Genomic DNA, 72,089 nt, shown 5'->3' on the forward strand with positions numbered 1-72,089 from the left:
TAGAACCTTTCATAAATGCACCGGATCATTTTTAAACTTATAAAATGACTTCCTATATATGAATCTTATTCTCCGGACCATTCCGGAACTCCTCGTGATGTCCTGGATCCCATCCGAGACTCCGAACAAAACTTCGAACTCCATTCCATATTCAATATCTACTAATACGACATCAAACCTTAAGTGTATCACCCTACGGTTCGCGAACTATGTAGACATGGTTGAGACCTCTCTCTGACCAATAACCAATAGCGGGATCTGGAGATCCATAATGGCTCCCAAATATTCAACGATGACTTAGTGATCGAATGAACCATTCACATACGATACCGATTCCCTTTGCCACGCGATATTTTACTTGTCCGAGGTTTGATCATCGGTATCTCTATACCTTGTTCAACCTCGTCTCCTCACAAGTACTCTTTACTCGTACCGTGGTAAGTGGTCTCTTATGAACCATTCATATGCTTGCAAGCTATTAGACGACATTCCACCGAGAGGGCCCAGAGTATATCTATCCGTCATCGGGATGGACAAATCCCACTATTGATCCATATGCCTCAACTCATACTTTCCGGATACTTAATCCCACCTTTATAACCACCCATTTACGCAGTGGCGTTTGATGTAATCAAAGTTCCTTTCCGGTATAAGTGATTTACATGATCTCATGGTCGAAAGGACTAGGTAACTATGTATCGAAAGCTTATAGCAAATAACTTAATGACGTGATCTTATGCTACGCTTAATTGGGTGTGTCCATTACATCATTCATATAATGACATAACCTTGTTATTAATAACATCCAATGTTCATGATCATGAAACTATGATCATCTATTAATCAACAAGCTAGTTATACAAGAGGCTTACTAGGGACTCATTATTGTTTACATAACACACATGTACCAATGTTCCGGTTAATACAATTATAGCATGGTATATAAACATTTATCATAAACACAAAGATATATAATAACCACTTTTATTATTGCCTCTTGGGCATATCTCCAACAACAATATCCCTTACCTTTTCTTTAGTTGAATTATTGCAAAAGATACACCCACGTGATCATGCTCCGTGCAAGCTTGACGTCCACGATAAAAAACTCATAGATGTGACCGAGGGCTATTTTGGTTTCTTTCGTTCCATCTAATCTCGTTTCTTTTCTCTTCTAGATTATTTTGCTTAAACCTAACCCTCCATATACCGTATGAGTTTTTATTTGATATATGCATGTTTTAAGTAAATCGTGAAGTCGACAATGTTTGAACAGAACGCGACCCCAGAACTCATCTAGCACTGCGTGTGTCACAGAGACCAAGTGACCGTCGCGAACTTATCATCCGACAGAAGGACCATCAGGTGCTATATTTCCAATTAATTACTACTTGGAAAATTTATTTTGGCCAAATATTTTTTCGGCTTGTTGCTATTTTTTGCGCGCAGATTTCCGCGCTCCAATACAACGTTAGATCAGAACAAACTTCGATTACTTCATCGCGTGCAGTCGCATGCTCGGGGCTCGCCCGCCGCGAACTCGACAAAGCGCATTAGCTTCGCTCGGGGGCTCGCCCGCCGTAAACCCAATAACACGCACCCGCCACGTTTGGGGGCTCGCCCACTGTGAACTCGACGATTCTCTCCTCCATGCCGACTACTTCCACCGTGTCGAATATGTTCGGCTAAACGCAGCACGACTAAGCTGCATCGGCTGCATCTACTTCATCGACTGCGTTCCGCCGGGTCAGCAACTTTCGGCTAAAACACGGCATGTCTCTGTTTTATCTGTTGCGTCCTCTTCTTCGACTATGTCGGCCACATCTACTACTTCCGGCTAGACGCCGCGTAACTACAGACTGCGTCCGAGGCACGACTTGCGTCCACATCGGCTTCACCGCACCCGATAAAAGGCTAAGTTTTCCTCTTCCTCCAAGATTCAATTATCTATTTATTTTCGTCATACCCGAATATTCCGGGGTTGTGTCATTGAAATATTACAGGAAATACACCCGACACTAGGGGTTGCGCCATTACATCGTTACCGCAAATACACCAATGGATTTATTTTCTTCAGCTCTGGATATATCTGCTTCGGCTCAGTGGATTTATTTTGTTCGACTTAGTGAAATTATCTTCTTCGGCTCAGTGGATTCATCTTCTTCGGCTTACTGGATTTTGTATTCGTCGGATTCATCGTATAAGGTTATCATTGGTTTTCTCTAATGTAATACTACCCAACGCATTCCCGGGTCACAAGCCAGTGGATTTATCATCTATGATTATTACTAGATTTATTTTCTTCGGGTCAGTGAATTTATTTTATTCGGATTTATCTATATGGATATTACTGCTTTACTCTTATAAAATTACTACCCGACGCGTTTCCGGGTCAATGGATTCGTCTTGGATTTATTTTCTTCGGGTCGATGGATTCATCCTCTACTCTTCAATGGTTTAATCTTCAAACGATTTCATCTCCAATGGCGTAAATTTTCAGTGGATTCATATTATATTATTGTCAACGGCTTCATCCTAAATGGCTTCACCTTATATGACATCGGGCGACTACGTCAACTTCTTCTGACATCACGACTAACACTCGGGGGCTCGACAACGACTTCGTCGCGCACAACTGCGACACGGCGCCTAAGAAACAATCATGACGTCACTCTAGCAGTGCTCGGGGGCTCGCTATTTTTTCATCAACAATTTAGCGGCATCCACTTTCGCTATTTCGTAGTTTATACTTCGGCTCGATTTCTTCGCTGTACTCGAAGATTTCATCGACTTAGTTGCACGACATACCTCCACGTCGACTCCGTCGTAACCAATAAGCTAAGTGTTCCCTTAATTTACACAAAGTTGGTTATCATTTACTTTCACCGCACCCGACACTCGGGGGTTGCGCTGTACAAATTCACTCTACATCTCAGGTTAACAAAAGAAAAACTGCACCAAGGAAAAACTACATCAACGAAGAATTCGATAAAAAATTCTGCAAGGAACCCGATGAAATCTTCTTTAGGGATGAACCCGACGAAATCTTCTTCAAGGAGGAACCTAACGAAATTGTCTTTAAGGATGATCCCGACGAAATCTTCTTCAAGGAGGAACCCGACGAAATCTTCTTCAGGGAGGAACCCGATGAAATTGTCTTCGAGGATGAACCCGACGTAATGTTCTTTAGGGAGGAACCCGGCGAAATCTTCTTCAGGGAGGAACCTGATGTCTACGGGAGCTTCTATTCTTGTAGACAGTGTTGGGCCTCCAAGAGCAGAGGTTTGTAGAACAGCAGCAAGTTTCCCTTAAGTGGATCACCCAAGGTTTATCGAACTCAGGGAGGAAGAGGTCAAAGATATCCCTCTCATGCAACCCTGCAACCACAAAGCAAGAAGTCTCTTGTGTCCCCAACACACCTAATAGGTGCACTAGTTCGGCGAAGAGATAGTGAAAAACAGGTGGTATGAATAAGTATGAGCAGTAGTAACGCAACAGTAGTAACGCAGTAAAACAGTAAACAAGCAGCGATAGCAGTATTTAGGAACAAGGCCTAGGGATTAGACTTTCACTAGTGGACACTCTCAACTTTGATCACATAACAAAATAGATAAATGCATACTCTACACTCTCTTGTTGGATGATGAACACATTGCGTAGGATTACACGAACCCTCAATGCCGGAGTTAACAAGCTCCACAATTCAATGTTCATATTTAAATAACCTTAGAGTGCATGAAAGATCAACACGACTAAACCAAGTACTAACATAGCATGCACACTGTCACCTTCACACCATGTAGGAGGAATAGATCACATCAATACCATCATAGCAATAGTTAACTTCATAATCTACAAGAGATCATAATCATAGCCTACGCCAAGTACTAACACGGATGCACACACTCGTCACCATTACACCGTGCAGGAGGAATAAAACTACTTTAATAACATCACTAGAGTAGCACATAGATAAATTGTGATACAAAACACATTGCAATCATAAAGAGATATAAATAAGCACTTCACTACGCCAATCATAACGGTGAATAAGTATTCGTGAAATATAGCCTAAGAGACCCACACGGTGCACACACTCGTCACCTTTACACACGTGGGACAAGGAGTCTCCGGAGATCACATAAGTAAAACCCACTTGACTAGCATAATGACATCTAGATTACAAGCATCATCATATGAATCTCAATCATGTAAGGCAGCTCATGAGATTATTGTATTGAAGTACATAGGAGAGAGATGAACCACATAGCTACCGGTACAGCCCCGAGCCTCGATGGAGAACTACTCCCTCCTCATGGGAGACAGCAGCGTTGATGAAGATGGCGGTGGTGTCGATGGAGGAGCCTTCCGGGGCACTTCCCCGTCCCGGCGGCGTGCCGGAACGAGACTCCTGTCCCCCGGATCTTGGCTTCGCGATGGCGGCGGCTCCGGAAGGTTTCTCGTACCGTGGCTTTTTCGTCTCGAGGTTTTAGGTCTGGGACCTTTATATAGGCGAAGAGGCGGCGTCAGAAGGTCGAAGGGGCGACGACACCATAGGGCCGCGCGACCAGGGGGTGGGCCGCGCCACCCTATCATCTGGGGGCCCTGTGGCCCCCCTCTGGCGGCTCTCGGGTGTTCTGGATGCTTCCGGGAATTCTAAGATCTTTGGCGTTGATTTCGTCCGATTCCGAGAATATTTCCTTACTAGGATTTCTGAAACCAAAAACAGCGAAAACAGCAACTGGCACTTCGGCATCTTGTTAATAGGTTAGTTCCAGAAAATGCACGAATATGACATAAAGTGTGCATATAACATGTAGAAATCATCAATAATGTGGCATGGAACACAAGAAATTATCGATACGTCGGAGACGTATCAGAACCCGACGAAATTTTCTTCAAGGAGGAACCCAACGAAATTGTCTTCAAGAGAGAACCTGACGAAATTGTCTTCAAGAGAGAACCCGACAAAATTTCTTCAAGAGAGGGAACCCGACGAAATTTTCTTCAAGAGAGAACCCGAAGAAATTTTCTTCAAGGAGGAACTCGACGAAATTTTTCAACGAGGAACCCCCCCCAAAAAAAAAGGAGGGTGGAAAAATCTTCGGGTTCATTGACTCATCATTTATTCCGATCAAAAGCATCTGCGAGGTACTTGATGACAATATAGAAGAACCCAATATATTCGACTATCCCATCACGCCACGAAAAATATAGAAGAGCCCGAAAAATGGGCCATTACATCAGCCGAACAAGCGCGCTAGACAACATATTCTTGGAGCGCGTCCGCAGCGGTAAAAACTCCGAATGCTGTGACTCGTAAAAAGGTCACGAAGGTAAGACCCCAGGATCCATCCTGTGTGGCGTGGCATCGCACCTGAATGCGCTCTGCCACTTTATCCACATCAACAGATGTGAAGAAAAATATCGGCGGACGCGCTGTGGACCCGATAATTTTGCTGGAATTCAGTTTCGGTAAGTCCTAAAGCGGCACGTTCTGAATTACGCCAGTATCCCAAATTCGTGTCCGGGGACGCGAGTTTGAAGTAGGTTTATTTGGATTTGCCACTAGAGCAATTAACTGGTACCTGATCCGTCAGATGAACCAACCGCATTTACCAATATCCATGTACAATATATTTGACGAATAAAATATATTGTCTCTTTGGTATCGAATAATTTGAAAAGAGAAAAAGCATGGAAATTTCATTCGATTCTGTAAATATATAAAGGTTTGTAGACTCAACTCAACTCTTGACTCGAGTGGAGCCTACTCCCATCGGGAGCATGTGGATTTCATTAAGTCCCCCAACATGAGTCGATAAAAAGAGGGGTTGCGCCCAGAAATATAGTCAAGTTCTTCATCGAGTAGTACAACTTGAGTCTATGCCCAAGTGCAAGCACTTTCCCATAGACTCGGGGGCTACTCCCATCGGGAGCGCTGGCCGCGCACCCGATAGAAAAATAACTTCGAGAATCGTCGACATCATCTACGCTACACATGATCTACGACTTGACCTGATTTATTTCCGGATTAATGGCCTCGCGTTGTATTTCTTTGACTTCGAAGATGATTATGATTGGAGTCTCTACGCCAGTTTTCGACTTCCCTAGACACACGGGGGCTACTGTCATTGGCATACCCTTCGGGTACCCATTATTACCATACCCGGCTCGGCCCAATATGGAGAAGGCCCAAGAAGGCAACCCGAAGAAGTAGTCGACTAGGACTCTTGTAAAATCCTAGGCTGGTTGCATATATAAAGGTAGCCAGGGCACCCATTGACGGGGGAGGACAGATAGACAATATAGCTCCGCTACGGCGGCACCATGTAAACATACTTATGATCATATACTAGATTGCTAGCATCACGTAGGGACCCTCCACCGAGGGGACCCGAAGCTGAGTATATCGTGTACCCAATCTCTCTCCCGGAATCTCCATCGTCGCTCTCTCCCGAAACCCAAGTCTACAATACGTAGGCATTGGCGAGGTGATCCCTCGTCAGTGAGAGGTCGGAGTGGCTTGCTTATGATCACTGCAATGGTTATTCAGGATCAAATATCAGATGGCTTGTCTGTGATCATCTTGTTATGGAGCTCTTCACACACATGCACATGAAGGACGATATAGATTTATCTTAGATCATAAAGAGTACCAATGCGAGTGGTGGATCTTACAGTCCCCGAGAATGCTTTAGCCTTCTTACAGTTTCATTATATTTTACATAGCGATTGTCTCTTTGTTTGCATTATTTACTTTTAACTATTACTCTTTCGCACCTTAATATAGTTCTCTCAAAACACTCTTGCTTGGAATCAAAGGAAACTTTCACGTATCACATGGTAAAGGCACAAGCAGATATATACAAATTGTGCACTTGCAGTCATCAGATATCCATTGTCTTTGCTTCGAAAGGAAGGCCTCGAGTGTAGTCCTGCCTTGAAGTGTTGGCCTCATGGGGATTTATCTGTCGTGTTTCCATTGGTGTTAGGCTTAGCTGGGGCTTCTCCGCCTAGTTGGACACCTGGCTTTGAGAAGAATAGTGTTGTTGATACCCAGTTTTCGCCCAGTTTTATTTTAAAAACACTAACACTCTCTTCTTAATTAATGAATGAGGCAAAACTTTTACCTCCATTTTATAAATATAAATAAATAATGATCCAATACGATAGATAAGGTGTGCGACTCTGCAGCCTCAAATAAGTGGAGATTTGGGCTTTGGTGGGGATTATTCCAGTAATCTCCATAAAAAAGCTAGTACCATACAAGATTGGAAATTCGTCATCACGCTGATAACCTTAAGATATAAGAGGAAAGAAACGCGAAGGTCTTGAACACTAAATCTTCAATGCCTAGTCCTTGTTGAAAACATAATGGATGCGGGCAAGAACTTAATCCTATTAGGTGCTAAACATTTAGCTGAAATTGTCAACTAACCTACTACTTTATGATCTAGGCTATAGGCTATATATTTGCTCCTTGTACATATCAATAAATATAAAGAGACATACCAAACTTTCAACTACTCGTAAGCGGGCGTTTCATATTTTAGTTTGGCAAATTCTCCTTAATCTAAACAAACACTTCACATTTAACCAAAATGTGACGAGGGTCAAGTATCCGTTCTTTGCGAGAGGAGGTAGAGCTTGTTTAATTCAAAGAATTTTGAAAAAGTAGAAATAGGAAAAACGAAGGAATAGTATGCCATAGCATATTAAATTATACATGAATGAAGAACGTATTAATTAGTGTCGGACGTCGTTTGGTTGTACCATAGAAAAACGCAGGAAATTTCTATGGAGATTGAGTGCATGTTATAGTTTTCACAGACACATTGAAATTTTGCCAAGAGGTCTAACCTCTTGTTAGAATTCCTATAAAATTATAGTATAGGAAAACAATCCAAAACAAATTAGAGGGTTCATTCATTTGAATCAAATGACCATTATAGAAAAAAAAAACTATAGATACGAATCCTACACGTTCGTTTGGAATATGTATGAATCAAAACAGACCCATAATTTACATTCGAGATGCAACCCCTTTAAAATATCCTGAGAAAACATAGTTCCGCACCACCTAAATAAATTGCTGGAATTTCGTGAAAGTTTTGATCCCTGGCTTTAAGTCGTGAGCGTTACTCGAAAGTTGAGCAGCACCGACAGGCTAGTATAATAGGCAGCGGCTAGACGCATCGAATGGGTACGTGTGTGCTCGCCAGCGAGCCGCCGCGTGCCAGATACGCTTCACACGACGTACGCTGACGCGGCCAGGTGACGTACGTACGACCACTAGTAGCTGTGCGCCATCGCGAGTCGAGACGCTGCACACGACGCCGCGGTGAGTCATAGCCGCAGGATACACACCCAAAATGCAGAGCTAGCACCGGCGGCGAAGGCACAGCTGGAGCGAAGTAGCGGCCGGGGGAGCCGGCCAAATGGCGACGCGCGCCTCCACTCATTTTGCCCGGGGCTGGTGCATGCGGTTGCCTGGCGTCGCCGGCGGAGCGGTAAGACTGTGTGTCGATTAGCTACTAGCTTGGGCTGAGTTCTACTGCTGCTGCTTGCTTTATGTCACATTGTATTGCCTCTGCCCTGATCGATGATGCATCCATGTCCTTGCCTGATATAAATCGTTTTGGAGAGGACTAGAGGAGTCGTGTTCTTGCGTGAAGTTGCCGGTTTGTGGGCCGGATCCGGCTGGCTTTACCTCTAGTTTTCTGTCGAAAGGCTCTGCATTATGATTATTTTCCTCGGGAGCACGCGTTTAACTAATGCAGATCTCATAATATAGAGCATGCGTGCGCTGGTGGAGGACGACGACCTCGGTCGTGGTGCGAGCAATGGTGCCCGACGGCGGGAGGTACATGTTCGAGCGCGCGGCGGCCCTAGGTTCGCTCGTTGTTCGTCGCGTCCGTGGCTTGGATCGATGGGACGCCGCCGGGAGGAGGAGATACAGACTCGATCGAGAGGGACTGAGGGACACGGTATGCGGGGTGGCCGTCATCGTCGGTTGGTGACGCTGAAGCAAACGCGGGCGCCGGCAAGATTCCGGCGGCCTCCTTTTCATCTCGCAGCTCTGCTAGCTTGTCGCCCATGAAAGGCCAAAGGCCCAAGGGTCGCCCGCCCGCCGCAATCGCCCAGCCGCACAGGCCAAGGGGCGCCCGCCGCCCTGCAACTGCAACTGCAAGCAATTGAACAGGGTTTCCGTCGCGTCAGTCCCACATGGGCGTATACTTTTCTCCTACACCTTTTTGGCGTTCAACAGTGACCCGACTGCCGACAGCACGCACCTGGTAGAGAGAGAGAAGAGAGAGGACCTCTCTGGTCGAAACGTACGTAGTATGCTCGATCGCAGCAGCGCCCTGACGTTTCGACAGGCGAGACACGACGGCACGCGCCCAGGCGCGCATGGGCAGCTGAAGGCGCGGCCTCCCGCGCACAAGAGCCAACCGCAGGTGGACACCGTAGCTTTTGTCCTAGACCCGTTCCACGTGTCTGGTGCCGAGGAGGTCCGATGTAGTCGGACGGCGCCCAATTGGAGGGTGAAATACATTGGCGTGGGGCGGCCCTGCCGTGCCGTCGTCTTCTTCGTCGGCCCGCGGCCATGCAGTGCAGGTTCATTTGTAAAAAAAACAAATTTTGATGTAGAAAAAGGTTGTGTACGAGACGTTTTGTTTCTCTTTTTCATACAAGTCACAAAAAATGTCGGTTTTTCGTAAAACTTGATGTGCGCACGTAAAATGTCGATACGTAAGCGAGAAATTTTTTGTACGAATTTTTTCGACATTTCAAAATTGTTTTTCGGGTGGCAGAAGCATATGCTCCCATGTGCCGAATTGAATTTCTGGGAAACTTTCACGTATCACATGGTAAAGGCACAAGCAGATATATACAAATTGTGCACTTGCAGTCATCAGATATCCATTGTCTTTGCTTCGAAAGGAAGGCCTCGAGTGTAGTCCCGCCTTGAAGTGTTGGCCTCATGGGGATTTATCTGTCGTGTTTCCATTGGTGTTAGGCTTAGCTGGGGCTTCTCCGCCTAGTTGGACACCTGGCTTTGAGAAGAATAGTGTTGTTGATACCCAGCTTCGCCCGCTTTATTTTAAAAACACTAACACTCTCTTCTTAATTAATGAATGAGGCAAAACTTTTACCTCCATTTTATAAATATTAATAAATAATGATCCAATACGATAGATAAGGTGTGCGACTCGCAGCCTCAAATAAGTGGAGATTTGGGCTTTGGTGGGGATTATTCCAAGTAATCTCCATAAAAAAGCTAGTACCATACAAGATTGGAAATTCGTCATCACGCTGATAACCTTAAGATATAAGAGGAAAGAAACGCGAAGGTCTTGAACACTAAATCTTCAATGCCTAGTCCTTGTTGAAAACATAATGGATGCGGGCAAGAACTTAATCCTATTGGGTGCTAAACATTTAGCTGAAATTGTCAACTAACCTACTACTTTATGATCTAGGCTATAGGCTATATATTTGCTCCTTGTACATATCAATAAATATAAAGAGACATACCAAACTTTCAACTACTCGTAAGCGGGCGTTTCATATTTTAGTTTGGCAAATTCTCCTTAACCTAAACAAACACTTCACATTTAAACAAAATGTGATGAGGGTCAAGTATCAGTTCTTTGCGAGAAGAGGTAGAGCTTGTTTAATTCAAAGGATTTCGAAAACGTAGAAATAGGAAAAACGAAGGAATAGTATGTCATAGCATATTAAATTCTACATGAATGAAGAACATATTAGTTAGTGCTGGACGTCGTTTGGTTGTACCATAGAAAAACGCAGAAAATTTCTATGGAGATTGAGTGCATGTTATAGTTTTCATAGACACATTAATTTTTTTCAAGAGGTCTATGAATCAAAACAGACCCTTAATTTACATTCGAGATGCAACCCCTTTAAAATATCCAGAGAAAACATAGTTCCGCACCACCTAAATAAATTGCTGGAATTTCGTGAAAGTTTTGATCCCTGGCTTTAATCCGTGAGCGTTACTCGAAAGTTGAGCAGCACCGACAGGCTAGTAATAATAGGCCGCGGCTAGACGCATCGATGGGTACGTGTGCTCGCCAGCGTGCCAGATACGCTTCACAGGCGACGAACGCTGACGCGGCCAGGTGACGTACTAGTAGCTGTGCACCATCGCGAGTCGAGACGCTGCACACGACGCCCCGGTGAGTCATCTCTCTCCAGCAGAATATTGACTCACCGGAATGGGGAGCCAATGGCACGCTGACACGCGCTCACACGCACGGGACGGGGCGTTGCCTTGGCGCGGACGGGTATAGCCGCAGGATACACACCCACAATGCAGAGCTAGCACCGGCGGCGAAGGCACAGCTGGAGCGAAGTAGCGGCCGGGAATCGGGCCAAATGGCGACGAGCGCCTCCACTCATTTTGTCCGGGGCTGGTGCATGCGGTTGCCTGGCGTCGCCGGCGGAGCGGTAAGACTGTGTGTCGATTAGCTACTAGCTTGGGCTGAGTTCTACTGCTGCTGCTTGCTTTATGTCACATTGTATTGCCTCTGCACTGATCGATGATGCATCTATGTCCTTGCCTGATAAAAATCCTTTTGGAGAGGAGTCGTGTTCTTGCGTGAAGTTGCCGGTTTGTGGGCCGGATCCGGCTGGCTTTACCTCTAGTTTTCTGTCGAAAGGCTCTGCATTATGATTATTTTCCTCGGGAGCACGCGTTTAACTAATGCAGATCTCATAATATAGAGCATGCGTGCGCTGGTGGAGGACGACGAGCTCGGTCGTGGTGCGAGCAATGGTGCCCGACGGCGGGAGGTACATGCTCAAGCGCGCGGCGGCCCTTGGTTCGCTCGTTGTTCGTCGCGTCCGTGTCTTGGATCGATGGGACGCCGCCGGGACGAGGAGGTAGAGACTCGATCGAGAGGGACTGAGGGACATGGTGTGCGGGGTGGCCGTCATCGTCGGTTGGTGTGACGCTGAAGCACACGCGGGCGCCGGAAAGATTCCGGCAGCCTCCTTTTCATCTCGCAGCTCTGCTAGCTTGTCGCCCATGAAAGGCCAAAGGCCCAAGGGTCGCCCGCCCGCCGCAATCGCCCAGCCGCACAGGCCAAGGGGCGCCCGCCGCCCTGCAACTGCAACTGCGCAAGCAATTGAACAGGGTTTCCGTCGCGTCAGTCCCATATGGGCATATACTTTTCTCCTACACCTTTTAGGCGTTCAACAGTGACCCGACTCCCGACATGACGCACCTGGCAGAGAGAGAAGAGAGAGGACCTCTCTGGTCGAAACGTACGTAGTATGCTCGCAGCAGCCCTGACGTTTCGACAGGCGAGACACGGCACGCGCCCAGGGGCGCATGGGCAGCTGAAGGCGCGGCCTTCCGCGCACAAGAGCCAACGGCAGGTGGACACCGTACCGTAGCTTTTGTCCTAGACCCGTTCCACGTGTCTGGTGCCGAGGAGGTCCGATGTAGTCGGACGGCGCCCAATTGGAGGGCCAAATACATTGGCGTGGGGCGGCCCTGCCGTGCCGTCGTCTTCTTCGTCCGCCCGCGGCCATGCAGTGCAGGTTCGTGCCATCGGCTCTCTGCCTCTTTTGGAGTTTCTTTCCCCCTCCCGCCCCCTTGTCTGCACATTGCCCAAGAATCAATGTTTTCGTGTTTCTTGCTCTTGTTCATCGTTGCTACCTGTTGCTGCTGGCTCACCTTCTTGTCTTTCTGCTTCTTGTTTGGGGAGGCTCACCTTCTTCCTGATTCCACGGTTGAGAATGTAAGAGCATTACATACACGGCGACCAGAGCGCGACGATCATGGCAGGGCGCGGCGGCCGGAGACCACGCGGCGCGAGCATCCCCATGCCGTCGTCGAGCAAGCAGATATGGGGCCATTGCAGCGCCACGGTCACTAGCTGGCCGGAGGTGGAATCGCGTCGGCAACCTTCATCTGCAGCTCCATCAGGTGTGTTGCTCGATCCATGCTTCCGTTCATCTGCAACTATCCATCTAATTTCTCGGAGGATTTTTCTTCCACGGTTTCTATCTCGAGGACAACCCGCACCGACACTCGCTACATCTCTGCATTCCTTTCACAGGCTGCTGGCTGCTAATTGGTCCTGTCCACTACCCAGCTCTGCCTCGGTTCAGATCTTGTTTTTTTCTTTAAGAACAACCTGGGTTCAGATCTTGCTGTTTCCTGTCTTATTCATACCTTTTTTTTAGAATTTCCTCTCCTTTTCTTGCTTCCAGTGATTCGGCCTACCATATAACAACTTCTAGCGGCCCAGCCCATAGACCACATCTGGTACAGCAAATGGGCTTCTGGATTCGCTGCCAAATTTTACTATGAGCAAACGAGAGATATAATTCCATGGCTTCAGAACAATTAGGCCCACGTATTCATTCACAAAATTAGGCCCACGACCCACCATCCAGCAAAGCTACTGCATACAGACCTCACCAGAATCAAGGGCCTAACCTTTTTTTTCACTTAATGCATATATGGATGTCATCCTCCTCACCAGCTTAGCAGGTAGTACCTGTATTTTTTTTGAACAAAGAAAGGCCTAGAAGGCCCAGGAGCTTTCATTCCGTCACACGTGGTGGGTACAAATTTACAGGAAAGTCCTCAGACATCTCTGAAAAACCTAAATTTGAAGAAAGGCCCTCCCAAATTACATAAAACACCCCGAGACAAAAATTGAAAAAGCAATCGGGTCCCTGGGCGCCACCACCACCATTCGCCGGCGACCTCGAGACGCTGCCGTCGAGATACGATGCCGATATGCTCAATAGCATACTTCCGGCGATGCTGCTGATCCACCGGCCGCTTCTCCTCCTCCGGGGACGAACCACTTGGCGGTGGAGAGGCGACGAGCTCCGGCGAACAGAGCGAAGAGGGGCCCCCATCTTGGAGGTTGCAGATGGGCCGCCATACCGGCCAAAGATCGTGCCGTCGACGAGGAACGGCGCGTGTTCCGCACAGAAGAGCTTCGCCAAAGAAGCTCCACAGCACCCTGTAGGCAAGCGCTGATGAGCAGAGGTCCAGCTCGTCCAACCGCCACCTCTCTTCTCACCACCACGGCGAGGCAGAGAGGATGAACATAGAGACACGCTGGAGGAGCAGCTCCACCAGCAGAGAGGGCAGGATCCCTCCCCAAGAGACAAAAGCAGCCAATCTTTCTCCAGCTCCTCCTCGCCACCATGGCCGGCCAGGAGCAGAGAAAAGCAGTGCCTAACGAATCAGGTTGCCTCTCCTCCTCGCCACCATGGCCGGTCGGGAAGGCATCGCCCGAGCCGAGATCCAGTGGGAGAAGAAGGTCCCTCGGCCACCGCTTATTGAAGAAGACGCTGCTGCTCTCAACCTCTCCTCCCTCCGGCCATCGGAGTAAAGGAAGAAGAAGAAGCAGCCCTAGGAAGGCCCAGATCTGGCGACGTAGATCTCGGTCGGCGTCCTCTCTACGGGGAGAACCCCCAAACGGCGGCATCAAGCCGCAAAACAAGCAGACAACAACCTAAACTACCCCTAATCTACTCCGGCGCCACACCACTACCAACTCCGGCCAGCTAGCCTGGCGGAGCGGCCGGCGGCAGCCCAGTTAGAGAGAAGAGACTCTCAACTTTACTGTAGACGCATGAGAGCGGTGGTGGAGGGGGGAACTGCTTAGATTCGTAGTACCTGCATTTGGTTATATGTAGTGCATCCACATAAACTGATTTCCATTCAGTCGCATACGACAGGAGTGAACACTGGCTCTAGATTTGGTAGGTTCACATGAACGTTACACACAGCCCCTTAGGAAGGCACAAGGTAAAACAACATGTCATGCAACCAGATCTCTCTCTCACGCACGCGCACGCACACGCTGTTTAGTAGTATTAACCAACCACTCTTTTATTGAATTTTCCACTCCTGCTTTACGCCTTACTCCTTACAAGCAGCAGCTTTGACAACCCTGTCACACCCAATAATTTGGGGGATTGGAGTGTGTCATCAGCAACAGAGATCTTGCCTTGTACCAAATGCATGCACAGCACATGACTGTTCAAGCCCTCCCCTCCTCCTGTCCCCCAGTCTCAGTCGAGTTCTCTCCGCTCCCACTTGTGCTTGCGCCCCCACTTTGTTGCGCTAACATCTGCAATCCAGCAACAACAAATCAAAGCTGAAAATATGGTGTCTGGGGTTCTTGAAACTTAATTTGGTATTTCTGCAGGTGGATTCAGAGGATGCAGTAATAACCACTCTCTTTTTTTTTACAAGATGCAGAAATATCCTGGTTCCATTACATACTAGCCGCGCGACTAGTCTTTTTTTGTTTGTTTGAACTCACGTTTTAGTGAAGACTGGCAGCTCTCCTGCCAGGTTTCGTTTGAAACCTTGAATTGCTGTTTTCAGGTAACTGACAGGAGCTGTTTTGATGTCTCTCTTTTGTCTGTCATTTCAGGAGGCTTACTGATCCTATGGGATAGGCTACACAATTCTCAGACAATTGTCAACAGAACCCACCTGTCACTGTCTTACGATAAACAACTTTTATCAACGGTAGCCTGACTTTGGTATAGCCAGAAGATCCATTGACATCTGCTATCTTGACCTCACAGGGCACTTCATATATTATTCGTGCCTACCGAACAAAGCATCCTCATAAGTCATAACAGTTGCATCATTTTCGGCACTGAGGTCAGATTTCTCTATGCATATGCGTGCCCATTACTTGGATCATACCCACAAGTACAGTTCTGTACACTTAGCACATCTACCTTTATGCTGAATTTAGAAGATAGTCACGGTTAACTCCGTCTGAGCTATGCTGCAACTATCAAAGACAGACACATGCATAGTAAAGTGGCCAATGAGCTTTTTTCGGTCTATATTACCTATCATTTACCAAGACATAGGAACTAATATTGCACACATTCAGGGCCGTTTTCTGAAGATGCAAGAATAGATAATCAAAATGAAAAATACATACCCTAATAATAAATATATAATCAGCAGGAGGGAATTACTTCTGTCAAGAAACCAACATGTATTGGTTAAAACTCCAGAGCTAGACGGGAGACTAAAATATAGTGGAAATAGCTGAACACAGAGCCCTTTTTCTGATGCCTCAAGGGGGCAACAGGAACCAGAAACCTAGTTATACGAAAGTTGATTCAAAATGTCAAAAGAGCCATTTAAGTGTACCTTCTTGGATTTTGTGTTCCTCAATGCTTGTGTCAGGAGTTTCTCCAGTTCCTCTAGCTTACTTGCATCCGACTCATCAGCATTATTTTGAAGAGACCTGCAGGACTGAAAATAGTAAGATATAAGGTGTAAACACAGTAAATAACACACTACGAGATTTTGTGAAAGGCCTCGAGGGCTACCAGGAAGCAATATCTCTAAGCCTTGACTGTATATCTGAAGGATCTCCATCCTGGTTCAGGACCAAAATACCATGTCAGAGATATGTGAGTACAGTATTATGGTATCTGTTCAAGCTAGTCTTTGTTTATAGAACCATATAGATAGCTCATTTTGATACAATAATAGTTAATTAAAATAAATGCATAAATGCATTCATTTTGCTGGCCTTGTGCGCAGGCGACATAATCCTTGATTACAAACACTTCATGCACAGTGCATTACGATGGAAACTTCAGAAATATAGATTTATGAATCCACACGATGATTCTTGGCAGCTAAATGTTCCACACCTAAACAAGCTCAGGTAAGCAATAAGAAAAGCTATATTCTTTTACATTGTTGCCACTTGCATTGCCTTCATTCAGGTTCGTCCGGGCTCCCTCAAAACTCTGATACCGGTCATATGTGCCTTCTATGCTGAAAACAAATGTATCACATTAGTATTCCAAAACTCAGTGTAATATTAAATCTTTAAGGCTCAGACTGGAAATTTTAAACTACTTTTTGAGCACCATATTAAATCAGCAAAATGGATTATAAATCATGTCTTCCTCTTGTTTCCTCTTATAAAATCAGCTGCTTTTCGACACTTGATTGTTTGAGGAATCACGAGCATTACTAGCCTTACGATATACTTAAGCCTTTTTATTAGTCTTCATATTTCCCCTTTCCCCAGCTTCACATATACTACTGTACTTGAAACTGGTGCAACATTTTTCAAGTCCTATGTCGTCAGAATAAGAATAATCCACCCCAGACTGTTGCCTTAGGATATGGAGAATTCATTTCTGAAAAATAAATTACTTTAATCTGCTTCTCATGGCCAAATAATAATCCCACTGTATTGTACAATAATTCATCTCCTATAAATACAGAGATAAAATATTTGGAGTGTGATAAAACATCTTAGCTAAGTACCAGGAGAAATACAATATTGGATTAAGCCTGTGATTATGTATAGATGGAAAAAATGTGACAGGTATTAATACATGGCAAAAAGTGGAACCAACTATGGATACAAAAGACAGATACCCTTGTTGTGCTTGCAGTAGGGAGGTTAAAGAAAACAAGAACTTCCAATGACAGTAATTTTAGAGAGCATATGCAAATAGAAATTTTTATCAAGATAGGAATTTTGTGAGCTTGGAACAGCAAACATGGTATAAATTTGGCAAGCATATAGAACCTACAAAATTTAAGGGTTATTGATTTAAATGTATACTCCTCGGTCCTCACTATATATACCTTGTGCATGCCTATTTTAAATATGAAATGTGCTGCGATAGATATTGTATCCTATAAACTTGTATTTGGTTGCTGATAAGGAAAATTCTCATATCACAAGCTATGAAAACAGGGCGACCTTGCAAATGTGCAACTTCGTAAGTCGACATAGAAAGTGGACATTAAAGGTATTTAGAGGATTTGTCATAAAAATATTCATATACAAACATTAATTACACTTATAAGTTTATATGACCATCTTTCCTTGAATTTTGGTTTGGTTCCCTCGCACACCTTGTGAGATAATACTTACCAAATAAAAATAAGATATTATGCATTTTGTACATATTCTATGTACCTCTTAATAAGACTATAATGTCGGCTATTTTCTTTCAACTTGGTCTATAAGCTCTTACTACTAGCTTAATCTATCTTCTAATCATATAGAACATATTCCATAAGGAGGTAGCTATAAAATATAAGATAATCTCATCTCATCCATCTATATCTCTAGTTCAGGGTTTTGAAATACAAAAATGACTTTGTTTAAGATCAAAACTTGTTATCGCTTGGTATGCTAAATAGATATGACATAACGGACTAAACATGTACGATGAGACGAGTTCAGGGATTTAGGCATGTTAAATTCATTGAATATACATAGTAGAAAGGATCTAATGCCCATAGGTCTACGTCCACATTGCTGAAGAATAATTGAATGTCACTAGTTTTTTAGATGACTCTATACAAGATTCAACTTGCCGACAAGCACTCAGTTTAGCGCAATTTTCGAGATTAGGAAAACAATATTAGTAGTTGTACTTTTTGAGTCATGTGAAAAACACATGCTATTTTATCAGTTGTTTCTTGTTTTCTAAGAGAAACAAATTAATCATATAACTAAGAAGCCAACAACTTTGTGCAATGATCTCTATATGGTTAACATATTTTAGTAAGAAATAAGCACTTTAATTATAGAGTTCCTTAAGGGAAGCAACATAGTAGCATGTGAACATGATTACATTCTTTAATTAGCTTTGATTTTAGCTTTAATTGTCTTAATTCTTCGGCATGACAATTCTCTAAGGGGCTCATAGTGACATGGGTTGTTGTAGTAGTAGTGTTAGGTGCCACAAAACGATAGAGGTGGAGACTTTATTGCTCTAAATATCCCCCTCATTTGGCCCGGGGTCCTTTACCTCCCTCGAGGCGGTGCCCCGACAAAGGAGATCAATAATTCCGCACATACAATCATCTTGGGCAACACCACATTGCCAACACAAGCATAATCCATAAAATAGGGCTTCTAGCATCCCCTGCTCCAACTATCGAAGCTTCAACTATAGGATTATCATGGGAAGGAGAAATGTAGCTCATTAATCTATCAACTCCATTTTTCATGGGTGATGATGTTCTCCATACCCCAAGGCGACTCGAGGCACGAACTAAACTTCTTCAGGAAAGCCCTGACATAGCTCAAGGATAAGCCTACCAGTGACCATGGTCTCCTAATAGGTGGTACTACTTCAACACACATTACATCAAACACACGTTGTTTCCTCACTCAGTTTCCTCCTTCATTATGCCTCACGACAATTAAGCTACCAAACACAAAAGCATCTACACCACCAAGATATCTCCATTGACTCTAGACTTATTGGGCAGTTTTGCCGCATGGTAAGCTCATGGAGACCAACAAACCTGCGGAGGCCACATGCACCAACGCTACGCGGTGCACTGCTTGAGTAGGCCCCATCTTTGCAACCTTGAAACAAAAGTAATGTATGTGATATGGTAGAAGATCCTAACCACAAGAGATTAGGATTCAAAACATACCTTTTCGCGGAAACGGCCATCCCAAAAGATCTAGAGATGAAATTATTCATAAGTCATTAACTTATGTCTTAGAAAGTCTAGATAAGAAGGTTCTTGGCCAGTGTCAAGCAGAATGGAAAATCCTCTAGTAAAGTTTCTTACGGGGTGAAGGACCACATTAACATGCATTACATATGAGCCTAAGAGAATTGCATTATCGTAGGCCTATAATAGAAGATCTTGTTAAGGGTTTGTGGCATATTTACTCCTTTTGAGCTAGCAATGGGGGCAACAACATCCTAGAAGAATAATAAAAAAGGATCTTGGCCATAATAAAGGGTATGGGTCAAACATAACAACTAGTAGTATTGTCCATGCATACTTTGGTAACATAGACAACGATATTCCCTTTCAATCAAGCTCTTATTTGAAATTGATGAAATGAAGCCGACACACTATTTAGGCATGTTCTATGGTCTTTTTGCTTTGGAAAGCACATCAATGTCATTTGCCCATTTTCATTTGCCAAAGGTTCTCTATATAGGATGACCATGCTAGCATAATATGAATCAGGGCAACGTCGCATTCCATTGCAAAGCCTAAAGCATGTCCTCATTCCAAGAGTGAAAATCTCGAGTCAAAAAGAGGAGCATTCTCTACTACCAAACGGATGAAGGCGTACAACATAACTCATGTATATAGGTGCCCCTGCCACACAAAGGAAAGATTGAAGAACCACATGTGAGCATGAAACAGAGCATGATGGGCTATACCTCTTGGACCACACAACCTAGTAGGATCATTAATGAGTCATGTGTTATGCCCTTTCCAACCAAGCCCAATGCCTTGTTGTGCTTTCAATTTTTTTGTGATGCCTATAGTCACATGTTGTATCGACCATGAACGAGGAAGCATCCATAGTTTTTGAGCCTCGATTTAAGGGACAAATCAATTTGTACTTCCTATGCTAAGTCAGGCAACTTCAAAGGTGCAACGACTCCAAAGGAAGGTTGATGAGGGACCTTTACCATATCCATGGATGTGTACACTGCACCACACAAGAACTATGATTGTTGGATAGCATACAATACCCTTATATGTGAGTACTTGTGGAAATTCTTGATGAATGTGAGCCACATGTGTTGCAAAGCTGTGTGAATACACACAATGGGAAGAAGGAACTCGTGTTGTGATTCCTTGTGAGGAAAGCAAGACCACCCTCATGGTCCGTAAAGCATCCCATCGAGGTAGGGTCTTTGATACAACATAAAGTAATTGTAAAGGGAAAATCTATGTGAGTGATGATTCTATAATTGACACGTCGCCAGTGACACCTACATGAGTGTTGAAGCGACCTTGGGAGCGGTATACGTGTTTCATATACATGGAAGGCTAGTTTTCTCATCTTGAATGAGGGTAGACAAACTTGTGGGAAAAATTGTTGAAGAGTAAGTATTAAACAAACAAGTTGATAAGAGCATACATTTCATCTCTGGTAAGTTGGCATGGATACTATTTCACCACACCATTTTAAAAACGAAGATCCTCCATTGCAATAGCCCACATCGGAGCGATGCAATTCATGTTAAGATAACGATGTTCATATAGAACAAAAGGTAATCTCAACTCTTCATTTCATGTCCGTCACTCATGTGTTGGCAAGCTCTTGAGATGAGTTTAAATGATATTTCTTTTCCAAGCATTGACATTTCTCTCTAGCATAAACCTTCATCCTCAGATTATCATCATTTACACACAAAATAATCATGGTATCGACCTTGTTAAAATAGGTGTTGAAGTATATGTTGATTACCCAACCTTCTCCATCAGTTCAGACTTTTGGTTCTATTATTTAGTACATGAAACTTATTACGGTATCGGAGTAGAGATCTTGGATTCAAGTCTCATGTTTTGCAATTTCTAAAAATTGCTTACCCTCTTTATGTCAACATTTAGGCCTTACCAAGCCGCATGTGAGAGCGGGTGTTGAAGTGTAGGTGGAATTCCCAATCTTCTCCATCAGCTGGGATATTTGGTTCTAGTAGTTGGTCCATGAAACGTTAATAGGATAGGTCTACCGCTCCTCCTTTGGAACACATACAACGATCTACTCGCTCTTCTACCTAGGTGAGCACAATATCTTATAAGATTTGATGATTCCAAAGCTTAAGGTCTTGTATGACCATACAATGACTAAAAGCACCAGATTGTCTAGGACTCCCTTGAAGGCCTTTGACAAATATGAAGAACCTTTGACTGCTTCCTCGATGGCACCAGGATGCTTCTCCTATTTTGAGGCATGATTTTGGGGAGCGCTTGCATGAAGGGGGCACCAAGAATGTCCTTTTATGGTGCCTCATTTAGCGAGGATCATGTTAATTCAATGATTTTTGAAGTGGCCACGTCCCCACGAGTTATGCCTCATAACATTGAGGAGTGCCTATGCGAACCTCTTGAACGGAGTGGTGCAGTTCTCATGGTCACCCATTCACAAGAGGTGAGCAACAATGCGTATGTGCCTTTCAGCCTCTTGATACAAACTTTTGATCCAGTTGACTCAGGGACTCCTCACAAACACATGTTAAAACCTCTTTCGGTGACGCCTATAAAGGAGCATAATGTGGGTGCCCTTCAGCAGTCACAACCAATCATTGAGAAGGGGATGTACTTGATGTTTCTTTAATTGAAGCTTTCGTATGTGTTTTTAGGCATGCCATGGTTGGGTTACCACCTTATGTCGTTTAGGCTGACGAACAAACCAATTTTCTTGGTGTGTCGTACTTATTTGGCTAACACCTCGAGTCATATAGGTAGACGACGAGCCCTCCATGATACTTCTTCACATCCCTTTGGAGGTAAATAAGATGCCCATGCAAGCAAGGGTGTGTGGCTTGATATGTAGTATTATGGTGTCATATAACCTTAGGACTTTACCCAAGAGGCCAACCACATAAGTGTTCCAATAGCTAGCATGAGATGGAGAATCATGTAATCTCCATATATTTATGTATAATGGGAATATTTGTGGGAGACCAGCCCTTGCGGCTCTTCACTCATGGTTTCGTATGATTTGACATATATGTGAGAGAAAAAAGGGCATGAAGAAACTTCCTCCTCTGAGAAAAGTGCTAGTAAATGAGGTAATCCACCCCAAATGTTACTGCATATCCTACACGAGCGGGGTTAGAACTAGGTTCATATTCAAATTGCCATCCACTATGTGTTTAAGTATGTCTACGGGAACAAAGAGTTGGCTCACCTAAAGCAACCTCCAATGTGCATGGCGGTTGATACACACAAAGAATAGCAAGTCACAACACCATCTAAGATGGCCTTGAACGCCAATGTGGGAACAAGGTAGTAATGTCCAGATGCAGGAACTGAAAAAGTTAAAGACATACTTCCAACCATCTCGTTTGCTTGTAGGCCAAAATATCTAGGACAATGATAGGTAAACTTTGCTTTGGAAGGGCCATTGTGCCAATTCATACTCATCATAATTTCACAGTCTAGTTTGGCAATTCTACCCTTTTCGCAAGGGGATACCACTGTAGGGTAAACCAAAGTTCCCCAAGCAAGATATGACAAGAGTAGTAATTACAACCAAAATATTAAAACTCTCTAAGGGCTTCATAATATTTGGACTCAGGGTACCCCTTGTCCCCTCAAATCGTCACGTGGGGTTGTGGGTAAATTTGGCCAGTTCTCCTGCCTCCATATTTGTTTGCGAGAGTAGCACATTTTTAGGGTTGGGGTTAGAAATAGGGTTTTAAGAGAAACATCACTACTAGTCTACCACTATACAATCTAGTACCAATAAATTACTAATCCTCTTCATGTCTAGTTTAAGGTGCACAACAGATGACATTTTCCATCCAGTCTCTTATTCTAGCTATTATCCCCCTCCTCAACTCTATCCTTCGATGTAGTTTACAATCTTGAGTACGATGCAATTTAGTTTTCACCGGAGTCATGTTTTGCTTCTCAACTCTTGCCCCATATTATCTATTCAAACCCCAACTCCAATATTATCCTTAAGTTGCATCCTTTAATAATTAAACCGGCCACTTGCCTTTTTCTTAATACCTTTGGTCCTGGCCTATATGGTACCGTAGGCTAGAGAACACTACATCCATCACTTGAGCATTATTCCTATATGTTAGTGGCATCATCCTTCTACATGCTTCTTGTTCTTCCATCTCCATATACTTCTTGTCTCTCTCCCTATCTCAAGTGAAACTCTATCCATGTCTCCATCATCACACATGCTCTATGGTGTCATTCCTCACAAGGGACATGATAAGGAGATGGAACATGCAAATAGTGGAAAAACTAGAAATTCGAGAAAGAGAGGGGAAATAGTCCCAAAATGTTAAGGCTAGCCCCATGTAATACTAACTAATGTTCTTTGGAATATAGAAGATTATCAAGCATTTATGTATACAACTGAGAGTATGGGGGAAGCCCCGACCCTTGAGAGTTCCCCCATTAGATGTCAAGGCATCACACCACAAGATATTAACTATTAAGTAAGTACCAAATGTAGCATTATTAGAAATGAAATATCTAAATACCTTATTTTACCCAAGTGTGATTATGGCTCCCGTGAACATTGAAGGAGATCTAACACATACAAACAAGTACAAGCAACAAGCATAATGGTTCTGCTCGATGAGCAGAGAAAAGGTGGGACACAAACATGATATGTGGATGCAACTAATAAACCTCAACACATTGTGCCAAGCTTGATTATGACACCCTATAGCACTATAGGACACATAACAACAAGGACAATGGCCAAGCTAGGGACTAAAGAAGAGGTGTACGGCATGACGGGACGATTATCTCCAACTTAGGGACCACTAATAGAGATTCAGCATGGATATTTTGGATGTCACAAGCATCAAAACAAAAGGAGGTTGTAGTCTTAGACAATATATCAATCAAGGGGAAATAGGAAAGAAAATATAAGATGTCTCAACGGATTATACTTCTAGAAAAATCATTTGTTGTATGACTAAGTTACACTAGAAGATAAGGGAAAAAATATTCCAAGTCAAGAACCAGTTAAAATGACATTATGGGATTTTGGTCAAATTAAATAACATAAATGGGAAACATTTTCAAAATTAAATGACATGAGTTATATAACCGTAAGCATAATGTCTTATCGACTTGTAAAATCACAAGCATTACCGTGGTAAACCATTGCATGCCATAACAAGAACACACCCTAAAAGTGAAAATTCTACATATATATTAAATTTAGTTTTCAATTATTGAACTAATGAAAAACCTAGTAAATAAGCTTTCTGTTTGCTAATCTATAGATTCTACAACTTCAATCAATGCATAAATGCATGGCATATTTATGGATCTAGATTGGATTTTCTTAACTCAATGACATGGTTGGTAAAACACATTGCACACTGTTAAAAGGAAAATATATCTGATGAACCTAGTGGACTTAATAACAAGCAAGAGAATCACACATGCTGTTGCAATGCATAAACAGATAATGCAACACCATATGTTCAGTTTTAGGGAATTTCTTGACAAAACAATAAAATTTTCTTTGTGGCCAACATTGGAAAAAGGCACGCTTTGATGATTCCTTATAAAAGGAAAACTATAAGATTTATTAGTATTTTGTTGCTAAAGGTACCTTCAACACTTCAAAAGCGAACTAAATCTCATGAACTAAGTACTTCAAATATAAAAGGAGTTCCATAGTGTAGTGCCAAATAGAGAAATGTTCAAGTGCGATACGAGTTTACAAAAATAGCACGATGTTAAATAAAATCCAAGTATCTACATATTTGACAACCACATTGACAAATAATATTGGTGAAACATAGTATTTTTTATATCACTAATAGGCACCATCACCACCATATGAAGCAAAAATCTTGTAAATCTTGTTTGTTGTAGCAATTCCAGAGAGAATTTTATCGAAGTAGAATTTCCTATGCACATTCTTTTAAAAACCATGTTAGAACAAGAAATGCACATGAACCATAAAAGTATAGAAATCACAGGTACCATAGAAATACCAGAAATGTCAATCCAAAAAGGACCATGGTCGAGCATAACATGTTGTATAAACCATTCATAAGTGACATCTATACATAGAATATGATGTCATGTATTTGTTGAGTCTTGTAGATGATTCAGAAAATGGTCCTCAACTTAGCTACACTAAAGAGGTATAAAACCTCTTCACTTCTGCCTCTTCTAGAGTGGTTGGCGGCCTTTGCCACCTAAACCGTGTCTAAAATTTTATGGTCTCTCTTTCAGTTTTATCCTCCTTGATGTAACTTGTCCCTCTTTGTAACGCTTGGTTGTGAATATATAAAATGAAATAATATACCATAGGGGTTTTCCCCTAAGGATCCACGTTCAAAAAAACAAATAAGAGGTATAACTCTGAAAGCTCATGCATCAACCAAAAAGGACAATCTATACGGTAAAACTGTTGAGATGTGCGATCCCATTTGGAAATACCTTATTGATTCAATCATTTTAGATATATTAAATCTTATCATTGTTAAATTAAACAATAAAGTAAACTATTTTTGTATACGTTTCCTATTCAAAGTTCATGATCCAATATTTGTTTGGTACTAATTATGTATTAAATCTACAATCCTTATCTTCAAGTAATTTACAAAACTATTCTAAATTTCATATGCATTTGCATGCCATTGTTCCAAAATACTATTCCAAAGTTATCCAATATATGGATAGAATTCATTCTAAGTTTTTGATATTTCAAATATAATTTTATATGTTTTAAATTTAGCTTTCCTCATTGCATATAGTACTTAATAACAAAGCATAATTTGCGTATAATCATGGATGTATGATTGTTCAAATTTTGTGTTTCAATAATTAAATACCATGATTTTTTTGGTTTGAATTGAGAGCAAAAATATCTATGAGAAGATAATGACCTCTTAACACGCATTTGCAAATTGGAATTGATATTTAGAGTCCATATTATATGGGGAGTTATATATTTTAGAAAAAAATAACCCTTAGTAAAGAATATCTTGAATACTTATATGAGAGACAAGGTTGAAAATTTAATCACACATATATTAATTTGACATCATAATTAGATCATATGATTTGCATAGATTTTTTACTTCTATTCAAAGTATCTTTTGATATAAGTTGTATAAGCATTCAATTAGCTATTTCTCTACCACAAGTGTTTCCAATTACTCATGTAGTTACGATTCTCTAAAAATCTTATTCAGTTGATACCTGCTATTTCTTCCCATAAGAGATATGTTAGTACATATTATTTTGATGCACTTGTATTGTTTTAATTTACTTTACCTCGCATGTTTCTATTATGTTTGCTAATTGTTGGGAGGGCTACGGTTTGGGCCCCAATCACATATGCTTGTGGGTGCAAATTTGTTTGTCGGCATATTTCGAATTGGTAGAATTTATAAAAATATATTATGTTTAGCATTAGAAATGGATCTTTTTGGTTCATTTGATTCATTATCTTAGCTGCTTTGATTGCATCAATAAAATTTATAGTTAACAATGAGGAAGGTGGAAATTTTGTTGCCAAAGAATCTAAGTCTCAACAAGAGTTTTCCAAAGTTTTTGATAAATTATTGGGTGTGAGCATCGCGTGCATAAATTTTTAGTTTTCCCCTATGATCCTTCACACGATAAATAGTTATTTGACGCATGCCCACTGCTACATGTATCTGTTAGAGTCGTGGAAATTGTACAAATCGGTGAAACCTACATTTCATGAAGTGTTTATTTACACTATATCGAATATCCCATGGAAATAGTTTTCTTTCCAACCAAATTGTTCATAACAAGAGCGATGTAATAGTGGAGTCCGGTGGGTCAAGAAAATTGATTATCACGACCCACATTGTTCTTTGATTATCATGATCCAAGAAAATTGTAGGTATTGGTTAAATGGAGCATTGTAATGTCATGTTCATTTGACTCTATGAGATATTTTGTTTGTTTGAGTGCATTGTATTAGAAGGATTGGACACTTTTCTAGAGGTTGGAGTGGATGAAAAAGTTCCTATGAAATCCAGTGCAAATGTAGTACAAAAAAAATGTATGGTTTGCAATCCTACGAATCAAAAAAGTTTGCAAGAGTTGGAATCCTCAAAAATCCTTAGCAAATCCTTAGGATCAAAGAAACCATTGCAACCTCTTTGATTTCACAATATGTAGAAATAGAATGCATGTGCAAAACTTAGTGTAAGAAAATAGGAGTGTTGTTGACTTGCGTATGCAGTTTTGCATGAATAAGAAAAACACCAACAATCCTAAGAAACACCCACCTAAGTAAAGGATTAAAAGCATAACACTCGAACACAAAAATTAAGAATGGCATAGTCAATTTATGCTAAATCTCATGAATGTTGTACAATCTATTTATTTGTAGTTTCTTTCTAGTGGATCCGGTAGATGAATTTGTTGTTCTATGGCATTGGATTTGATATGAGAAACTCTAGTAGTATCCCTAAATCAGAGTCCAAAAAAAACGAATGGTTATTGGTCATTAATTTCGAGGCCTAATAATGCCACCTATAGAATTGATGCACCAACCAAATATCCTAAAAGTCCGAACTAATGTAAAGAGGCTAGTTAATATATTTATATTCAACACTCCCTACACTCAAAAAAAGATGAGATTTACAACTATCTACACCCATCGCTTCGGAATGCTATCGAGTGTTTTTGGTATCTTGAAAAGCAGCTGGCACATATTCAAGTATACTACTTCTTATAGTTTGGTTACATAGAAATAAATTACTCTTTCTTGCATACCACATACGTGAAAAATAGTTTGATCGATATGATTCATAAGTGAATTACGTTCTTAAGGTCCAAAGGCAGTCAATAACATTAGTTGATGATACTGCTTCGAGTGGACTACACACGGTTAACATGCACCGCACACGTGAACGCATTGCTACTATATTGTTCAATGCTAGAAGAAGATGATTGATTCATGCTCCATAAGTTATTGAAGAGTGTACCGACATTGATATGTATTTTGGATAAATCTATATTCTGTATGGATGATATCTTATTTGTGTAATGGTACATATATGTATTTCCGACAAAGCTATATTTGATCAATTATTCGGTATGTATGTTGTTGTATATTAATTAATGTTATTTTAGAGTGATAGATACCCTAATACAACTTTAATTGGCAAGTATACATGTTCTTGAAATTTTGGGGGTATTTCAGATAATTCCTTAGCATACACCTAAATAGTTAGTCAAGTCGTCAAACACTGAGACTCAGAACAACGGGTTTATGTGTATAACAGCACAACCAGCCTAAACAAACAAGCCCTTATGGTTATTGGGCCTCAGCCCATGGGTAGTGAAAATTGGGAGACATGTGAGGTAGGACAGAGTAGCGTCATGAGCTTCTCCACTTACCAATTAAAGGTGTATATCTCTTTGCTCCTAATTTTTCTTCTCTACTTTTATGTGGTAGAAACCAAATGGAACATTTTCTCCACCGCCAGTTATCTCTCTTCCTACTTCCGCTTGCACTAGGGTTTCATGGGTGTGATGTTGTGACCTTTCATTGTCGTAGCCTTCCGCTGCCACCCTACGCCACTAGTCAACGTTGCTAGACTCACTCATTTATTTCCCGAGGATGACCGTGGGCCTCTCCCCAACATCTTCTCCCCTCCTTGCAGGGAGCTAGGGACCCAGCTAACCGACATTGCTCCCCAGCAGCCTCTAGTGCCGCCACTCCAACCCGCGTATATCTCTCCTCCCTTCTTATTGTGCATCTTGTGAGATCACGGGTTCCCCGGACCCCATCAACCTCGTTGTCCAATGCATGAGCTTCCTCAACCTTCCCATTTGTCGCCTCCCCCGACAACCACAACTTGGTTCACTGCCTAGGCCCTCGTCATGCTACACATCCATATGCGGCTCCGACCAAGACCTTCCCCGGACCTCAATCGTTGTACCATATTCTCTTACATCCTGGTTTAGTTATGTTATTCCATTAGCATGAACGTTTAACCAATCATTTTGCTGTATGTTGTGAACTAATGCATGGTTTCCCTAGGTGCTAGATGCTCTATTTGAGTGTTTACGCCACAATTTACATGGAATGGAATAAACTGTTGGTTTGTTATTTAAAAAATGTACAAAGAAATCACTAAGGTCTTGATATATATACATATGAAAAATGCGGAAATGAGGTTTCTTAGGAATAATATTATCAATTAAACATGCCACAATTGAAATCAAGTGGCATTATGGACTTTTCATAAATCAACACAGGAAATAAGCCCGAGTTCCATAAGTCGAATAGAATAGCAAAACTAGTTCATCCGAGTTTCTTCCTACCAGCGCTTATTTCCACTAGAATCCATATGCTATTTTTCTAGAGAAGTTGAAGCTAAAGAAAAGTGGCCCTAAGTCTTAACCACTATTGTTTAGCAGTCACAAAATGAGCTCTGAGTGGGTGTCATATGTCCATTTCTTTAGTAAAAAAGTGTTTTAAATTATGTGTCTCGCTACGAGGTGTATTTTTTTGAGGGAGCTAAGAGTTGAGGGAGCATTCTTTTGATCGGACACAATGTTTTCCTCAGTGAGTCAGTTGTGGTGACATCATAAAACGATGAAATTATGCAACTCTATTCTTTAATACGCATGTCGGCGAACTTTGGGGTGTCGTCATCTTGGTCTTCCCCTTCGACGGTCCACTAAGGGCATCTCCAACAGACTGATCCATTTAGGACTTGAAATATGTTGTTTGGGTCAACCCATGGATAGGCAGAGGCCACTGTCCTCCGTGCTCCGGTTGTAACGGGGAGGGGCGAGGGGGGGGGGGGGGGGTAGCGGGGAACCCATTGGGTCCGCGTAGAATTTTTTTTTGTCATTTTTCCCATTTCATCCAATTGGCATATATGAATAGAAAATAATATAGTGTACAACCAAATAAATTTAAATATTTATAACAAAATAAACAACATAATTCTCAATCAAATATAGTTCACAAGCAAATAAAAACTAATAAAATGAGAGGAGATGACTACTGTTTTCTATGTGAGCCCACATATGATCAATCAAATATGCTTGAAGTTGATTGTGAGTGTTACGATCACGGATCTCATGATGCATATGGAGGAACTCTTCAAACTATGTTGCCCCATGTTCCAGCTCAACCAATTCACCCTAGAATTTCCACCCTTGGTCAAAGAGGCTATCATCACGCGGATCCTTAACGTATTATGTTGTGCATGATCATACAAGCAGTCATCACCTCCCACAACGTCTCAACCCTCCATGTTTTTCAGGGTGCTGAACAATAACCCGCCGGGATTGGAGCACACCAAATGCCCGCTTTCGTACAAACCTCTTGTTCTGTCGCAAACGTTTGACATTTTGTTCTTCAAGGTTGCGGATTGTATTCACAAATCTAGCCCGGTTAGGATAGATTCCATCAGCTAGATAATACCCCTTAAGGTATGCATGACCGTTGATCACATAGTAAGACTCTAGAGAATTTCATTCCTGGATCCTAGAGAATATCGGAGAGCGCTAAAGCAAGTTCATGTCATTGTGTGAATCTGTCATGCAAAACAAAAAGTGCCAAATCCAAAGGTCATGCAACAACCTCAAGTATGATTGTGCACCCATCCACACGTCCGAAAGTTCTTCCACCCACAACATGCAATCTATGCTTTCAAGAATCCCAAAAAGTCCCTTTGACTTGATGATCGACAATAGCCGAGTAGTGTCAGCATCATTTGGCTCTCTCATGTAAACTTTACGGCTCACTACAATCGCTCATGTGCAAAACTTATACATCGATTTAGGCTTGTGGTATCGATCATGTGTATGTACTCATGAACAAGATCACTGGCATCTCCATATGCAAGTATTTGAATAGCCATGACACATTTTTGGTAAGAAGTAAAGCCAATCTTACTCGTGGCATCTTTCTTGCATTCGAAGTACGCTGACATGGGTATATGCCTAATTGGGCATGCACCTTGTGTAACCCTGGTGTGTATTCGGGAGAAGCCCACGACGTCAAAAGTCGAAGCCCAAAGAGTAAAGCTTGTTGAATATGGAAAGGCCCATGAAATAAGTCAACATACTTCTAGTTAGGCAGGAAACCGATGTAAAATCGACCTAGACTTGACTCTGATACCTAGCCTCCTATATAAAGGCTAGGAGGCGCCATTGGATAGAGATCGAATCATTGCTGTAACCCTAGCTTGTTCTAGTTTACAGCGATCTAGCTTCGTAATCAATAGTGTCGAATAGCCTTGTTTACCTTACCAATCGACAGAATCACTAGCGCACCACTTTTCCTGTAAACCCTAAGTCCATTGTCCATGGACATTGCTGAGGTTACTGATACATCTCAAAAGTATCTATCATTTTTGATGATGCATGCTTGTTTTACACCAATTCATATATGATTTGCTTACACTTCGTTGCACTTTTACATGATTTCCGGCATTAACATATTAACAAGATGTCACAGTGCCAGTTCCCTTTTTTGCTGTTTTTGTATTTCAGAAAAGTTATACAGGAAATATTCTCGGAATTAGACGAAACAAAAGCCGAAGTCAATATTTTACCGAAACGAAGAAGTGCCAGAGGGCGGCTAGACCACACCTTGGTGCGGCCTAGCCTAGGCCCGCGCCAAGGGGTGGTGTGGCCCCCCAGGCACCCCACCGACCTAAATCCTCCACCTATTTATACATCTTCTCGGGAAAACCCTGGATACCCGAGCCTCCATCCACGAAAAGTTCCGTCACGACCGCCATCGAAGCTCTTCCCGGCACCCTGCCGGAGGGGGGAAATCATCGCCAGAGGCATCTACATCGCCATGCCCGCCTCCAAAGTGATGCGTGAGTAGTTCATACCTGGACTATGGGTCCATAACAGTAGCTAGATAGTTGTCTGATACGTCCCAAACGTATCTATAATTTCTTATGTTCCATGCTACTTTTATGATGATACTCACATGTTTTATACACATTATATGTCATATTTATGCATTTTCCGGCACTAACCTATTGACGAGATGCCGAAGAGCCGCTTGTTGTTTTCTCGCTGTTTTTGGTTTCGAAATCCTAGTAAGGAAATATTCTCGGAATTGGACGAAATCAACGCCCGGGGGCCTATTTTTCCACGAAGCTTCCGGAAGACCGGAGGGAGACGAAGTGGGGCCACGGGGCGCCGCCACACTAGGGCGGCGCGGCCTAAGGGGGGCCCGCGCGGCCCTAGCGTGTGGGGTCCCCGTGACTCTCCCGACTCCACCCTTCCGCCTACTTAAAGCCTCCGTCGCGAAACCCCAGTACCGAGAGCCACGATACGGAAAACCTTCCAGAGACGCCGCCGCCAATCCCATCTCGGGGGATTCAGAAGATCGCCTCCGGCACCCTCACGGAGAGGGAATCATCTCCCGGAGGTCTCTTCATCGCCATGATCGCCTCCGGATCGATGTGTGAGTAGTTCACCCCTGGACTATGGGTCCATAGCGAGTAGCTAGATGGTCGTCTTCTCCTCATTGTGCTATCATGTTAGATCTTGTGAGCTGCCTATCATGATCAAGATCATCTATTTGTAATCCTACATGTTGTGTTTGTTGGGATCCGATGAATATTGAATACTATGTCAAGTTGATTATCAATCTATCATATATGTTATTTATGTTCTTACATGCTCTCCGTTGCTAGTAGAGGCTCGGCCAAGTTGATACTTGTGACTCCAAGAGGGGGTATTTATGCTCGATAGTGGGTTCATGCCTCCATTAAATGCGGGACGATGTGAGTAAAGTTCTAAGGTTGTGGATATGCTCTGTTGCCACTAGGGATAAAACATCGATGCTTTGTCTAAGGATATTTGTGTTGATTACATTACGCACCATACTTAATGCAATTGTCCGTTGTTTGCAACTTAATATCGGAGGGGTTCGGATGATAACTCGAAGGTGGACTTTTTAGGCATAGATGCATGTCGAATAGCGGTCTATGTACTTTGTCGTAATGCCCTATTTAAATCTCATAGTACTCATCATGATATATGTATGTGCATTGTTATGCCTTCTTTATTTGTCAATTGCCCAATCGTAATTTGTTCACCCAACATCCGCTATCTTATGGGAGAGACACCACTAGTGAACTGTGGACCCCGGTCCTATTCTTTACATCCGAAATACAATCTATCGCAATTGTTCTTTACTTGTTCTTCGCAAACAAACATCATCATCCACACTATACATCTAATCCTTTGTTTACAGACAAGTCGGTGAGATTGACAACCTCGCCGTTACGTTGGGGCAAAGTTCCGTGATTGTGTTGTGCAGGTTCCACGTTGGCGCCGGAATCCCTGGTGTTGCCCCGCACTACACTCCTCCGCCATCAACCTTCAATGTGCTTCTTGACTCCTACTGGTTCGATTAAACCTTGGTTTCTTACTGAGGGAAACTTGCTACTGTGCGCATCACACCTTCCTCTTGGGGTTCCCAACGGACGTGTCAACTACACGCATCATTGTCTTCTCCAATTTGTGCTTCATGTATAGATCTTGTGAGCTGCCCTACATGATGAAGATCATCCTTATGAATCCTACATGTTGTGTTTGATGGGATCCGATGAATATTGTATACTATGTTGAGATCGATTATATATTCATGTCATATGTTATTTGTGATCTTGTATGCTCTCCGTTGCTAGTGGGTACTTTGGCCAAGTAGATGTTTGCGACTCCAAGAGGGGGTATTTATGCTCGATAGTAGGTTCATGCCTCTAGTTTTCTGGGAGAGTGACAATAACTTCTAAGATTATAGATATGCTGTTGCTAATAGGGAGAAAACAACAATATTTTATCCAAGGATAATTCTATTTGTTTACTTTACACACATTGCTTAATGCGATAATCTGTTGCTTGCAACTTAATACTGAAAGGGATTCGGACGATAACCGAAAGGTGGATTATTAGTCATAGACGCAGTTGAATTACGGTCTATGTATTATGTTGTAATGCCCAATCAAATCTCATAGTAATCATCTTGTCATGTATGATCGATATTATGTCAACTGACCAACTGTATTTTGTCCACCCATGCTATTTATCTTTATGGAGAGACACCTCTAGTGAACTGTGGACCCCGGTCATGTTTTCTTTACACTAATAAATCATCTACTGCAATCATGTTCTGATTACTTACTGCAAACATCTCTTTCCACTCGATACGTCTAATCCTTTGCGTTCAGCAAACCAGTGAGATTGACAACCTCACTGCAAGTTGGGGCAAAGTACTTTGGTTGTGTTGTGTGCAGGTTCCACGTTGTTGCTGACGCCGGTAGTGCACCCTACCACTAGTTAGCTAGCAACACCTTCAGAAGTCACGCATTTCTCCTACTGGTCGATTAAACCTTGGTTTCGTACTGAGGGAAAACTTGCTGTCGTGCTCATCACACCTTCCTCTTGCGTTTCCCAACCGCCAAGATTGTCTGGCGCCATCACCGGAGCACCATCAGTTACCCCTCGTCACTCGCGCCATCGAGAATATGCAACAACAACTTATTGGCATCCGAAAGTGGCGCCTCAATATATATGTGCTACTAGCATGGTGGACTGATTAGATGGAAGTAGTCCTTGAAGAGTCAATTGTGGCCAACTTTTCTATCACACTTGATATTTCACCCGCGTGGCCTCGTCGAGCGTCTGAACTGTGGTAGCTGCCTCTTGTTGTGCTCGTGGATGAGTGTTGTCACGGCCATCAAAATGTTGGTATCACCATCGAAGTCATGATTGTTGGAAAACATGATACAAATGTTGTCGATCTACCTACAACATGTGACAATGGTTATACAATGTATATGCCGACACATGTTGCCTAGTACAAAAAGAGGGCCGAGTTTGTACCTGAACACTACTAGGAAAAAGGCCGGGGCACCTATTTTTCTTATCGCCGGCGGGAACAGGCCGGCGACGGTAATGTTTTTCGAAATTAAAAAAGGGTGCGCCGATGGTAACACGATTTATTGCCGGCGCACCATCCTGGTGCGCCGGTTTCGAAATTAAAAAAGGCCGATCTAGATGTAGATCGGGCTCATCCTCAAAAACCATGGCTGCATGCCATCGTGTTGTCATCGCCGCATCGGTGTAGGAGGTGTAGGAGGAGGAGGCCGGAGGTGCGGTTTAGGTGGAGGAGGAGGAGGCCGCCGGAGGAGGAGGCCGGAGGTGGAGGAGGAGGCCACCGGAGGAGGAGGGAGGAAGAGGACATCGGTGGAGGAGTAGGAGGCCACCGGAGGAGGAGGATGAGGCCCAATGGTAGTTAGTGAGGAGAAAAGGAGGAAGAGTAAGAGGAGGAGGAGGAGGGAAAGCGGAGAAGTGACGAGGTATTGACTCGTCAATGCCTACGAATTGTAGACTTAGGGTTTTGTGGAAAATAGAGGGCAAGTAGAACTCGAAGGTTGTCAGACGAACAATTGTGTCCAACTAAACAAAACACAGTGGCTAGGGTTTGCAATGATTCGATCCTTATATCAACCTCAGTGAAGTCGAGGCTTTTCCGTGCCGTACAAGCACAGGATTATCGGGCCGTACTAGGCCTTTCTTTATATTGTTACAAGTTTCCTATACTAACTCTACTTTCTTAATCCGAACATCTTCATCTTCCTGGGCCTCCAAAGCTTCGAGTCCATGGGTCTTCGACTTCAATCATGGACCAAGGGTATATATGCGACATGCCCCTTAGGCATACCTATGTCAAGAAGTGAGAAGGGAAAGATGTCGTTTCCCATATATACTATAAGCTACTGCCAGGGCACCACCATGCCTGTGCGCCGGCGATATCTTTTCCTTTTTCTTGAGATTTTGTCACCAAAATCTTAAACCTCGGAAAACTTTGTTTTTCTTTTTGAATTTTGGGAATCTAAAAAAATCACTAAACTCCCGGAGGGCGTTGATACTTTTTGATATTAAAACATTTTTCATCGGAGGTCGTATGCAACCAGAAAAATCATTTTACTCAAGCATGACCAAATTTTGCATAATATATGAAAATTCAAATTTGTAAATTTCCTAGCAACTAGAACACATAACTTGTGCTCATCTCGAAGGATTTTATTTTTTGAATTTTTTTACATTTTACACCAAAAATAGGACTATCCTCCGGCAAGTAGCTAAAATGTGTGGGTTATAGGTTTAAATTACTTATAAGGGTTAGAGCTCTTTCCATTATTTGGTCGCTATGACTATGTAGAAATGACATGGTTTTTAATGATAAAAATACTTCTCTTATGCAGGTTATCGACCGGTGCATGGCTTTACTCTGTTTATGGTAGTCTCTACAGTATGTGGAAGATCCGACTTGTTTATGAAGGTGTCTATACGATTGGAGAACACGAGAAATGATATTTTTATCCAACATGCATAACAGTGTAATCTTCAGATTGGAGCACCATCAACATAAGCACCTTCATTATCTTTTGGGGATCTTTTGCGGTGTGCTATTTCGCTTTTGTTTCTTTGGATTCGAGCGGCTATGTGCATTCTATGCAGGCAGCATGCGCTAATTCATGTTAGTCTGAGGGCATCTCGAACAGCCCCGACGTAAACAGGCGCCTGGATCCAGGTACAGTAACCCGATGCATAATAACTAGGTTGTTCGCGAAAACGTACACAACTTAAATATGCGTCTCGCATGCGTTGAAGTAGACGTTGTACGGTTACACCGTGTGACCGCTCGCTTCTCCCACAAGACCTCCTAGCAAAACGACCAAGGTCGATGCGTTTTTTCAAGCGCGCCAGAAGATGAGGCATCGTTTCGGTAGTCTGCGCCATGTTAATGATGATGTCTCGCGTAACGAGCAGCTGCCGCCCACATCTACCAAGGAAATGAATGCCGTTGTGAAGCGTGTCGAGTCCCTCGGCTTCCTCCGGCGTATATAAAGAGGGGTGCGCGCTCGTCGCCTCATCCCCACATCAACCCTAGCCGCCGCACAACCTCCACCGTAGTGTTGCCTCATACCTCTCCTCTGCCACCATGTTTGCCATGATGAGCAGCGCCGGCGGCGGTCAGGCTACTCCGCCCCCACCTCTGTCTCCACCTCTGTCTCCACCTCCCCCGACCGACAACTCCGACACCGACGAGTTCGACGACGAGAATGAAGATAGCGCGAACGTCGTTATCGACATGAACACGAAGTTCGTGGCTGACTCGGAGCAGGAGGCAGAGGAGGAGCGGACGACCCACGTGGTGTTCGACGCGGTGCAGCATCACCGCCGGGAGGCGGCAGCCGCAGAGGAGTCGTCGAACGACGACGACTGGAGCCTGACCCGAAGGTGAAGGCGGCGAAGCAGGGGGCCTTAGTTGCGCCCTTCGAGACGTTGAAGAAGGCCAAGGATGACGCCAACGAGGCGCTGCGGCATCGGCTACTAGAGGAAACGGCAGCCCACCGAGCCCTGGCGACTGCGCATCGGATGGACCTGTGGGCGGGGGCGGAGAAGCGGAGGAGAGAGGGAGGCAACGATGGTGTCGGGTCGTCAACCGCCCCAAGGGGCGATAAGTAGGCTAGGGGCCTAGCTGTTTTCATTTTAGTATTTGTTTCTTTTTTTTGTTTATTTCATATATAAATTATGTTTTTTAATTGAATAAAAAAATGTTGGAAAAATAATATGCGTCGGACGACTAGAGGCACCTCCAAACGTAAACAGACGCGCAACCAAACATGACCATTTTCGTATCCACAGGGCCGACTCAAACACAGGCACCCAGTTACTTTTGGCATCCGATTTGCTCGGCCAGGTGGAAGGCTGGCTTCTCACTGGAGCGGAGCAAGGACCTATTGCTGGCCTATGCGGAAGGCAACGGGCGCGGGGAATACTGCAACAGAAAGAGGCTGTTCACGGGCTATTAGAGAAGCTTCCCCGGAGCACCACCCTTTCTTCTCGAAGCAAAACGCCAATCTAAAAATTAGAAAACAGAGCTCATGCTCCTGTATTGGCGCTATACAGAGTTACAGTAGAATTCAAGATGGCAAGATCCTGTACTGCTACTTGCTTCACCATTACGGGAAGAGAGCAGGGTGGTAAGCCTGTGGGAGATTGTCTCGAGCACATGGGGTGCGCGCACAGAGAGGAGAGCAGCCGCCGTTCACCATTACGAGAAGAGAAGCTAGGCTAAGGGGGTATCGGAGCAAATCGAGCGATCCTATTCCTAGCTAACTATTGGGTGAATTCTAGTGCTGGGCAGAGGAGTAAGTAATTGGAGCGGACAAACAAAAGCGAGTGGGGGAGCATGCACCTGGTGGAGGCGTACTCGTAGAGCTTGCCGGCGGGGGAGAAGACGAGCAGCGCGACCTCGGCGTCGCAGAGAAGGGAGAGCTCGAAGGCCTTCTTGAAGAGCCCCGAGCGGCGCTTGGAGAAGCGCACCTGGCGGCTCGTCCGGTCCTCGATCCGCCGCAGCTCCACCCGCCCCCGCCGCGTCATGTCCACTAGCTAGCTAGCCTGCTCCGGCCGCCGCTCGTCTATGTCTGCTGGGTGGTTGGAAGGGATCAGGGGGTGTGTGCCGGCCGGTGAGGAGGGGAGTGGGGGAAGGAGAGGGACGGGTCGTGTTTGGGACGACGCGGGCCCATCCGCTCCGGTTGACGACTCGCTGTACGCTCGTGGCTTATCTTGGGCAGCTGCATGTCCCCATTGTGTTGTGTAGGTCGGTATCCACTGGGTCCTATATCAGCAAGTGCTGTATTTTATTCCTCACTTTCTTGATGTCACTGATAAAATACGGATAATGAAATGACTGACGAATAAACTTTATGTACTGATAAAATATAGCAACAGGATATATATAACACTAGCGAAAACTTTGAAAGGTCGACGCAGAACCCACTACACGGGCTTCGTTTTGTAAAGATCAATCAAGAACACTTAGTAAATTCCAGATTAGGAATACGGGGGCTGAACCAAATCCCTGTGGCCTGGGGCCAGGTAAACTTAGTAAATTCCAGATTAGGAATACGGGGCCTGAACCTGCTCACCAGTCACCAACTTTTTCAAACGGGACCGGGACAGGTGCCACTCGTCGGCCGCGTAGGACCGTTCTGCAGTAATGCGGCTGATGACTCAGCCCATCCTTATCCACCAACCTACACAGTACACGCTGTAAAAAGAAGAAGAGAACTCGCCGCTGGGACAGAAATCCAGGTGAAGCCCGATGAGCCGAAAGTAGTAAAATGCTGTGAGGATAAGAATACCATGAAAGGCAAGTTTTACTTGGATTGTATGGTCCAGAGATATACTATTTGTGCAACTACAATGGCGACGCGCGAAAGCAGGAGAAATTTGTTTGTAGCGTTTAACTTTATCACGTTACTCCATTTTTAATTTGCTCTTTTTTTCTCCACGTTAACCTCGCGTGTGAATGAACTATAATTTGTAAGGCCCATCTCAAGTGGAGGCCCGCATTTTGGACATAAAAAATGGTCAGTTTGGTCCGTTTGAGGTTATCGCGTGGACAGAAATATACTTTTGTACGTTTGAGGTGCTTTGAGTCTCTAACAATGATCTTCATTTAATAAAATTGAAATTTAAATAAAATATTCGCACGCAACCAACGATGTACACCACTACCGTGCAAATTTACAATACGAAATTATTTATATTTTAAGCATAACAAAAATGAAAATTTGCATAAGTCTAGCCCATAGGCACGAACTAATCAGTCGAAAGGGTCACACTCTCTCCTCATTATTGACACACATGCATTTGTGCGGCATTTAAGCCATCTCCAACGCGGCAACACATTCCGCGCCCGCGCTTTTGGATGGGTGGAAATAGACAAAATCGTGGCCCAGCACGCGGATCCATCCAAAACCGGATGGGTCGAAACAGACAAAATCTGGGCCGTGTTTGCGTGGCCGCGGACGCCAGGAGCTGGTCGGTCGCGTCCTCTCCTTGTCCTTCCCTGGTCCGCGTGTCATTGGGACTTAATTTCGTTTTACATTAAAATGAAATATATTACATTTTCTTAATAGTAGGTACTACTATCCTAGCTGTCTCGCCGCCGACTCGCCGTCGTGGCCATGGATTTCACTCGACGCGGGCGTCCTGTACGTGTGAGGATTCCACTCCAGCTTACCAGCTGGGTGGTCCGGCGGCGGCCTTCTTGCGGCGTTTCTCCGCAGCCACCCTCCTTCTTGCCGTCCTCGCAGCTTGGGTGAGCTCGCGTTCCGCCTCTTGCGGCGTTAGGATCCGCTTCCCGCACAACGAGAGCTCGCACGCGGCGGCTCGTTCCACAGCGTCCCGTGCCTCCAGGCGGACGCGGCCGGCGTCCCGGACCTCGTGGTTCTCCTACCGACGATGCAGGCGTTCTTGGCGGCCGAGCTCCGCCTCCGCAGCATCCTACTGGGCGCGCCGGTCGGGCCAGGGCAGCTGGAGGAGGCGGCAGGCTACTTGCCGAGAGAGGAGCTCGTTCTTCCGGCCGATGAGGTCGCCTAAACGGCGGCGACTGGCCCGGACGGAGGCCTCGTGCTCCCTCGTCACGCACGTGAGCTCAACGAGACGCTCCTCGATGGCGACGTTGAGCTTCGCCATCTCGAGGTCGTGGGAGAAATCCTCCGCGTCGACGGTCGTGACGGCATCCACCTCCTTCTCCGCGGCGGGGGGCGATCCCTCTACCGCGGCCTCGTACTAGCCATCGTAGGCCTCGTGCCAGCCGTCTGCGGCCGCCTCCACCAGCTCCGCGTCCTCTGCCTTCTTCGCCGCCCCCTCGAACGCGACGCGGATCACCTCATCGTCGGCTACCCACCGCGCGTCCTGCCGCTCCTCCTCCTCCGTCCGCGGGAACCGGGCGTGGGCGGCGAGGGAGAGCTTGGCCCACGTGGTCTGCAGGGTGTGCGGCATGGCGATGGAGGGGGAGAGGGCGCTGATACGTCTCCAACGTATCTATAATTTCTTATGTTCCATGCTAGTTTTATGACAATACCTACATGTTTTATTCATACTTTATACCGTTTTGATGCATTTTCCGGCACTAACCTATTAACAAGATGCCGAAGCGCCAGTTCCTATTTTCTGCTGTTTTTGGTTTCAGAAATCTTACACAGGAAATATTCTCGGAATTGGACGAAATTAATGCCCACGATCTTATATTTCACGGAAGCTTCCGGAGAGCCGAGAGAGGGACCGAGAGGGGAGCCACGGGGGCCCCACCCCACATGGCGGCGCGGCCAAGGGGGGGGGGCGCCAGCCTATGGGGGGCCACCCCCTGGCTCCACCGAGGCTGCCCTTCCGCCTATATATTCTCTCCGCCTCGAAAACCCTAAAGAGATAAGCCACGGTACGAGAAAAGTTACGCAGCCGTCGCCATCAAGAAGCCAAGATTCGGGGGACAGAAGTGTCTGTTCCGGCACGCCGCCGGGACGGGGAATTGCCCCCGGAAGGCATCTCCATCGACACCACCGCCATCTTCATCGCCGCTGCTGTCTCCTATGATGAGGAGGGAGTAGTTCTCCCTCGAGGCTAAGGGCTGTACCGGTAGCTATGTGGTTCATCTATCTCTCTCTCATGTGATCTTTATGTGATCATGAGCTTTGTATCACTATTAATCTATGTGCTACTCTAGTGATGTTATTAAAGTAGTCTATTCCTCCTTCATGATGTAATGTGGACAGTGTGTGCATCATGTAGTACTTGGCGTAGGTTATGATCGTGATCTCTTGTAGATTGTGAAGTTAACTATTACTATGCACTCTAGAGTTACTTTATATGAACTCCGGAATTACTCTCTATGGTGTGACAGTGACAGTGTTTGCATCTTGTGTGATTCCTTTATGACGTTGTGGAGCTTGTTTACTCCGGCTTGAGGGTGCTCTCGTAGCCCTACACAATGAATGGTGTTTGTTATGCAACAATAGAGTCTTTGAAAGTAGCATAAGAGAAAAGAACTTATTTATTTATGTGATCATTGTTGAGAGTGTCCACTAGTGAAAGTATGATCCCTAGGCCTTGTTTCGAAGCATCGAATCATCGTTTATTTACTGTTCTACTGCATGTTTATTCGCTGCCATATTTATTTCAGATTGCTATTACCGCTCATATTCATCCATATCACTTGCATCTTACTATCTCTTCGCCGAACTAGTGCATCTATACATCTGACGAGTGTATTAGGTGTGTTGGGGACACAAGAGACTTCTTGTATCGTAATTGCAGGGTTGCTTGAGAGGGATATCTTTGTCCTCTACCTTCCTGAGTTCGATAAACCTTGGGTGATTCACTTAAGGGAAACTTGCTGCTGTTCTACAAACCTCTGCTCTTGGAGGCCCAACACTGTCTACAGGAATAGAAGCGTGCGTAGACATCAGGCGCCGGAGAAGGTAGAGGGGGAGAGGACGGTGGAGCGGGTGAGGTGTGCGAGCCCGCGCCCGCTGTCTTTTATAGCTGCCAACCATGGCGGGAAACTTGGGCGCGAGCGCGCACCCTTGCCCTGTTCGCGCGCGCGGGAACCCTAGTGTGCGCGTGAACTTTCCCGCGCGTTCTCCAACCCGCCATTGTTGTCTCGTCGAGGCCTGCCATGGCGCAGCGCCGCCCAGGGAAGACGGACCACGTGGCGGGTTTTTGGGTCGCCGCATTGGGTGCAGCGTGCGACCCAAACGGACACGCGGACGCGGGCCGCTGTCCGCGTGTCCGCGCGCCCACCCAAATGGCCTAAAACGGACGGCCCAATGTATCCTCAAAGAGTATTTAATATTATATCTCAATAATTCATAATAAGTTTTATGCCATGTTATAATTGTATTAATAGGAAGCACTAATGTAAACATACCAGGATCCCTATTGAGCCTTTATGCGAGCCCATTAGCCATTCGATGATCAAGGTTTACCGATCATGGACATTCATGACAATTGACAATGGGATCATATCATTAGCTTTGCACGTGTAGTCGGATTGTCAAGCACGAACTCCACCAACAAATCAAATTATCACCATCTCATCGAAAGATCAGACACCTTTGCCACATCAGTCCTCCCCCTATATATAGTGGGGGCACGTGGGAGGAGGAGAGCACATAATTTGAGGATAATTCTCCCCTCACCATGTCTTTCTCTCTAGTTTTCTCTCCCGCGTGCCGATCCTCAAAGATCTATGCACATGGGCGTTGAATCCATCCCATTACGTCGTCCTACTGCTGGTGTTTCAATCTAGAAGGTCTACTTCCGCATTCTTGGCTGAATTGGTGAACCCGGAGTCATAGTAGAGCACCGTACGTGTGCGAAAACATAGAGGTGCTGCCATTTGTGGCGCCTGTCGTTGTATGAGGGTTATCATGACCCTGAGGTCGGAGATGAAGCAAGACTACATTATCCACGTTCTAGCGGCACATTAACCGCTTTTGGTCTACGAGGGTACGTCACCGAAATCTTCCTGCTACTACTCCTAGATATATCTGGGCAATCGTAATATGCTAGTTTGAAATATTATCGTTTGCCGCCATGAATCCCAACATCAATATCAGAGCCTATCTATGTGTAGTTATTCTTGTACGGTCAGAACACATGTTGAATGTGGGCATTTATTCTATAACTAGTACCCTCTCACATGTGCTTGTTCATATCACGACATGGTTTGCTAAAGTAGCCCCAGCCGACCTTACGCTACGCGTGTCTATCTCTCTTACTTTAATTGATATTGCATTCGCGAAAGCTCATACGGGTAATTTGATTATAACTTGTACTCATATATATTATAAACTTAGTCTTAATGTTTTGCAAATATCCTTGTAGATCATGTCATACGGTCATACCCTAATGTGTTTGTCGACCTTTGCTTTTTGTGCGTAATTAAGGAACTTAAAATGATGGCTCTAACTTCATAGAATGGTACCAACGTTTAATAACTTACTCTACGTGATACAAGAACCGCTAGGAGATCAACCCTAGAACTTCGCGAGTGAGCATAATAATGATGATTATCGTATTCATTGTGACTTGTCCATAGAAATCAAATGCGCCATTGCTTTATTCCATGGATTCTGAGTTGCGGGTACACTTCTGGAACACTAGCGCATTTGATGTGGTTGATGAACTTAAGCTGTTGTTATATCGCAAGTCAGAAGGATAAAACATGAGTGTTTGGAGTTGGGGAACATGCATAAAATTCATAGGTGCCTAGCGCATGATTTGGACTATTGGATGACATACGATAAATGGGGTGTAGCATTCGCCCCCAAGCTACAAAGATAGTGTCTTGGGCTATGTCATGAGAGAAAAGTCGTTCACCTTTCATCCATTCTTGGCCAAGTTGAGAACTCTGAAAGTAGAAAAAATTACAGGTGAAGTCATCGATGGAGAAGGTATATAGGATATACGAGTTATACATTTTTTTCATTACAAACACTTATTATGGTTTACTAACTATTTTGATACTTGTTCTGTTTTATTGAAAACCAGAACCTACTGCCTGGGAGATTGTTTGGAAAAGATGAGGAGACGCGTGTGTTGATGGCAAGCAAGATGGTTGATGACCGATAACATTCTAACTCTACATCTAGCATTTTTATTAGTTATATGGATTTGAATAAATTTGGTAATTGTTATGATTGTTAACCTTGCAAGTATGCCTTATATTTCGCAAGACAATTATTCATATAAGTCAGAGACAAGTCAGTTGTTCTATTTCTATTTCTATGAATAAAATATTTTATGGTCACATTTCGGTTTTGAATGAGTTATTCTCATTTAATCTCGATTATAGTAGCTTGACCATTTACAAAATATTAAAAAATGTTGAAAGATATCCAAAATTGATAATGACATCATTTTTCAATTAACACTACGTTTTAAATCATGTTGGTATTATATGCCTCATTCTAATTAATCACAATGTCTTTAGATACTTGATCTTTTGACGCATGAAAATTATGCCTCATGATTAAAACTCCGCATTCTGGTAAAAGGGAATATGCGTTAAAATTATTGAATATCATACAAACGATGTATTGGATTTCAGCAAGTAGTGGATATCATGTAAACTTCATTATTTTTTAAAGTGAATATGTATATTTACTAAATGAAACACGAGTCTGAATCCACTTGCCAGGTTCAAAGAATTTCAGAATGGAGACATATATTATATTTACAAGAAGACCGAGTCTTTCTAATTTGATCAAAGTGACAAAGTTTTGAGTTCTGTTTTCTGCATATGGACTTGTGAAAGTTGTTCCGCCAATTGCAACGCTTGAAATATATCATTGTGTTGTATATCTGAAGTATTGTAATCATACTCTGTTGAATAAAGTATGGTCTAAACTATCTCTTATTGTGTTACCAATATTATTTAGGGTTAGAGAAGAGCAAACACTCATGTTAAATAAGAAAACCATCTAAAATTCATGAAAATTTTGAGTTACGGGACAATTCGAAATTAAGATGAGTAAGTACTTTTAATGTATTCTTAGTAGCTATGAATACATCTTCCTCAAAACTAAAAGAGGCAAAAGTTCATGTCTCAGCCACAACAACCACGCCTGGGGTGCGGGACAAAACACACTGACCGTTAGTCGGTCGTCCATCTAATTTCCAGGAAAGCCTTGCTCCTAAGTGGAAGATCGATCTAGGGCGCTCCAATTTGGTGATGAGGACCCGAAGCTAAACCTTAGCTCCTCCGAGGGACAAACACTTTCTATGGCGGCAAGGCAAGGACAACGATGGGTTCTATATTTGGAGAGAGAGAGAGAGAGAGAGAGAGAGGGGAGAGAGAGAGGGAGGGAGAGAGAGACGAGGAGTGAGAGCTGAGATAAAAAAAAATTGGGAAAGGAGATAACAGACGAGAACATGGGTAAGGTCGACAACGACGAAATGTAATTTAATGGTGGAATGAACAACGGAAATACCTAACAAGGTTGACCCAATAAAAGATAACGGGAGAGGATATGCGAGTTCAGATGTTTTCCTCCGAATTCAAACACTTTTAACTCATGCTGAAACAAATTTAATCAAAAAGGACACTCTAGACTATTGCACATGTGACAATAAATGTTGTGAGCAATTACAAGCAACAACGTGGCGTCATGCTGCCATACCGGACGGTGCCCTCCTCGAAATCGAAAAGATAATAAAAAGGGAAAAGATGGAGGGAGGGCCAGATCTCGTAACTTCCGCGACGCCGCAGTACGTCAGTTCAGTTTTCAGGTTCCGTTCTGCATCATTTTCCGTTTCTCGGGACTCGAAGCCACGACGTGAAAAGTCCCGGAGAATTCGGCGGCCACCCACACCGGCCGGTGACGCCGCCGCCGTGTTGTTGGGCCGACCTGTCAGGCAATGGATAACACCGGTGGCCGATGCAGCCATGACTCGGCGGGCGGAGGACGCGTGCAGCTTTTCTTTTCTTAACCAGCCTTGCCCTATCCGGAATGCCCATCCCGACGCCCACCATTCCGTAGAGCCATTTGTGCCCGTCCTTCTCGCTTACTGTGGCTCCCGCACTGCTTGGTCCCGCTCGTCTGTGTCGTAACAGGATGAAGCTTCGGTGTCTTCAAGTTCGTTAGGCGCCGTGCGTAGACTGTTACGCTGACCAGGCCCCAAACTGATGCGTGATCCACGACCAGCGCGTGGGGCCTATAAAGCTCTTTTTCCGCCAGCGCTTCCCCTTCCTTCTCCACTCGTCTTCCGCTGCCTCCATTCCCAGCTCTCTCGCGCGCTCTCCTTCGCTCATCGTCGCTAACACAAGATCATGCAGACGCCCACCACACGCAAGCTCGCCATGGAGGAGACCACCGGCCACGGCGGCCACGGCGACCACGACGCGCGGCTGATCCGCGACCTCTGCACGCTGCTCGTCACCATCATCGCCCCCGTCGCGGCGGCGTCGGCTCCGCCGGACACGCGCAGGCCCGTTGCCCCCGGGCGCCCGCTGGGCGGCATGTCGCCGGCGGCCGCGGCCTCGATGCTCCTCGGCGCGTCCATGGCGCTCATGCTCTGCGGCTCGGTCACCTTCGCCATCGGCTTCCTCCTCATGCCCTGGGTCGCCGGCGTCGCCCTGCTCTTCGGCTTCGCGGGCGTCGTCTCCACCCTCTCCTCCGGCCTCCTCCCCTCCCCCTCCACTAAGCTGCAACCGCTGTCTGCGCCCCCGCCGCCGACGCAAGGCCGGATCCGCCCGTCTCCGGTCAGCCCTCGCCCTGCTACGGATAAGCTCGTGGCGTGGCGCTGATCTGGTCACTGAATCCACTACGGAGCTAGTACTTAATTAGTTTTTATTACTTGCTCTTTCTTTAGGCCGGGTTATCCATCCCCGTGTGAAAAATTGCTCCGCCTTTTTGTTGTTGTAATGTTTCATTCGCTCAAAAAAGTCGCAACAGATACTGATTAGGAGATCGAGTACTACCGACGGAAGCAAACGATTGCGATTTGTTTCGATTGTTTCCGTCATACGAGTGTTATGTGCAGCAACATAACTGAGGGTAACGTACTCGGCCTGCTTCCTTCGATAACCCGAAATAAACTGCGACATCTGTCTCGCTCGGAATTTTTGCACTGTATAGTGTACAACTTTGCCACGGCAGCTTAACTTGTGTACGAGTACGTACAAGCGTGGCTTGGTCTGGATTGGTCGCCATGAGCCCATCACCCATGTGTGTATATCGGAGACTGAAGATGATGGCAAGTGTTGATTGAGTGTGCGCTTTACCTGCCCGGTTGAGGCTGGGCGAGCGATTGCGTGTAAAAGTGCTTCGTGTTAAGATACGGGCAGTTCAATCAACTCGTGTCTCGTTTTCACATGATTAGGGGAGCTTTCGCTTTCTCGCGTCATTGCGACCTCGCTAACTGTAGCACCAATCAGTGATCCGGAATGCGACGTTGGGCACCTGTTTCACTTGTCAGCCTGTCACCCCGTGCTCTTCAAAGATTCACTGTCAGGAATAATGGGCACCAACTGTTTAAGACGGGTTTGCTAGGTCGCATCATAGTTTTCAGCTTGAGCCATTACCCGTTCATGAACTTCCCTCGGAAGGGGAAAGTGATAAGCATCCATTTCGGGGAAGAGGTGCTTGATGATTTGGCCAATGTTCACGCAGTAGGATCAAGGATACAAAGGAGATAACTAGTTGTAAGCAGCCAAAAACGAAAATAAGAGATTATGACCGCACGGAGAGGATGCCAACCGTAGCCTGAAATCCGAACAACCGCCTATCCACAATCCGCGAACTAGCCCACACAGTCACGCTCAAGTCGTGGAGCATGAACTAGGTGCAATCCGCAAAGAAGTCATGAACTCTAATCCACACAACCACGCTCAAGTCGTGGAGCACAAATTAGGTGCAAATCCGCGAGGAATCACGAGAATAAGGGTTGCAAGGTCTCTCCAACTAAGGATGAGCTTTGTCTTTGTTCTGAATATGAAGTGGCTCCAAAAAGTCCCCAACAAGAGGAAGCACTAGGTTATTTATACTAAGGGACAACCCCCTGGTTAGGTCTGGAAAGAGATGAGGTAAATAACCAGCTTGAGGGTAAAAAACGTTATGGGAAGATAGTAAACTTGAGGGGTTATTGAGAGGCTTCTCGGAAATCGCGAAAATTTAACAGACTAGACACTTTCCACCAAAACAGCCATAACTTTGGCTCCAGAACTCGAAATGATGTGAGACTTATTTTTGTTGGAATGATAATTTAATGGAGCTTATTTTGGTATAGCCCACTGGCCCCATCTCTCCAGTATATGGCATTGCCATGATGAAAGTTTAGAGGCAAAACTGGTGACTGCAGATTTCTTCGAGACTTGTGTTGATGTCTTGAAACTTATTGTTGGTGACTTTGCTCTTCATTATTGTGGGCACCCTTCAACCTTGTTCCTGAATAAAAACAATGACAAAGTGGATGAAAGCATATCCGTAAGATAGGTATTACAAGATAAACTTAGGTTAGCGTTCAGCTGATCGCTTATTTATTTTGCGCGACTTCTTGTGATAGGTCCATTGATGTTTTGTGCGTTGTTGATGGCTGGGATGTCCTCATCATCCTTCCCCTCTTGAAAAGGTCCAAAGTAAGGCCGGGGAGAGGTCGGAGACATTAAAGGTTGTACTAACACCATACTCTGTTGGAAGGTCAATCTTGTAGGCGTTGTTATTTATCTTCTCAAGAACTTTGAATGGATCATCTCCACGTGGATTTAACTTGCACTTGCGCTGGGCAGGAAAATGGTCCTTCCGCAAATTTATCCACACCAAATATCCTTCCTCAAAGAAGATTTTCTTCCTTCCTTTATTTTCACGAGTGGCATATTGTTCAGCCATCTTCTCAATGTTCTCGTTTACCTTCTCATGGAGCTTTTTGACAAATTCAGCACGCTTACTTGCATCAAGGTTGGTTCGTTCCTGTAATGGCAAAGGCAAGAGGTCTATGGGAGCAATAGGTTTGAAACCATAAACAAGGTCAAAAGGGCAAAATTTTGTGGTCGAATGTACCGCCCTATTGTATGCGAACTCCACATGAGGTAGACATTCTTCCCACATCTTCAAAATTCTTCTTTAGGACTGCTCGCAACATCATGGACAATGTGCGGTTAACAACTTCAGTTTGTCCATCAGTTTTGGGTGACAAGTAGTTGAGAATAAGAGCTTTGTTCCAAGTTTTCCCCACAAGGTCTTCCAAAAATAACTCAAGAATTTGGTGTCTCAGTCTGAAACAATGGTGCGTGGGACTCCATGTAGACGAACAACTTCCCTGAAAAATAAATCAGCAATGTATTGTCGCTCTTGTGACATGGAATAAAGTGTGCCATTTTACTGAATCTATCCACTACCACGAATACTGAATCACTCCCACTTTTAGTACATGGCGATCCCAGAACGAAATCCACTAATATATCTTCCCATGGTGTGCTTGGAATAGATAGAGGAGTATAAATGCCATGAGGGTTCAAACGGGACTTAGCCTTGTGGCAAATCTCGCAACGCAACACGTAGCGCTCCACGTCTCGTCTCATGTTTGGCCAAAAGAAGTGGTCGATCAGCACACTCTCAGTTTTTTCGCTCCAAAATGTCCCATGAGTCCACCAGTGTGAGCCTCTTGCAAAAGTAATAAATGCACCGAACACTCCGGAATGCATAGTTTGTTATCCCGAAACAAAAACCCATCATGCAAGTGAAACTTTTTTCAACCCTTTCCCTTGCTGCATTTTGCAAATGGTTCAGAGAAATATGAGTCTTTAGCATATAGTTCTTTGATGCTCTCTAATCCAAGAATTTTGGCATCTAGTTGGGATAGTAAAATATGACATGTAGATAAGGCATCAACAACAACATTATCCTTTCCTATCTTGTACTTGAAAATATAAGGGAAAGACTCTATGAATTCACCCCATTTTGTATGTCTACGGTTTAGTTTTAGTTGATTCTTGAGATGTTTCAGAGGTTCATGGTCTGAGTGAATAATAGACTCTTTGGCCATAGGTAGTGTTGCCATGTTTCTAGCGACCGCACAAGAGCATACAAATCCTTATCATAAACTGAATAATTAAGTGTCGGACCACTTAGTTTCTCACTGAAATATGCAATGGGTTTACCTTCTTGCATCAACACTCCTCCGTTGCCAACTCCACTTGCATCACATTCAATCTCGAAAGTCTTACCAAAATCAGGGAGTGCGAGAAGTGGTGCTGATGTCAACCTATCCTTAAGTTCATGGAAGGACTTGTCTTGTGCCACACCCCATTTGAATGGAGTTTCTTTCTTGGTCAGCTCATTCATTCGTGCAGCAATGGTGCCGAAATCCTTCACAAAACGGCGGTAGAACCCCGCTAGTCCAAGGAAGCTTCGTACTTGGCTCACGTTTTGGGGAGGCAGCCACTCATGAATTGCTTTGATCTTCTCTTCATCCACCTCCACTCCTTGTCCTGAAACAACAAAGCCAAGAAACACAACCTTTTCGGTGCAAAAACTGCACTTTTCCACATTCACATATAATTTCTCCTGTTGGAGGACAGTAAGTACACACTTAATATGTTCATCATGTTCCTCCAAAGTTTTGCTATAAATCAATATATCATCAAAGTAAACCACTACAAATTTTTCAATAAAGGATCTAAGCACATGGTTCATCAATCGCATGAAGGTACTAGGTGCATTTGTTAACCCAAAAGGCATAACAAGCCATTCATACAAACCAAATTTAGTTTTGAAAGCAGTTTTCCATTCATCACCTCCCCTCATTCTAATTTGGTGATATCCACTTCGCAAATCAATCTTCGAAAAAATAGTGGAACCACAAAGTTCATCAAGCATGTCATCAAGTCTAGGAATTGGATGCCTATACCTTATTGTTATGTTGTTTAGGGTTCTACAATCAGTGCATATTCTCGAAGATCCATCTTTCTTTGGCACTAAATGAATAGGTACAACACAAGGAGAAAGACTTTCCCTTATATAACCTTAATGGAGGAGTGATACGTCTCCGACGTATCGATAATTTCTTATGTTCCATGCCACATTATTGATGATATCTACATGTTTTATACACATTATATATCGTATTTATGCATTTTCCAGCACTAACCTATTAACGAGATGCCGAAGAGCCAGTTGCTGTTTTCTGCTGTTTTTGGTTTCAGAAATCCTAGTAAAGAAATATTCTCGGAATTGGACGAAATCAACGCCCAAGATCCTATTTTTGCACGAAGCTTCCAGAAGACCGAGGGGGAAAGGAAGTGGGGCCACGAGGCGCCGACACAACAGGGCGGCGCGGCCTGGCCCTTGGCCGCGCAGCCCTGGCGTGTGGGGCCCTCGTGTGGCCCCCCGCGTTGCCCTTCCGCCTACTTAAAGCCTTCGTCGCGAAACCCCCGATGCCGAGAGCCACGATACGGAAAACCTTGCGAGACGCCGCCGCCGCCAATCCCATCTCGGGGGATTCCGGAGATCACCTCCGGCACCCTGCCGGAGAGGGGAATCATCTCCCGGAGGACTCTTCACCGCCATGGTCGCCTCCGGAGTGATGAGTGAGTAGTTCACCCCTGGACTATGGGTCCATAGCAGTAGCTAGATGGTTGTCTTCTCCTCATGTGCTTCATTGTCGGATCTTGTGAGCTGCCTAACATGATCAAGATCATCTATCCGTAATTCTATATGTTGTGTTTGTCGGGATCCGATGGATAGAGAATACTATGTTATGTTGATTATCAATCTATTACCTATGTGTTGTTTATGATCTTGCATGCTCTCCGTTATTAGTAGAGGCTCTGGCCAAGTTTTTGCTCTTAACTCCAAGAGGGAGTATTTATGCTCGATAGTGGGTTCATGCCTCCATTAAATGCGGGACGATGACGAGAAAGTTCTAAGGTTGTGGATGTCTTGTTGCCACTAGGGATAAAACATTGATGCTATGTCCGAGGATGTAGTTATTGATTACATTACGCACCATACTTAATGCAATTGTCCGTTGTTTTGCAACTTAATACTGGAAGGGGTTCGGATGATAACCCGAAGGTGGACTTTTTAGGCATAGATGCATGCTTGGATAGCGGTCTATGTACTTTGTCGTAATGCCCAATTAAATCTCACAATATTCATCATGTCATGTATGTGCATTGTTATGCCCTCTCTATTTGTCAATTGCCCGACTGCAATTTGTTCACCCAACATGCTATCTTATGGGAGAGACACCTCTAGTGAACTGTGGACCCCGGTCCATTCTTTTACATTAAATACAATCTATCGCAATACTTGTTCTACTCGTTTTACGCAAACAATCATCATCCACACTATACATCTAATCCTTTGTAACGAGCAAGCCGGTGAGATTGACAACCTCACTTGTTTCGTTGGGGCAAAGTACTTTGGTTGTGTTGTGCGGGTTCCATGTTGGCGCCGGAATCTCCGGTGTTGCGCCGCACTACATCCCGCCGCCATCAACCTTCAACGTGCTTCTTGGCTCCTCCCGGTTCGATAAACCTTGGTTTCTTTCCGAGGAAAACTTGCTACTGTGCGCATCATACCTTCCTCTTGGGGTTCCCAACGGACGTGTGCTGTACACGCCATCAAGGAGTTCCTGAACTTCCCTATGAATTTCTTTGGTCTCTTCTGAATTGGTTCGGTATGGGGGTCGGTTGGGAAAGGATGCCCCTGGAACCAAGTAAAGCCTAAGGACATATTTGTCCATATGCAACTGCGCAGTAACAGATTTCTTTGCTGTCACGAATTTCGATCTGCCCCTCTGTAGGTAGCTCAGAAAATTATGCCAATTTACGTGCGTGATCCACAGATATGTACGCAACTTTCATTAAATTTGGGAATTTTCATTTGAGCAAGTCTGGTGCCTCAATAAAATCCATCTTTATGGACTGTTCTGTTTTGACAGATTCTGCCTTTTATTTCGCATTGCCTCTTTTGCTATGTTGGATGAATTTCTTTGATCCATTAATCTCCAGTAGCTTTATGCAATGTCCAGAAGTGTTAAGAATGATTGTGTCACCTCTGAACATGTTAATTTTTATTGTCCACTAACCCTCTAATGAGTTGTTTCGAGTTTGGTGTGGAGGAAGTTTTCAAGGATCAAGAGAGGAGAATGATGCAATATGATCAAGGAGAGTGAAAGCTCTAAGCTTGGGGATGCCCCGGTGGTTCACCCCTGCATATTTTAAGAAGACTCAAGCGTCTAAGCTTGGGGATGCCCAAGGCATCCCCTTCTTCATCGACAACATTATCGGGTTCCTCCCCGAAACTATATTTTTATTCCATCACATCTTATGTGCTTTGCTTGGAGCGTCGGTTTGTTTTTGTTTTGTTTGAATAAAATGGATCCTAGCTTTCATTGTGTGGGAGAGAGACACGCTCCGCTGTTGCATATGGACAAATATGTCCTTAGGCTTTACTCATAGTATTCATGGCGAAGGTTGAATCTTCTTCGTTAAGTTGTTATATGGTTTGGAATTGGGAAATGCTACATGTAGTAATTCTAAAATGTCTTGAATAATTTGATACTTGGCAATTGTTGTGCTCATGTTTAAGCTCTTGCATCATATACTTTGCACTCATTAATGAAGAAACACCTATAGCTTGCTAAATTTGGTTTGCATATTTGGTCTCTCTAAAGTCTAGATAATTTCTATTATTGAGTTTGAACAACAAGGAAGACGGTGTAGAGTCTTATAATATTTACAATATGTCTTTTATGTGAGTTTTGCTGCACCGGTTCATCCTTGTGTTTGTTTCAAATAACCTTGCTAGCCTAAACCTTGTATCGAGAGGGAATACTTCTCATGCATCCAAAATCCTTGAGCCAACCACTATGCCATTTGTGTCCACCATACCTACCTACTACATGGTATTTCTCCGCCATTCCAAAGTAAATTGCTTGAGTGCTACCTTTAAAATTTCCATCATTCGCCTTTGCAATATATAGCTCATGGGACAAATAGCTTAAAAACTATTATGGTATTGAATATGTACTTATGCACTTTATCTCTTATTAAGTTGCTTGTTGTGCGATAACCATGCTTCTGGGGACGCCATCAACTACTCTTTGTTGAATATCATGTGAGTTGCTATGCATGTCCGTCTTGTCTGAAGTAAGAGAGATCTACCACTTTAATGGTTAGAGCATGCATATTGTTAGAGAAGAACATTGGGCCACTAACTAAGGCCATGAATCATGGTGGAAGTTTCAGTTTTGGACATATATCCTCAATCTCATATGAGAACACTAATTGTTTCCACATGCTTATGCATTAAAGAGGAGTCCATTATCTGTTGTCCATGTTGTCCCGGTATGGATGTCTAAGTTGAGAATAATCAAAAGCGAGAAATCCAAAATGCGAGCTTTCTCCTTAGACCTTTGTACGAGCGGCATGGAGGTACCCCATTGTGACACTTGGTTAAAACAAGTGTATTGCGATGATCCGGTAGTCCAAGCTAATTAGGACAAGGTGCGGGCACTATTAGTATACTATGCATGAGGCTTGCAACTTGTAAGATATAATTTACATGATACATATGCTTTATTACTACCGTTGACAAAATTGTTTCATGTTTTCAAAATAAAAGCTCTAGCATAAATACAGCAATCGATGCTTTCCTCTTTGAAGGACCTTTCTTTTACTTTTATGTTGAGTCAGTTCACCTATTTCTCTCCACCTCAAGAAGCAAACACTTGTGTGAACTGTGCATTGATTCCTACATACTTGCATATTGCACTTGTTATATTACTCTATGTTGACAATTATCCATGAGATATACATGTTATAAGTTGAAAGCAACCGCTGAAACTTAATCTTCCTTTGTGTTGCTTCAATACCTTTACTTTGATTTATTGCTTTATGAGTTAACTCTTATGCAAGACTTATTGATGCTTGTCTTGAAGTACTATTCATGAAAAGTCTTTGCTTTATGATTCATTTGTTTACTCATGTCATTACCATTGTTTTGATCGCTGCATTCATTACATATGTTTACAATAGTATGATCAAGGTTATGATGGCATGTCACTCCGGAAATTATCTTTGTTATCGTTTACCTGCTCGGGACGAGCGAGAACTAAGCTTGGGGATGCTGATACGTCTCCGACGTATCGATAATTTCTTATGTTCCATGCCACATTATTGATGATATCTACATGTTTTATACACATTATATGTCGTATTTATGCATTTTCCGGCACTAACCTATTAACGAGATGCCGAAGAGCCAGTTGTTGTTTCCTGCTGTTTTTGGTTTCAGAAATCCTAGTAAAGAAATATTCTCGGAATTGGACGAAATCAACGCCCAGGGTCCTATTTTTGCACGAAGCTTCCAGAAGACCGAGGGGGAAAGGAAGTGGGGCCATGAGGCGCCGACACAACAGGGCGGCGCGGCCTGGCCCTTGGCCGCGCGGCTCTGGCGTGTGGGGCCCTCGTGTGGCCCCCCGCGTTTCCCTTCCGCCTACTTAAAGCCTTCGTCGCGAAACCCCCACATGCGAGAGCCACGATACGAAACCTATGCGAGACGCCGCCGCCGCCAATCCCATCTCGGGGGATTCTGGAGATCACCTCCGGCACCCTGCCGGAGAGGGGAATCATCTCCCGGAGGACTCTTCACCGCCATGGTCGCCTCCGGAGTGATGAGTGAGTAGTTCACCCCTGGACTATGGGTCCATAGCGATAGCTAGATGGTTGTCTTCTCCTCATGTGCTTCATTGTCGGATCTTGTGAGCTGCCTAACATGATCAAGATCATCTATCCGTAATTCTATATGTTGTGTTTGTCGGGATCCGATGGATAGAGAATACTATGTTATGTTGATTATCAATCTATTACCTATGTGTTGTTTATGATCTTGCATGCTCTCCGTTATTAGTAGAGGCTCGGCCAAGTTTTTGCTCTTAACTCCAAGAGGGAGTATTTATGCTCGATAGTGGGTTCATGCCTCCATTAAATCCGGGACGAGTGACGAAAGTTCTAAGGTTGTGGATGTGTCTGTTGCCACTAGGGATAAAACATTGATGCTATGTCCGAGGATGTAGTTATTGATTACATTACGCACCATACTTAATGCAATTGTCCGTTGTTTTGCAACTTAATACTGGAAGGGGTTCGGATGATAACCTCGAAGGTGGACTTTTTAGGCATAGATGCATGCTTGGATAGCGGTCTATGTACTTTGTCGTAATGCCCAATTAAATCTCACAATATTCATCATGTCATGTATGTGCATTGTTATGCCCTCTCTATTTGTCAATTGCCCGACTGCAATTTGTTCACCCAACATGCTATCTTATGGGAGAGACACCTCTAGTGAACTGTGGACCCCGGTCCATTCTTTTACATTAAATGCAATCTACTGCAATACTTGTTCTACTGTTTTCTGCAAACAATCATCATCCACACTATACATCTAATCCTTTGTAACAGCAAGCCGGTGAGATTGACAACCTCACTGTTTCGTTGGGGCAAAGTACTTTGGTTGTGTTGTGCAGGTTCCATGTTGGCGCCGGAATCTCTGGTGTTGCGCCGCACTACATCCCGCCGCCATCAACCTTCAACGTGCTTCTTGGCTCCTCCTGGTTCGATAAACCTTGGTTTCTTTCTGAGGGAAAACTTGCTACTGTGCGCATCATACCTTCCTCTTGGGGTTCCCAACGGACGTGTGCTGTACACGCCATCAAGGAGTTCCTGAACTTCCCTATGAATTTCTTTGGTCTCTTCTGAATTGGTTCGGTATGGGGGTCGGTTGGGCAAGGATGCCCCTGGAACCAAGTAAATTTTATGTTCAATGCCTTGCTTTGGTGGCAGCCCAGGTGGTATCTCATCGGGAAATACATCCTCGTACTCCTGCAATAAATAAAAAATAATACTAGGCAAGGTAGATGATGAGTCAGTAGTAACCACAAATGTGTCTTTGTACAGGAGTACAAAGAATGGAGTATTAGGTTCTCTCAGTTCCCGTATATCCCGTTTCCTAGCCATTATAGATAATCCCATTTTTTCCCGGCGCTTGGATTTATTTGGTTGTGGGGCTTTGGGCTGTGGTGACACTCCCTCACTTTGTTGGTGGCTCGCTCTTTGTGTATGATCACTCTCTCCCTTTTGCTTGCCTTTCCTTTTTTACTTCATCAAGATAAACCTCCTCGGGTGTCATGGGCAGCCATGTGTATTTCCCCTCCATGATTAACGCACAAACGGTTTGAATGCCCGCTGATTTGCACATCACGATCATGTAACCAATGGCGTCCCATAAGCAAGTGACAAGCATGCATTGGTACCACATCACACTCAACTTCATCCTTATATGCACCTACTGAAATTGGTACTATCACGCTGTTGGACACTTTTATTGAACCACAATCATTCAGTCATTGCATACGGTAGGGATGAGGATGACGCTTGGTTTGCAATTGCAACTTCTCAACCATCTTTGTGTTTGCAATATTGTTGAAGCTTCCACTATCCACAATGACTCGACATAACTTGGAATTTACAAGGCTGCGTGTATGAAAAAGATTATGCTGCTGCCCCTTTTCTTCCTCCACAACCTGGGCATTAAGGGAGCGACATACAACCAGCGACTCTCCCTGCAGCTCCTCATGTGATAAAATATTTCCTTCCACTTCCCACTCATGTCCAGCCTCAACTTCATTGTTACCATTTTTAGTATCACTCTCAGACTCCCATTCACCTTGTTCATTGATGATCATAGTTATGCGACTTGGACATTGAGAGGATATGTGCCCTCTTCCTTTGCACTTGTGGCATTGAATATTGCTGCTGTGAGAAGAACTCTTTGTTGCTGGTGGTGTAGAGGATGCTCCTGCTGAAGCAGTAGGTCTTCTATCTTGATTACGAATAGCCGATGAAGACGCTGTTGAGGCTGAAGGTTGCCTCGGTGGTGCACCTTCAGACTGGGATTTGTAGGGCTGTTGTGGTTGCTGACATGATGACGAATTAGAGCGGTGCCGAAAGCTGCAAGATCTCCCATTCCGCATGTTCTTCTTCTCCACTCGAATAGCTTGGTGCACAACATCTTGCAGCGAGTCATAAGGAAACATCTCCACAAAATCTGAGATCTTATCATTCAGTCCATGCAAAAATCTCGCTGTCTTCGCTTCTTCACTTTCTTGTGTTCTAGTATGGATCAGTAAAACCTCCATATCTTTATAGTACTCCTCGACCATGCGAGAACCTTGTGTCAGCTCCTGCAATCTTTTATGTAGCTGCCTCTCATAATATGAAGGGACAAAACAGTGCCTCATGATTCTCCTCATCACAGTCCAGCTGCGAACATATTCATGGCCCGAAGCAAATCGATCTTCTTGCAGCTGATTCAACCAAGTGAGTGCATGACCAGAGAACTCCATAACATCAAGATCAACTCTCTTTGCTTCAGAAAACCCATGAACACGAAAAATCTGATCGCACCTTTCCCGCCACTCAATATATGCATCCGGATCTTCCTTCCCTGTGAATGATGGAATATTCAACTTCACCTTTGCAAGGCTATCACGATCTTCTCTCTCACGACGGTCATAGGCACGACCATTGCAACCAAAAGCAGCACCTCGGTGAGGTGGGGAATGTGGTTCATAATTTCCCACACCATCATACTCGTCTCCATGATCTGAAAAGTCATCATTGTACATATCATCACCATCATGTGCAGCTCGTCATTGGTGAGCAGCAGCAAACCCACGGGGTCCATGGCCTCGCCCGTGAGCTCCTCCTCCATGATGCCCACCCGCATGAGGTGTAGCATCTTCACCACGCCGTCTATCAGCCCCACCAGCAGGGGCACCTGCAGCTCGCTCATGGTCATCGGAGAGGTTGTTGTTGGTGTTCCGCCCATTCTCAGCGACTAGCGAGGCAGCGGGGCGAGATTGGTGTTGAGCTCCATTACCTGCTGCAGGTAGACATTCAGCAAGAAACCTTTCAAAGGCCGCCAACTGTGTGTCCACTGTGTTTTGAACTTCTCGAATCTTGGGATCAAGCACATCACTAGTCACCGGAATGTCGTCTTCCATGTTATTTTCACCATGCACACTCGAATTGGATCCTGCCATGTTAATACTCGCAAGAAGTGAAAATTGTATATATGTGGAAACACTCAACTCACCTCTTGCTTACCCAAAATTTGATGTTCCTCGGCGGTGTGTGGCACTAGATTTTAGAAGTGGACAAGCGATTGATAAGGAAGAGACTAGCAGTGTATGGTGGAGTTTGATGGGGGAAAACAAAGAGGGATTAGTGCTGAGATCCAATAGATGCTAACAAATATATAATAAGAAAAAGTTGGTAAACTTTGCAGGACGTTTTGCCTGCAGCACCTGCCTCTATGACCTCTGAAATTTTCTCACCAAACTGAAACTGATTGAAAACTTTTCAGCACTTCTTTTTCTCTTTTTTTTTTTGCTTTTTTTGTCTCACTTTTTTTGCTTTTTTTAGACAATAGATCTGAAACACAAGCTCAACAACATCATAAATTTTCGAAATTATTTAGGTGCAAACACCAGATATAAAGAACACAAAGAAGGGAACACAAGACTAGATCTCAGCACAATGAAGGTCTAGAAACGTTTTTTTTTGTGGATTTTTCTTTGGATTTGGATGTAGAACAGGGAAGAAAATAACAGAAAGTGACTGATCTAAACTACTAGAGGTCAGATCTGAAGATCTGATGGAGAAAATGAAGATTGGATGGAGGAAAATAAGGGAAAAAAAGATCCTACCGTGTCAACGAAACCTCTGATACCACATGATAAGCACCGACTTCAGCGAAGAGGTGCTTGATGATTTGGCCCGATCTTCACACAGTAAGGATCAAGGATGCAAATGAGATAACTAGCTGTAAGCAGCCAAAAACGAAAATAAGAGATTATGACCGGGTGGAGAGGATGCCAACCGTAGCCTGAAATCCGAACAACCGCCTATCCACAATCCGTGAACTAGCCCACACATCCACGCTCAAGTCGTGGAGCACGAACTAGGTGATCCGCAAGGGAGTCACGAACTCTAATTCACACAACCACTCTCAAGTCGTGGAGCACAAATTATCTGCAAATTCATGAGGAATCACGACAATAAGGGTAGCAATATCTCTCCAACTAAGGATGAGCTTTGTCTTTGTTCTGAATATGAAGTGGCTCAAAAAGTCCCAAAAGGAGAAAGCACTAGGTTATTTATACTAAGGGACAACCACCCGGTTAGATCTGGAAAGAGATGAGGTAAATAACAAGCTTGAGGGTAAAAAAACATCATGGGAAGATAGTCAACTTGAGGAGTTATTGAGAGGCTTCTCGGGAATTCGCGAAAATTTAACAAACTTGACACCTTCCACCAAAACAGACATAACTTTGGCTCCGGAACTCAAAATGATGTGAAACTTTTTTTGTTGGAAAGATAATTTGATGGAACTTCTTTGGGTATAGCCCACTGGCCCTGTCTCTTCAGTATATGGCGTTGCCATGATGAAACTTTAGAGGCAAAACTGGTGGCTGTAGATTTCTTTGAGACTTGTGTTGTATGTTTTGAAACTTATTGTTGGTGACTTTGGTCTTCATTATTGTGGGCACCTTTCAATCTTGTTCCTGAATACAAACAATGACAAAGTGGATGAAAGCATATCCGTAAGGTAGGTATTACAAGATAAACTTAGGTTAGCATTCACCTGATCGGTTATTAGTTTTATGCGACTTCTTGTGATAGGTCCATTGATGTTTTGTGTGTTGTTGATGGCTGGGATATCCTCAGTAGAACGGCAACAAGGAAAAACTGAACCGAACTCCTTTATAACGGACCTAATGAACTATAAAGTTCAAGGAAGGATCTACTTAAATTGCTGCTTGGGATATCAGACGGATAACTTGATTAAATATATTCACATGAACATTCGATGTCAAGTTGATTTTTCATTAACCGACTTTGTTGACACATAGCACGTGAAGATGTACGTGTGATTTTTTTCAATTTTTAAATATTTTAAAATATGTCTAAAATGTATTTTAAAATAAAGTGAGCATATACTCCCATGAGCCGAAACACCACTTCTTCCCCCTTTGGCCCTAACACTCTAGAGGCAATATGAGGTCAGAAGTATCCATCATAAGTACATACATGCATACAGCATGTGACGTAGTGTTGGCGCGTTCCACCGTTTGGTGATTACCATCTCACTTCAAGCTAACACGAATGTGTTCTGAATCTGCTGGGGCTGCAACAGAGCCACGAGAATAACCAAGAAGACGGTGAGCACCATGAAGAAGACGTTGACCATCCCGGAAATAAGCAGTAGCGACACCTCGCTGCCCTCGTCCGGTACCTCGTGAACAAGTAGCATCCTTGTGAGGTTGGCGATGAGCGTGACAAAGATGAAGAACACGCAGGTCTTGTATAGCTTGCTGAAACCGGGTGCGTCGCCGCTGATACTCCTGGAGTAGGACGCCATCAGGGCCCCGAATGTTAAACATTGTATCGTGTTATGCGTGAGTTGTAATCTGACACGGTTTAGGTAAGTTGAGATTTCCTAGCTTGTATAGCTAACTTAGGAAACAAGGAATATCTCCAAGTACCAAAACCGTGTCAATCTCTTGTATTCTGTTTCTATATTAACACGTACGCGTCCCTGCCTGGAGGCATACGCTTGACCCCAATTTGATATGGTATCAGAGCCTTCTTCTTCCTAAACACATCTACCTCTCTCAGCTCCCATGGCGTCATCCTCAGATGCAGCATCGATCGGGGGTTCTCAGATGCAGCATCGATCGGGGGTTCTCTCGAGAAGACGGTGCAGGAGAAGTTAACGAGGGAGAACTTCATTGTATGGAAGGCAGTGGTACTGCCGGCAATTCGTGGTGCCCGGTTGTTTGGGTATCTAGACGGGTCTGTCAAAGCTCCACCAGCAGAGGTCATGGTCGAGCGTGAAGAAGCCGGCAAGAAGGTCATGGTGAAGGAGGAGAATCAAGCTTATGTGACATGGAACGAGAAGGACCAACAGGTTCTCGGATACCTTCTCAGCTCACTTTCCCGCGAGGTTCTGGTGCAGGTCACCGAACATCAAACGGCGCACGCTGTCTGGTCTGCAATTCAGACCATGTACGCCTCCCAATCTCGGGCGCGGGTGATGGGGTTGCGACGAACTCTCAACGATCTCAAGAAGAGAGACATGAGCGCCCCTGTTTACTTCAACAAAGTCAAGGCATTGACGGACGAACTGGCTATGGCCGGTAAGAAGATGGATGAAGATGATATCATCAACGCTGTACTCAATGGACTAGATGCAGAATTTAATCCGCTGGTTGAAGCCATCAACGCCCGCCTTGAGCTGGGCATCACGCTGAGCGAGGTCTATGCCATGTTCCTGGCTGCGGATGCACGGATTGAGTCTCAGAACGCCGACACCGGCGTGGGCGGGTTCTCTGCCAACCTTGCTTCGAGGGGTGGCTATGGTAGCAACCGTGGTGGTGGTGGACACCGCGGTGGTGGAAACTTCCGTGGATACGACGGACGAAACAATCAAGGCCAAGGACAAGGAGGCGGCTATGATCAAGGGCAAGGAGGCGGCTATGGTCAAGGGGGCGGCTATGGCAATCGCGGCGGCGGTCACTACAACAACAGTAACAATTCCTCACGCCAAGGCAATCGCTCCCGCTATGATGGACCGCCATGCTAGATCTGCAGCAAACCGGGACACCCGGCCTACAAGTGCTTCAAACGGTTTAACCGTTCCTTCGTCACTCCTGAAGCTCAAGTTAATACGGTGTCTTCAGAACCATCCTATGGGGTGGATACAAATTGGTACATCGACACCGGGGCAACTGATCATGTTACCGGCGAACTCGACAAGCTCACTGTTCGTGATCGCTACACCGGGAACGACAAAGTCCACACAGCCAGTGGACAAGGTATGGAAATAAAACATATTGGTCATACGCTTGTTCATACTCCTGATCGTCCAATTCATCTTAACAATATTTTGCATGTTCCAAAAGCTACTAAAAGTCTTGTTTCAGCCTCTAAACTTGTGTCTGACAATCATACATATGTTGAAATTCACCCAAAGTTCTTTTCTGTCAAGGATCAGGACACAGGGAACATCCTTCTTCAAGGAAAGAGTAGGAACGGCCTCTATCCTCTCCGTGATGCTTCCACATCTTCTTCAAAACAAGTCTTTAGCACAAGCAAACCTTCATCCGTTCGGTGGCATTGGCGTTTTGGACATCCTTCGTTTTCGGTTGTTGAGAAAATCCTTAGGAGTAATAATCTTCCTTTCTCGAGTACACATGATGAGTCTGTTTGTGATGCTTGTCAAAAGGGAAAAAGTCATCAGTTGCCGTATCCCAAGTCTACTAGTGTGTCTAGCGCTCCTTTAGAGCTTATTTTCTCCGATGTGTGGGGACCAGGTCCTTCGTCTGTTGGTCGTTATAAGTATTATGTGAGTTTCATTGATGATTATAGTAAATTCACATGGATCTATTTGCTTAAGAACAAGTCTGATGTTTTTCAGAAATTTCGTGATTTTCAACAACATGTTGAGCGTCTCTTTGACAGGAAAATTCTTGCCATGCAATCCGACTGGGGCGGAGAATACCAAAAATTGAATTCCTTTTTTTCTCACATTGGCATCTCACATCTTGTTTCCTGTCCATATGCTCATCAGCAGAATGGCTCGGCTGAACGCAAACATCGCCACATTGTCGAAGTTGGTTTGTGTCTTTTAGCACATGCATCTATGCCCCTCAAATTTTGGGATGAGGCTTTTCTCACCGCCGTTTATCTTATTAATCGGCTTCCTAGTAAAGTTATTCAACTTAAAACTCCTATGGAAAAACTCTTTAAGTCCAAACCAAATTATTCTTTTCTTCGTGTTTTTGGTTGTGCGGTTTGGCCCAATCTTCGTCCGTACAATAAACACAAGCTTCAATTTCGTTCTACGCAATGTGTCTTTTTAGGCTATAGTGGCCTTCATAAAGGTTATAAATGTCTCGATATCTCTTCCGGCCGCGTGTATATATCTCGCGATGTCACCTTTGATGAGACCGTTTTTCCATTTGCTCAACTTCATCCAAATGCCGGTGCCCAGCTACGTGCTGAACTTCTCCTTCTACCATCTGTTCTTCGAAATCCCACAATTTCTGAATCAGGAGATGAACTTCGTCATGATCATATGTCCATAACTGCTGATTTTTCTGTTGAAAATAGTGTGCAGGACTCGCTTAATGCAGAACTTCCAGACAGTAATCCTGATGTGCACCTTCCTGCGGCGTCAGGGACTGAGCAGACTGCATCGTCAGATTCCATGTCTCCTGGGTGCAGTCGTGCGGGCGGGAGTCCCGCGTCCTCGTCTGGTCGAGCCAGTCCGGCTCTGCAACGTGGCGGCCCGCACATGGGTGCGCCGGACATGGACCCAGGTCTGGACCTGGGCTACTCATCCTCCACTCGTGAGGCATCTCCACGTGAAGAGATCACTTCCTCATCCTCCGTGCGCACAGGCGATGACACTGCTTCTCTATCCCCTGATAGCTCGGAATTGGACTCACCTAGCTCAGCTCCTGTGTCTGGATCTGCTGTGCCCATTGCCCCTGTGGCTTCTGCTGTACCACTGTCACGACCGCATACACGTGCTCAAAGTGGTATTTCTCGCCCAAAGGAAATTACTGATGGACGGATTCGATGGTGTAAATTTTGCAGCACCGGTGAACCTGAAAGTGTCCATGAAGCTCTTGAAGATGAGAAGTGGAAAACTGCTATGGATGAGGAATTTTCTGCCTTGATAAATAACCGCACCTGGCATCTTGTTCCTCGCCCTCATAATGCCAACATTATTGATTGCAAATGGGTCTATAAAATCAAACATCATTCTGATGGTACCATTGATAGGTACAAGGCCAGGTTGGTTGCGAAAGGGTTCAAACAAAGGTATGGTCTTGATTATGAGGACACTTTTAGCCCTGTGGTCAAAGCAGCAACTATTCGTCTTATATTGTCTCTAGCTGTTTCACAAAATTGGGTGATGCGTCAGTTGGATGTGAAGAATGCGTTTCTCCATGGCGTTCTGGAAGAAGAGGTTTACATGCGACAGCCTCCTGTGTACGAGCATTCTCAAAATCCTGGATATGTTTGCAAACTTGATAAAGCACTTTATGGTCTCAAACAGGCCCCTCGTGCATGGTATTCTCGGTTGTCTTCCAAACTTCATGCTCTTGGTTTTGTTGCTTCCAAGGCAGATACTTCGTTATTCTTCTATCGGAAACCTGGTGTTACCATCTTTATGCTTATCTATGTTGATGATATTATTGTCACCAGTTCCTCTTCTGCGGCTATAGATGCAGTTCTCAAAGATTTGCGCATGGACTTTGCACTCAAGGATCTTCGTTTGCTTCACTATTTTCTTGGCATTGAGGTGAAGCACGCATCTCATGGTATTGTTCTCTCTCAAGAACAGTACATCTTGGATGTCTTGAAGCGTGTTGGCATGGGGGACTGTAAAGGTGTTACCACCCCGCTTTCAACTTCCGAGAAATTATCTCTTACCGAGGGTGATCTTCTTACTGCTGAAGATGCTACCAGATATAGGAGCATTGTTGGAGCTCTGCAGTATGTTACCTTGACACGTCCAGATATATCTTTTTCTGTCAACAAAGTCTGTCAATTATTGCATGCACCTACCACTTCACATTGGACAGCAGTTAAGCGAATTCTTCGGTACCTCAAGCATACCATGGCTCTTGGATTGCGACTTGTAAAATCCGAGTCTACTTTGGTCAGTGCATTCTCTGATGCAGATTGGGCTGGCTGTCCAGATGACAGAAGATCTACTGGAGGTTTTGCAGTTTTTCTAGGATGTAATCTTGTTTCCTGGAGTGCGCGGAAGCAGGCGACAGTCTCGAGGTCAAGTACAGAGGCTGAGTATAAATCCTTGGCAAATGCCACTGCTGAAGTAATATGGGTTCAAACTTTATTAAGGGAACTTGGTGTAGCTCATCCAAAAGCGGCGTCACTATGGTGTGACAATCTGGGAGCGACCTATCTCTCAGCTAATCCAGTGTTCCATGCTAGAACAAAGCATATAGAGGTGGACTATCATTTTGTTCGAGAGCGAGTAGCTAAGAAGCTGCTAAACATCAGGTTTATTCCTACAGGTGATCAAGTTGCAGATGGGTTTACTAAACCATTGTCAAGTATGCAACTAGAAAAGTTTAGACGCAATCTCAACTTAAATAAGTTGTGATTGAAGGGGGGTGTTAAACATTGTATCGTGTTATGCGTGAGTTGTAATCTGACACGGTTTAGGTAAGTTGAGATTTCCTAGCTTGTATAGCTAACTTAGGAAACAAGGAATATCTCCAAGTACCAAAACCGTGTCAATCTCTTGTATTCTGTTTCTATATTAACACGTACGCGTCCCTGCCTGGAGGCATACGCTTGACCCCAATTTGATACCGAACATTGCCGGGCAGAACCCGAACCAGATCAGCGACCGCCGTCTGCGTAACACCACCGCGTCTTCTCCGTTCCCCCTCTCCGAGATCGAGGTCGACCTAGCCGGTGTTCTGGTCACATTCCAAAACATGCCGCCGAGGAAGGCACCGAAGACGAGCACAAACGCCAACACTATGAACGCCTGCAAGATCTCGATCGCTGCCAAGAACGCGACGATGGACAGCAGTGCCAGGAGCGCGTATGTGGAGTACCTGATGAAAACCCTGACGAACTTCTCCCTGTTCTCCTTGAAGTCTGCTGCCAAGGGCACTGTGCACACGAGCATGATGAACAGCCCGAACAGCACGGTGTACATGGTGAGAACCTCAGGCGCCCTGACGCCGACGTTGTGCGTGCACTTGCTGCTCTTCAGCTGGCTGAAGAGCGTCGCCGGCAGGCCCAGGAATGCCGCCTGAGTGACCTCCGACGAAAGGTCGAAGAAGTACTTGATGTCGTCCTGGAACTCCTCGTACTGCACGATGCCCCAGGTTACCGTGTTCCGCGTCGAGTTTTCGATGTGATAAGCATAAGGCAGCGCAACAACAAACACTACCGCCGCGGCGAGGTAGAGGTAAATGACGTTTAGCACAGCTGTGAGGCAGGCGGCGGTGATCATGAGAACAATGTTGGAGATGAAGACGGTTATGCGACTGTTCCTACGGAGGCTCGGTTAACCTTCCCAGAAGAGAGGGTCAGAGTTAACCCTAGATCCACATCCACGGGCGCAGTCGTTTTCGTCTCGTCGCCTCCGTCTCCCAGATCCGATCTCTCCCACCCACCTCCGCCGCGCCGTTGGTCTGGGACGGTCGCCGGAGACTCCAGATCTTTCGCCCAGGTTGTTTCGCAGCCTCGGATGGATAGAAGATTCGGGGGATCTCGTCGTTCTCCCCCCAGGCGGAACTCTCCGCGCGACAACTACTTCGGATTCAGACCGAGGGCCGGATCTGATGCTGATCGTCGTGATGAACAGCGACGCTGGGAAGACGAGCGTCGCCGAGATGAAGTCTGGCGCCGTGATGAAGAGATTCGCCGTCGAGACGAAGAGAGGCGCCAGGCAGATCAGGAGCGCCTCCGCTTCGAAGAGCGCAGAAGACTTGAGGAGCGTCGTCGTCTTGATGAAGATCGTCAGCGAGAGGCCGTCCGAATCTCTGAGAAGACGACGCGGGAACGCGCCCTCGCCGAGAGGACTCGCAAAGAGGAGGAGCTGCGCAATCGAGATCGCTGGGCTCACCGTGCTGAAATGGTTCCTGGTGGTACATCCAACCAAGTATCAACTCGCTCTACAGATGTAAGTCCCATTGCCTCATCCTTGCCGTCGTCTAATGCTGTAGCTGCAGATACCTTAGCAACTGAATCTCGAGCTCAGCCGCAGAATAGATCCATTGTTGTAGCAGATAATTCTCAAACTCTTGCCTCTCTGCAGGAGCCGGTGGGGTCCTCTGTACCTCCGCCTGCTCCTGCCTCCTTGCCACCTTCTGCTAGGAGAGCAGATAATCCTCCCAGGAAGCTTGGTTCTGTTGATTGCTTGAACTGTGGTGGTGAACATCATGTCTCAGTTTGCCAAGAACGTGATCCGTGGGAATATAAGGCTCCCTTCTTTGGCAGTGAGGAATTTGGGTCTGGTTTCTATTCCATCCCTGTGCCTGAAGAAGATAACTACCCTGTTGAGCAACTCAATTATGCTCATATAACTGTGGAAAAAGGTGAAGTGAATTGCAGGAACATTGAACACGAATTCAATGTATGGGCGGAATCTATGAAGATTAATTGGAGGTTCTTTGCCAAAGAGGTTTCGGCTACTGAGTTTAGAACCAGATTCCCCTCTGCTAAAGCCATTGAAGAGTTAGCTCACTTTGGGAAATTGTTTATGAGAACTGTTCCTGGTGCTATCATTAGCCTGGAAAAGTGGGCTGGTGATATTGAGCCAATCTCCATCATGCAGGAAGCTTGGTTCAGGATCAAAGGGATTCCCATGAAGTTTAGGAACAAGTCTACAGTTTTCTATGCTGCTAGTTTGGTTGGTAAACCTCTTGCTCTGGATAAGAACTATCTCAGGCACTTTGCCTTTGTGAGGGTTAAGATTGGCAGTCAAGATTTGGCTCTAGTCCCTAATTCTAGAATTGGGGAAATTAAAAAAGGCTTTTATGAATTTCAGTACTCTAGGGAGCTGTTTGACCCTTCTAGAAATGCTGGTAATAGAACTGCCATTCCTATTGACACACAAGGTACTGAAGGGGATCAAGGTACTCCTAAGAGACAAAGAGTGGGATTACAAGAATCTGATGCTGGTTCTCAGTCTGCTCCCCCTAAAGTTTCTGGAAATCATACTGGTTCTCACAGACAAAAGGTGTTACATCCTTCTTCTTTGGCTGGATGCAAAGAGACTGGTAAAAGGAAACTGTTTGAATTGGATTCTACTTATAATCAGGATGAGGCTCCAGCTTCTGACAAGGTTTCCTCTGCTCTTCCTGAAGTTCATAGACAAGTTGTTGATGCACTGGCCTCCCTACCGTCACAAGTTGGTGAGGGTTCCTCCACTCAGTCAGAGGATGTATCTTACAGACACTTCATCTACTCTCTTGCCAGATCAGGCAGTGACAAGGCTTTTACTATTCAGAAGGAGTATAGAAGTCTCCTAGACCCAATTGCTGAGAATGAGGGAGAAAAAAATGGACACTATGAGGAGCTGGTGGATTATGATATCTCTGACAACTCACAAGCATCTGACACTCCTTTCCTGACTCAAGGGCAAGGGATTCTTGCTCTGGCTGCCCCCATTATTGAAAGAACTGATGAATGCTCTCAGCCTGATCCTGATACTCAGGAAGATCCTCTTTCTCAGGTTGATAATCCTCCTGTTGCTGCTGCATCTCCAGGTGATGGTAATTTCCCTAATACTGGTGCTGGTGAAGTCCATCGTCCACATCCTGCCAGGATGAGTTCCAGGATTGATTCTTTGGGTGCCCATAACCTAAGAATTGACACAAGAGCTATGGAGACCACAAATGCAAACAACATTCCAGGTACAAATCTAAACTCCCACAATTCCTTTTCCCTGCTTGATGATGATGATATTATTAGTAGAGCCTTAGAAATGGGTGTTGATCCTACTTCCCTTAGTCTTGAGAAAGTCAACTATTTAAAAGACCTTGAAATTGCTAGACATGCTATTATTGCTGTGCAAGATTCTGCAGTTGTTTCTGACAGTGTTGATACTCAACAAACCCTGTTCCTTGGACTTGGATCTGATCAAAGTGACAGTGACAAAGAGGTGAATGAAGATGAGTTCACTCCTGTTCTGTCCAGGAAAAAAAAGAGATCGAAGAGGTCAGCTTGCAAGTTAGGGAGAAGTGGGTCACTGGTAAAATCAGGTGATGCCATAGTGGGAGCACAAGCAAAAACATGTGCTGCCCAGGTGAAGGCTTGCAATTACCACCCTTTGAGTGAGATTGTAGCTGGATCCAGGAGGAGAAAACAAAACCCCAAGTATCTATGATAGGTGCATCCATGAATTGCAGAGGAGTGGGTAAGAAGGGTATGAGTGTCTTTTTGACTGACTTGATGAAAAATCAACGACTTGACTTCATTGGTCTTCGGGAAACAATCAAGAAAGATTACTCTCCTGCTTTCTTCGGGAAGATTGATCCTAGAGGTGAGTTTGATTGGAAATGGATCAGCTCTGTTGGTAGAAGTGGGGGTATCCTGGGTGGTTTTAGGCTATCCAGGTTTACCATTTGTGACACTTCTGTTGGAAAATTTCACATCAAAGTAACTTTGTCTGATTTGAAGTTGCTGGTGAAATGGTGCTTTGTGATAGTATATGGTGATGCTCAGAGTTGTGATAAAGAAGAATTCCTTGTGGAGCTTGGCAATGTTTGCAGCAATCAATCCCTACCACTTCTGGTAGGAGGAGATTTTAACCTTTTAAGATTCTCTTCTGAGAAGAATAAACCAATAAATCTATCCAAATGGTCTGACATCTTTAATTCCATTATAAATTCCTGTGCTCTGAGAGAAATTCATATGACTGGTGGGCAATTTACTTGGTCCAACAACCATGCAGATCCTACTTTGGAAAAGTTGGACAGATTCCTTATGAGTAGTTCTTGGGAAGATTTGTTTCCTCTTGTTACTGTACACAAACTTGTGAGAGATATTTCTGATCACAACCCTCCGATTCCGGATACTTTGGACATCAAGGTGAGGAACAGGGGATTTCAGATTTGAGAAAAGATGGCTCTGTGAGGATACTTTCTTAGATAGAGTCAAGAGAAGTTGGAGCAAACAAGTTTTTGCTTCTAACAGTCTAGAAAAGCTGCAAAAGAAGTTAAAAAATGTTAAGATGGCTCTAAAAGGGTGGGGGGCTAATCTGAGAGGTGCAGATATTAAGAGAAAGAAAGATGTCAGTACTGATCTAAAAAATCTGGAGGACTTGGAAGAAGCTGGACTGCTATCTCCAGATCAAAGAAAAAAGAAGATTATGTTGCAACAGGAAATGTTGGAAATCCTTGATAATGAAGAACTTTTTTGGAGACAAAGATCCAGAGAAAATTGGCTTCTCCATGGGGACTGCAATTCTGCTTTCTTCCATAGAGCTTCCAATGGATGCAGGAGAAAAAGGACAATATTTTCATTAAAAAATGGTGATTCTGTGGTACAAGGTGATGATGCTTTGTTAGAACATGCTACTTCCTTTTATAAGGA

General features: G+C 44.4%; 2 protein-coding genes and 1 pseudogene across 2 annotated transcripts; 1 reads left to right on the plus strand and 2 right to left on the minus strand.

The window, feature by feature from the left end:
• Positions 1 to 14,704: 14,704 nt before the first annotated feature.
• Positions 14,705 to 39,074, minus strand: LOC124659580 (MADS-box transcription factor 51-like). Its single transcript, XM_047197426.1, has 5 exons — positions 38,763 to 39,074; positions 16,747 to 16,828; positions 16,372 to 16,421; positions 16,190 to 16,286; positions 14,705 to 15,137 (listed from the first exon to the last, which is right to left on the minus strand). Exons 1-5 carry the CDS (start codon positions 38,945 to 38,947, stop codon positions 15,048 to 15,050), a joined length of 504 nt encoding a protein of 167 aa, XP_047053382.1. The 5' UTR covers positions 38,948 to 39,074; the 3' UTR covers positions 14,705 to 15,047.
• An 8,057-nt stretch (positions 39,075 to 47,131) lies between these two features.
• On the plus strand, positions 47,132 to 47,868 carry LOC124667794. Its single transcript, XM_047205035.1, has one exon. The coding sequence runs from the start codon at positions 47,190 to 47,192 to the stop codon at positions 47,664 to 47,666; it is 477 nt and encodes a 158-aa protein (XP_047060991.1). The 5' UTR covers positions 47,132 to 47,189; the 3' UTR covers positions 47,667 to 47,868.
• Positions 47,869 to 49,467: 1,599 nt separating this feature from the next.
• Positions 49,468 to 59,727, minus strand: LOC124662527 (annotated as a pseudogene).
• Positions 59,728 to 72,089: the final 12,362 nt, after the last annotated feature.

Source organism: Lolium rigidum, chromosome 6, assembly GCF_022539505.1.
Source record: "Lolium rigidum isolate FL_2022 chromosome 6, APGP_CSIRO_Lrig_0.1, whole genome shotgun sequence".
Taxonomy (NCBI): Eukaryota; Viridiplantae; Streptophyta; class Magnoliopsida; order Poales; family Poaceae; genus Lolium; species Lolium rigidum.

Bases quoted from the DNA above. Each gene is read 5' to 3' on its own strand.
- LOC124659580 (XM_047197426.1), bottom strand. From the start codon at position 38,947: ATGACGCGGCGGGGGCGGGTGGAGCTGCGGCGGATCGAGGACCGGACG. The intron at 16,829-38,762 runs GTGCATGCTCCC...ATTTGTTTTCAG, and splicing joins TACGAGTACGCCTCCACCAG to CATAGAAGGCACATATGACC. The intron at 15,138-16,189 runs GTACACTTAAAT...GCTGGATTGCAG, and splicing joins GGAACACAAAATCCAAGAAG to ATGTTAGCGCAACAAAGTGG.
- LOC124667794 (XM_047205035.1), top strand. From the start codon at position 47,190: ATGCAGACGCCCACCACACGCAAGCTCGCCATGGAGGAGACCACCGGC.